Source organism: Haliotis rubra, unplaced genomic scaffold (genome assembly GCF_003918875.1).
Source record: "Haliotis rubra isolate DU_JTF1 unplaced genomic scaffold, ASM391887v1 Scf136, whole genome shotgun sequence".
NCBI lineage: Eukaryota > Metazoa > Mollusca > Gastropoda > Lepetellida > Haliotidae > Haliotis > Haliotis rubra.
In genome coordinates, this window is record NW_025765292.1 from 365,595 (window position 1) to 426,542 (window position 60,948).

Sequence of the window (60,948 nt, forward strand, 5' to 3'; positions counted from 1 at the left end):
GTGCTTTTGGACGAGGGTGTTCTAACTATGTGACTTTACCAAAGGCCTGTCATCAACCCCGTGTCAGGGGCAGGCTTCTGATACTGGATTTCTGGTCAGACTTAAATGTATACAGGTTTTGTCGGGGAAAATGTTTTGGTGAAATAAAATGAATAAGGACTCCTACGAGATACCGTTCAAATTAGATGTCATCACAATGTTTTACAAAACATTAGGTCACAATCAATGACGTTGTCAATATTTCTGGCTTTTATCTGATATCAAAAGACATTCGGTGAGATTGCTTGGATCACCCAATACTGATCCTCAGTACATACCGAGGGCATAATCAGATCCACATTACATACTGACATATTCGGCAACTGAATAGGATGAACCTTCAAAGACTGCTTATAAACTGTCATGTTTACCATGCACAACCATATAATACACATCACCCTACACAACACATCACCATACAATACACATCACCCTTCACAACACATCACCCTACACAACACATCACCATACAATACACATCACCCTTCACAACACATCACCATACAATACACATCACCCTACACAACACACCTACATACACATCACCCATCACACATCACCTTCACAACATACATCACCATACAATACACATCACCCTGCACAACACATCACCCTACACAACACATCACCATACAATACACATCACCCTTCACAACACATCACCATACAATACACATCACCCTACAATACACATCACCCTACACAACACATCACCCATACAATACCACATACCCCTACTACCAACACATCAACTCTACACACATCACCTAACACTAAATATTATCACTTTAAGCATAATATCATCACCCTGCACACATCACCCTACATCACCCTATATCACCCAACACAACATCAACACATCACCCTACAATACATACAATACACATCGTCCACATCACCCAGCACAACATCACCATACATCCACAACACATCATCATACAATACACATCACTCAATAAACATCATACACAATACACATCACCCAACACAACACATCACCCTACAATTATCACCCTCTCACCCTACACAAACACATCACCTTTCACAGCACATCACCACATAAGGCCCTTATACGACATCATATGCATCGCCCTGTTACATGGTGGACACACATTCTTGATTCGTGATAGCGTTAAGCGTCATCATGCCTTTTCCTCAGTCTGATAGTATTAAGTCCACGGGTCGCAGGTGTACAAACACATGTTTTGTAAGAAATGATACACTGACATCAATCAATACATTGTTTCCATGATAATTGACATCAATCACTTTAAGGAAATGGTAAACGTGACAATAACTAGTGTATTTTACCTGTCTTACACGTTGACTGTATGATCTAGTGTATGGTTGTTCCTGTCACCGAATAGTTCGGTTGATCCAGCTGCAACTAACGTTCTAATGGCGTTTATACCAGTGCTCATGGTCCACCGATTTTCACTGTCAGCATTAGGACGAACGTACGAACTGGCCGAAGCTCACACGTGTACTGCAGAACCAAGGTTGCCTAAGACTGACTGATATTTTCTTGCAGACACTGTTGTTACTGTACTGCCGTCTGTCGAAAGAGCATTCTAGATCTCGACTTCAATTTACTTCGTACATAACTTGAAACGATGTATGTTTCTGACCCGGTAGAGTCATGTCAATGTAATAACGGTGGGGGTCAGGACGTTCGGTCGAATACTCGATATGCACTTGCACCACTCAGTCATGTGAAACCAGTGACAGAAAAAAGTACATAGCTGCTTTAAATTCATTCACTGTGATGTGGAAGCCCTGTTTAACACTGATTTGATCAAGATAATTATACGGTAATCATACATCTTGAACAGGGTGTTAGCATCAAACCGAACAGAGCATTCATTGCAATAAAGAAGTTGTGTCTCCGTAACTATTGGTTGATAACTGACATCGTATCCCATTTGTGAAGATCTGTGCTCTTGATGTCAGTCAATGGATTGTCTGATTCAGACTGGATTATCTACAAACGCAGTCATATAGCTATTTTGTGAGGCAAAGAAAATGTAGTCTGTATTTACCTGGGGAAATGTCATTTTACGCAGATCAGATGAATGTATTCATACTTGTTAGCTCAAAATGGTGTATTTCTCGGCGCCATCTTTTGCAGGTTTTATGATTTGTCGGATGCAAATGAGGGCGTTCCTTCATGCAGGGATCTGCTTTGTTTACCTGTCACAGAAGCACACATTTGACAAGATGAGAAGTTGTCAAGAGAATGTTTTACTGAATAGTTGGCTCAAGCTCTCGTTATGAGCTGTCCTGCAGTTTACGGTAAGGCTAATGGCGACGAATGATTAACCTTTCCGAGGTCCTGCAGGTTTGCGTTTGAATCAACGAAGATTAGTTTGATATGGTGAGATGAAATGTAATTGATGCCCACAGGGTGAACCAGTCTGAAGCCAGAAACAGCTTGGAAGAGTTTCTATGACCAAATTAAATTGATGAATTATACCTCCCGTTTTCTTTCAGGAACATCATTAAGTAAGAGAAACATGAAAGCTGGGTCCTAGGATTTACTGGATTTCGCGAGTCTCTTCCTCTACCATTTATCCTGAAATATATGCAACAGTTGGGATGTAATGACAAAAGTACAGCAAGTATTTAAGCTTAGAGTAGGTTAGGGCGCTGCTGAAGAGCCTTCAAGTGGCTCGCCACATAGGCTACTTGACACCTGCACTCCGAGACATACCGTTCACCTTTACACTACCATACTCAATTTAGACGTCAGGTGGCGCTGTTAATATCGATATGAATAGGTCTTTCATCCTCTTCTTGAAATTACGCATTCAAGATACATTTCCGTTCTGCAGACAGGAACAAATACGCAGGTATTTAGTGTCTCTTTTTAGATGTTTATGTTGGACTGTTTCCCCTCATGGCGCTTGTCTGGCTGTGGCGTGACAGACAGGAGACGGTGTATACCATTTGTAAGCACCAGTCATTGAGAACAACCCGAATGAATCTATACAAGCTTGGTTATCTTACACTGTGGATCACTGGGGCTGTCTGATTTATGAACAATCGTGTCAGAAAAGAAACTTTGTCGCTTTCACTCTGGTACCAATCTTCCGTCCTCTGTGGAGCTGAAGGTTTTTCTGTTTGCATAGATGTGTAAACCTAAACTTTGCTATGGATGGCTAAAATCAGGAATGTTCTTGTGAGGCGTTAGGTACAGATGACTGAACACAGAAGAAACTACGATGTTGGTCGATGCAGCTAAGAATAAATACAGTGTTCAGGCGTCGTCTGGAGTTTCAGTGGATCTCTCTCTCTCTCTCTCTCTCTCTCTCTCTCTCTCTCTCTCTCTCTCTCTCTCTCTCTCTCTCTCTCTCTCTCTCTCTCTCTCTCTCTCTCTCTCTCTCTCTCTCTCTCTCTCTCTCTCTCTCTCTCTCTCTCTCTCTCTCTCTCTCTCTCTCTCTCTGCACAGTCGTTTTCAGTCTGGCGCGAAGAAGCCGGGGAGTGCGTTTAATGTGCAGGCTTCCCAGATGTTACAGCCATTTGAATTTCTATCGATTCATTTCTAACACAAACTACAAATCCGCCTTCTTAGTTAGTGTTAATTCACCATGCAAGTATAGACGAGAACTCAGTATGTGATAGGTCTCCTGTAGAGCATGATCGTGATGGCGAGATTACTGAGGGTGTTAGGGCCTGTTGTTGGGGCTTCCTTTACTTGAGCATATGAAGACTTACAACGTGATCTTAATGGCTGGCATCGAGCCTGTGTTTCGTGTATTGAGTCCTCGCCCCTGCGCCCAGTGGATACCGAAAATTTGTTCTGATTCCATAGCGTTAATCGATGTTAATAGCAGTTACAAAACTGCATTGTCAGGAAATCAGTCGGGTTCGTATAAACTACAATAGAAATTATATGCTTTAAAATTAGTTTTAGAGCTAAAAAATAACAAAGGAAACAATGGTCGAAGGACTAAAGGTTGAAAAAACACGTGGTGCCCGTTTGAAATACATCACCATCACATAACCATTTCATGGTTTGCTCATTTTGGATTTTAGCGACCATCAGTTATGGTGGTATACCTTGTTTCACAACCCACTAATCCCAACTGTTCGCCGAACCCTCCCCACTACACAATGGTGTTGTGAAATGTGCAGGACTTTCTCTGTTCTCTGTTAACCCCCTGTTACTTCGCAAATATTGCTATTTATGACATTTGTATTAAATCACGATTCAATGTTTATGTACCTTTGGAAATATAACGGATAGTTTCTCCGTGATTTCAGTTACGAAAGTGTCGTGCTGACGGGCACCTTTGATCTATTACATCACCAGTGATCACTCTCAAACGATATCCTCAGTTTCCTGCTTGTTTCGCTTGGTATGTTTAGCAAGATACGTACACCGGAAGTGAACTTTCCGCCTCGTTTGAGTTACCTTTCATTCTTAGAATAACCATATATGATATCGAGACAATATTTCTGAGAACCATATGTCACGCTTTATTATCGATAGCTGAGACATCAGCATGCATGAGTGTTGTTGAAACATCTTCTGTACAAAACCCGTTGTTTCTTTTAACAAACATAAGGTGCGCTAATATACTATTCAACAGTTATAGCGTCGCAGATTATCCATGATAATACGCAAAGATCGGGTCTTGTTTAACTTCTGTCGAGAAATATGTAACAGTAGCCTGAGGATAGGAATCTTCTCTTTCTCTGGGGTGGTCAGTGGCGAAGGGGTGGCCTAGTTGTGATAGCGTTCGCTTGTCACGATTAAGACCCAGGTTCGATTTCTCATATATGTACGATGCGTGAGCCCATTTATGATGTATCAGTGCTCAAAGCGGCGTAAAACCATATTCACTCACTTTAGTCGTCATAATCATAAACGTTCATGACTTCAAACAAAGGTCAGTCAGCTGTACAGGTAGAAAACAGGTCACTTACACATTAATGGAACTGGGGAGATATAGGTACAACAGCGACTTCAACATTTCTGTAGATATACTCATGCCAATAATGGCTGTCACACCCTTGAATGTTTTTAATTGGAGAGGGGGTGTGGGGTGGGGATGTGAGGTGTGTGTGGGGTTGGGATGGGGAGGGGGTGACAACCATTATTGGGATGAGTATATTTGTGTTGGAATAGTTTGGTTTCGCGTCAACAAAACGACAAGAAACATATAATATCGTGATCCACACAAACACATTCCTCACATATAGCCTGTCTCACAGTCCCTGAACCATATCACTTCCCGCCCCACCCAGTCCCAAATGTAATACAAAGATGCCTGAATAAAGCAAGTCTAGAGTTTCCTCTTGCTCTCACTTCACTGGGTCCACCTTTCTGTTTAAATTGAGATCTTAGTTTCTATCAAAATTATATATTTTCTGAGATTAGGCGTTTGTCTAATTTTCACAATGATAACCGAGTTATTGTATTCAGGAGCATAGGAGTCATACCCCTTTGAGCACGTGTGTACCAATCTGTCGCCCTTTTCACGTCTCAAGGGGAACCGATTTTTGTTAGATAAGTAGACTTGTTATTACGTAGTCAGACAGACAGGTTTATTCGTGTATTCAAGGCCATGGCCCATATTATAGTATTCTGTTACAAGTGTGTTGATGCTGGTCTCACACTACAGGTACCAGTGTTGTCACATGATAAATCTAAGAAGCTCTCGTAAACTTACAATAGCGATATTATACAAAATTATCAAACAACATTTCATCTCATATGCTGAAAATCTAATCATAATTTGAAGTATTTCTTATCTTAAGAACTTTACATGAAAACTTTCCTAAACTTAACAATATATATTTGTCACCAGTCGTGTAATGATGTAACTGGTAAATGATCAAGCAGATCAACAACTTATCTTCATTGGTGTTGCCATCATCACGATCCTTAAAATATACATTCAGCTGTTCGGTGTTAATCAGGTTATCACCACGTCTTTCACTAAATGATTTGTATATGTCCCAAAGCAAAAAAATTTTGAAGACTTTCGCTTGTTTTTACAGGCAGATTTATAGTCGGCACAAAACGCAGGTGCTTGGATAGCTACCAAAGGTAATCAAGCCCAGCTGCGGAAACTATTTTCTACTTTTTCTTTTTCTTATTCATTTTTTTATGTGACAGAGTAGGTCACTGACTGTTTCTCCATTTTCTTGAGAATTACATTTTTAAGCTTTAACCACAAGAGTGAACGGTGGAGTCCATTATGTCTGAACAGCCAGAATCTCTTGGGGTTTGAGTGAATCATGTCTCCACCCGTTCTGTTAGATTTACTTTTGGTCAGTGCGTACATGTCCCCGGAAAGGCCTGCATACATTGTAATATCTATAGCTATACATCACAACACCTGCACGTTGCTTAGATACTCATATGTGTACGATCGCTGTATCAGTGAGTGAGTGAGTCGAGATATCACTGCAGGGATAGGCTTCGCGGGGAATCGAACCCGATCTTCAGCGTGACGAGCGAACGCTCAATCTGCTTTACCACAACACCCCTACTCTACAAGTGCGCTATCTATTCAGTTAAGAGCACGATTACCACATGGCTGCGTTCACACGAAACAGGGAATCCGCCGCCTGTTTTCACCAACGTCTTGGTTCTCAATAGCTGATTTACCTACACGAACAACACCGCCTTGGAATTTGTCACCAAGCGTCGGTCTGTCTGTCTGTGTTTGTGTCTAGTACGGACAAGTCTAGAGCGATTTTATAGAGCTAGACATTTGAGATATTAAACTGCATTTGTTTAAAGGTAACCGCACTCAGATAAAACAGACTGACTCTAAAGATGGTACGACTAGTTGCTGATAGGTCCTGTGCCATCATGTACCATCTAACTTGTCTCTGTATAACGCGGGAAGTCAGGTGACGTCGAAAGAAATGATGGCCTGACACGTGACACCTGGGAAGTGTACTCGCCACGTGACTAACTAAATAAGTGAATACATGTACGAAGGGAAGGTATCGAGGTATTTAAGTAGTCAGTGAAAACATATTTGCTTATGGGGATGTATTGCATTTACCACGAAAGCATGAAGGTACATGAAACCAGTGTGTGAAATAGTTTCCAAATTTTGCTAGCCAGTATGCCTGAAAGTTACTAGTCCACAAAATAATTCACTAGCCCGAAATTTAAATGTAGAAACTAAGCAGAAAGATTACAAATAGGTAAAATACCATGAGAAACAAACACATGTCTGAATATCTGAAATATTTCGTGTATGCTCACATAACTTGAATAAGTCATCATTAAGCTGCTAATATGACGAACACATTTATCAGGCCATAATCTTGCATCATTTAAATGTGTGTTATAACTTAACAAGTCGGAGAGAGTGATATATTTACAAAATGACCCCATGAAAATTCACTAGCCAGTCGGGCCAGTGACTGTGGAGATTTACTGGCCCGACTGGACTTTTACTAGCCACGGGCTAGTGGGCTGTTTCGCACACTGCATGGAACACCCTTCTATATCGCAGCTCTTTTTGATCATTATTTACTGATGTCATGTTTTGCAGGTATGTGCCACGTGACTTTTTCTCTAAGCAACGAATGTAAACATACCAACTATCTAGTCCAGTCCCCATGGCTGGAGGTAACTGTGGTAAGGAGGTAGGCAGAGGGCCAACTCCCTGGAAGACTTCCTGTCGAACATTGCGGGCCCGAGCCAAGAAGACAAGGGGTCCATAGTGTCATCAACAAGCCATGTAGCTGGTATGGGGATGAATTGTTCTTCAGCAACCAATGCTTGTGGTAAGAGGCGACTAACAGGATCGGGTGGTCAGGCTCGCTGACTTGGTTGGCCCATGTCATCGTATCCCAGTTGCTTAGATCGATACTCATGCTGTCGATCACTGGATTGTCTGGTCCAGACTCGATTAAATACAGACCGTCGCCATATAGCTTGAATGTAACATCGCTGAGTGCGGCGTTAAGCAACAACCAACCATGTGGTTGGGCACCATCACAGAATTAGCACAGCACAGAAAGAAACCATCGTAAACACCCTGGTACTGATATCAGGGTCAGGGTTACACACTAATGCATAGTGCCATCAAAATATAATTTTGACAGAAACAAACAATCACATTTCACCGTAATGAGCTGAAACTGACAATATACTGAAGACTTGGTATGTTTAGGGCAAAGCATCACAGTACAGACTGGGTGGAAGGTAGATATTATGGTTGAGAGACTGTGAAACGGGCTACGCTATGATATGTGGGTCGCCTCCACCTCCACAGTAGAGTAGGCTTCGCTTGTTAAATGATTCTAATATAATCCATGGGAATCCGGATAAGAGTCAGTGAGTTAAATTTTAAGCCGCTTAAAGCAAATCCAGCAATAACGCATCGGGAGACACCGGAAATTGGCTTCACACATTGTACCCATGTGGGGAATCGAATCCGGGTCTTCGGCGTGTCGAGCGTATTAACCTCTCGGCTACCCCGCCACCTCAGGTAAGAAGCTAACTCCCAAAAACAGTGCTTGGTCTGACACCCAGCTGAAGGAATCTCCTCTGTAACTTGGGTGTCAAGAGGAATCGGTGCTCATGATGTCAATCACTGTATTGTCTGGCCAGACTTTACACTGAAATACGACTTCAAGTGCACAAAGCTCATTCAGTCCTGCAATTGTTACAGGGGAATAAATACCGCCATCCCCTTACTCGCCGCCAATCGCGGTTTCCCAACTGTCTAGAGATATTTTACGGCGCTTTTACCCACCTCCACTATAGATCGGATAAACATGCTTCAGCCAATGGTGGAAATTCAGATGAGAGATGTTCCTAAACTGTAAAATTTAGTGGTATATTTACTTATTGGGTTTACTACATTTTTTATAACTTTCGCCGGTCGTCAAAACCTTAGGGCCTATTCGATTATGCTAAACCGGTTTGGGTTTCTGGAAAACCATGCACTCGATTATGTCGAAACCAAAAACTGGGTTCTGAAACTTCGAAACCATCTCCGAGGCAGGTTTCGCAGTTTCCGTTTCGCGTTCTCTCATAACAAACATGGCGGAAACCACCACGCTAAGCTGCATTTGCATGCGCCAAGGTCAGCTGACCTTGGTGGCAATATAGAGCAGCAGTTTCTGTGACCAAAATAATGATAAAAACCAACTGAGAACTAGGAAAATATTATTCAAAACCCCAGTCTACTGAACATGACTATTTTATGTAAATTGTATACATATAATTACTTGTAACAGTATCATTACATATAGGCCTCCAAAGTATCTTATCTCTTTATTATTTGTTAATTCACTGATAAAATAACAAAACAATATGCTGCAATCCAATTCGTCCCACATATATAGTAGCTGGGACATTTTTGGGGTATCCATTTTGAAACCGGATGGTGAAACCATCCACTCGTTTATAAAAATAGAATTTAGTTTCACTTTGAAAGGATGTATCCGAAACTAGACACTCGTTTATGACAGGAGAAACCAGTTTCAGGAACCAAAACCAGTTTCGCAATAATCGAACAGGCCCTTATATTAGTCACTGCGAAAAGTGCGTGGGAAAAGGAAACATCACTTCCCAAAGAATTATTTTTGCGTATTTTATAAAGCAACTACTGAGGCCATAGCAGCGACCAATTTCCAAAATCGGGATGTTTATGTTGTGAAACATTCTGTCTGGACTCGCGCAGAAAAATAGACATGAAATGCCAAGGGAGATAACTGGACTTTGATGCAGACGAGCGATTACATCAGGACTAAAAGTAACTTGGTATTCCCTGTTGATGAAAACAAGTCCACAACAAAACTAGGTTCAGATGCTTGTTCCATGGTCTTAATTGCTGGTGAGAATTTGCGTTTTGAAGCAGATAGAGCTGATTTAATTGAGGAATTTGTAACTGCGTGAGACCTGGGTTCTAATACCATCGAGAGTATAAACAGTAGACATGTATGCTGTCTGGTATATCAGTGTAATGTTGTAGGTATGGGTCAGCCTTGTTCTGTGGCTCCAAGCTGGTTCAGCCAAACTAGTGGCTGAACCCTTCTTCAACAAACCAATCGATTACAATGTCACAGCTCATTCAGGTCGCACACTGGAATAACCAAATGTAGCTGCCAACCATCGCATTGAAGATTGTGTCACGTATTTAGACAGACATTTACATGTGGATGCTTCCACTAGTGAAGGTTTTAAGGTGCAAGCCCAGATAGATATCACACCACAATATAACATACACACCTCACTGGCCAGTGTATCATTTCCTACCAATCATTCATTTACCCATTAATGCCAAGCAACAAATACCACATCTTTTGGAAAGCTGCTGCCCTGGATGTGTGGAGGGAATGATGGCCATATGAAACACCAGGATATGTATGTGAGGTGAGGTGAGGTAAAATTGGGTTTAACATCGTACTTGAGAATATTTTGCATGCGTGTGTATGTGTATGTGCGGCTGCTTGTACTAGCCCAGTCTGAAGCTGGTTTTATTGTGCTATCCCACTGAGATACCATGCCGCAGTGAAGCATGAATACCCCACTCAGACACATTATACTGACTCCGAGCCGACCAGTCCTGGTTGTACCCATTAATGCCGAGCGCCAGGCAGGGACCAACAAGTACCATATTTTAACGTGGTCGGGGATCGAACCCCCAGAACCTTCCGCTCTCCGGGGAGACGCTCTAACCACTACACCACGGAGGCGGTCTAGGATATGTATGTACCATGTTAATCATGAAATGTTTGAATACATGTGTATGAGTATCTGGGTAGTGAGTGAGTAAATAGTTGTTCTGATTTGTTGAGATGTATTCATAAAGTAAGCATGAGACTGCAAGGAACATCCTTCCATTGTCCGTTGGCAGGACATGGTGTGGATCGAACCCTTCTCCTGGCAGACACAATCCACTGTACTATGGAGGCTGAAGGTACAAAAAGCAACACCAAGTCTTCATAAATCATTTATTGAGGAAATATTTGATATTCCAGCCTGGAAGAGGTTGCATAAAATTGCTTCAGAAAGTAGCTTCCTATAACTGAAGCCATCAAGGAACAATGCGTGTACACGTCATATGCAATATAATAATAATACACAGTATCACGGCTAAATAATGGGAACAACAAAAGGCAGAGGTTTTGACAAGTTTTTCATAATAAATAACTGATGCCACATGAACAAGTGACTTGCTCTTCATCAAAGCCAAGCACCCTCCGAACAATATATTATCAGTTTCAGCAAATGTACAATCAAGGTCAGTGACATTAAATTAAAATACACACAAATTAAAATAAGGCTTGAGAGGAGTAAGACATGCCTTTTACCCAACCGCCGTAGCCACACACCAGCCAGACTGTGACATTCAGATCTGCAGCAGTCCCAGCCAACAGTAAAGGAAAGTCACAACACAGACACAGCCATGCCTCCAATACATGCATCTCCACTCGGCCTCCATATTACAAGAACTATTGCAAGACAAGATCTCCGTGTGAACTCAAAATGGGTGTGTGGATATGGCACTGTCCTGTACACTATTACATATCATCACGGCATGATGCAACATTAAACAGAGCAACAAAGTAAAATGAATAAAATAGCAATAGTAGTGTCAAATACTGTTCCTTTGCATAGGAAGAGCAATGCTTCACAGGGCATTCCACAGCCATGAGTGCCCCTTACTTGCCAGTTATATAATACAACAGTATTTCCTTAAGCACGCCTTTGCTTGTGTTCTGCCAATCTTATCTGTCCCTTTCTAACAAATACAGTAATGCAGATGTAAGCACCATAGTGTTACAAGACTGCAGTCATTTGCAATCACGTCATAACTAGAGTTAATACTTCAAATCTCATGTCTTCCTCCTAGTATATTAGTTCATGAATTGCTTGTAACAATTTGTGCCATTCCAGCAATGGCATTGTTTCTTATATCTGTACAATTTTTGTAAATAATACAAAATGAAGGCATAGACAATAATGAGCAGCAAATAGTATCCCACAAGAAAGAAGCGGGGAACTGAGATCAACCTTTCATCATTTATCTACAACTGATTGCAGTGTCCACCATTCAGCATATCGCCATGTTATTCTGTGGGACTAAACAGACGGCATCTGGCAAAACACATTTTTCAAATAACAGACATGACTGCTGAACTGAGTTGACATCATGTATTCACTACCTCCCTTTCCAACCCTCCCTCCCCACTCAAAGAATACCAAAAGCACCCACCACCAGTACCACACCCATTTTACCCATCCCTCCCGAAGAATGTTTTGGACAATAATCAATTCATCATAGGATTTCCCTCCCCACTTCACTAAAACAACCCACGTCAGTTGACAATTATCCATCATCATGACTGCCATTCACTCTTTCTGCTAACCAATGATTTGTTGAAGAATGAGAAATCATTTTCAAGAAAAATGTATCAGAAACATTACCTGCTTCTCTACTTTTTTTAAAATGAATTTGGATGAAATTCTCATCATCAACTGATTGTTGCCTACCGGCTGAATTTAGTCACCATGCTTCAGCTAAGCACGGTTAAAGCAATGCTCCCTCTAGCAGTGTGTATAATATGTACACAACAATGGTCAACTGCTAGAAGGTACACAATAACCTTGCTGCCAAAGACTGGCAACCAGTTTTTCTTTCACATGCCATCCTACAAAATAATGAAGAATATATAACGAGATGAGGGTCATTCTATCACAAGAGACAAACCCCTGAACATGCTTACTCCCTTCCAATTGCCTACTCCAAGGGTCCAGGCAAGTCCCTACCAACACAGAGACATTTGTTGTTTGATACGATGTGACATCACAGCCGCCAGCTTCATGACATGCACAGTTCTATAGATGCAGAGTGTAAACCTTAGCAACACAGACCTTCCAATATCCTCAGTCATCCTATATTCCTCATCACATGATCTGCTCTTAATGTCACACTGGGAATAAGATTTCCAAATGCACAGCCATCAAGTGTTGTTGCTCATACTTGTTCTCACTTGACAGTTGCTTTCAGACTACGTCGCCATTAGTGTAACAGCAAGCATTAGGATGACCTTATGTTGAAAACAGTCATGAGCAGTCTTAAAGATGGCTTCATGCCAATGTAACAAGTTACAATGACTCATACCAGTGTATGGGGCAGATCAACTGTGGAGGAAACATTTACTGTTCCATGTCATTCCTTTACACATCGACTCTTCACACAATATCTGGAAAACAAGGACTGTCTTAATGAAAGACATCAAAGTTCCTTGCTCCCCCTTTCAGGCACTACAATCTGTGTGATAACTAGATTTACACTCATCTGTGTGATAAATCAGTTAATAAGTAATTACAAGGTTTACACTCAGCATCTACGTCCTATCACTAGCTCTGTGATAGCTTTCCGTTAAAATGCAAATGAGATTGATGTTGAAAGCATGTGAAGATGTAAAGTGACACATAATGGTTTTGCATCGCTGCATATGTGACAAGATATGAATGATAAATCACTATCATTATAAATCATCCCTTCCATCAAATCCTTCTGAATATACAGGTTATATGCCCATGGTATTCTAAATACCTTTCATATTGGTATATTCAATATATCATGAGAACCTGAAATTTTAGCGAGAAAGATCTAATATATATATATATATGTGCATCAACTTTCAAAAGACTAGATCATGAACACCATAATGAATAAGGCACACTGCCTACCTGATGCCGAGTCATGAGGATCTACACTACAGGATGCTGGCAGCACGGACATAGGAGTTTAGAAGATATCTTTAAGCAGACTTAATTAAAGCAACAGCATTTTTTTAAACAAGGTAAAATGGTGACAGTAAAATTCAGCCCAAAGAGTTTTTGGATGGATACAGCCTGTACCAGCCTGTCCATACTGTCACCTCATGTTACCATTATGTTGATAGTTGTACTGTATACAGACTGACGATAATTGGTTATTTCTAAGGCTGATGGACACAAATCCTGCATATTCATATCATACTCAACACCAAAGAAGGGTCACTTTGAGTCTTGGGAGTTGCCTCCCTTTGTGTAATCTTCTCTCTCATTGCTGTCCACACAAATACATCAGTCACATCCAACATCATATCACAGTATTTGGAATTGCGTATCAAACCTTCCTCTCATCCTTAAAAAGTCTGTGTGCCTAATATGCAAGCTTCAAATAAATCACAAATATTATGTACAATAGACATTGGAAACCTGGAAGTGTACATACATGTTTAACGGTTACTTCATAATATTCTCATGGATCTAGTTAGAGCTGTCCACAACTGATACTAGGTGTCAAGATACACTGATCTCATCAGGACACGTCTCGAAACTTGCAGAAACACTTTTTTTCCATTCTGCACAAAACAATCACTTGTATGAGTGAAGTTTAGTACAAAACGTGTCCTTGAGATAGATCACTAGACTTCCTATTTGAAGTTCAAACTCCAAAAAATGATTAGAATTCTGCTCTAAGGTACCCTGACAAAGTATCACTACAGCCAACCTCTGAGGACATCCTTCTACACAGGGTCATCAACAAGAGTAGAACAACCAACTGGACCACAGCTTGTAATAAGCGGTTCATGCTGAAACACAATTTGGCTAAACTTGACCCTTCCAAATCCAGATGATGATTCCCTCCCATGAGTGATCCCAGCACCAGCTATCCTGTTTTTGATGCAGACGTTTAACGATCTGAGTATTACCTTGGTTAGCACTATCATAGGCCCCATATTTGCCAGGCTTACGATCAGCATGCCCGTACATGTACTGCAGTGATGACAACACGCAAAGCACCTAAATGTATCTCTCTCCAGTGGTCAAACCTATTTCATCTAGGAAAATGTATTTCCATTCAACATTGACAAGAATGCTTGTTATCAAATGTGTCTCAATTCATAAGCAAAGACATGATGAATTCGTCAAAAACTGGAGTCATATGTGCTGACAGACAGACTGACTCCTCGTCAAGAAGAAACTGGGCATGCTGGTGATGTTTTGAATGTGAGCACTATCATACGTCCTAGCTTTGATGAGGATGAGGCACTGGGATCCTGGGTTTGTAAATACACACGTCTGATTCCTGCTCGTCGGGTTCCCCCCAAATGGAGAAATTAAAGCTTCAAATACATGCTGATTCATGTCTTGACATTTCAAATAGCAGTCAAGTCTGTACAATGTCAAATAGAATAGTGATAGCCTTGGCTTCTTTATGTACAAAAACTGTACAAATACACGAGAGCTGAAACAACCCCCAAAACCTCCCCTTCTTCTAACAGAGCAGCATATGGTTGGAGGTCACCTAACATTGAAGAACCTCCCCTGGGCCTAGATTTTCGAAGCTCTCTTAATGCTAAGATAGTCGAAAGTGCCATACATTAACATTAACTTACAACTATCTTAGCTCTAAGAGAGCTTTGAAAATCTAGGCCCTGTTCCTTACAAGGGCAGCCCATTGCTGGAGGTCATTCCAGAAACAATTCAAATGGAAAAAACACTCGCATTTCAGAAATTAACATACTTCAACACATGAAGCCATTTTCGGCTTTTGTAATTTCTTGTTGAATGTCGTGAATCTGAAGACACTAGATACAAGGTAGACAATCTGAAAAGCAAGATGTATGGTACAAGGCCAGTAGATCCCTGCTGTGTGTTGCCCCAGCAATCATACAGCAGACTCTACCAAGACAGTACATGGAATGTGAGGCGTGGAAAAAAGCATACTGCCCTTGGAATTGTCACTTCCTTATGTCTCAATACTCAATACAACATCTGCAGGAATATAAAGCAACATAGTCTCATCTATTATTTCCAGGTTTTGTTTCCCATCTGGTTGATGCCTAATTGTTATTACCTATAGATACTTCAGGAAACAGTAACAACAGTAATCACTTCCTTCAACAAGTGTTGTGTGTGTATGAATTAAGTTGTTGGATCAATCCAGTTTAGTATTAAGTAAACAACAAACAGACAACAACTGTTGTTAAGTTTTGAGGCCTCTCTAAGCATTAAACGAACATTTTGTCCACTACAAAGGGAGATTACTCTAAAGTGGACTAAGTAAGAACAGCCCAGCTCTCATACAAGAATCACATCCAAAATATATCTGAACAGAGGAAGCTATCACCTAGTTTTCTTTTGCACATTGATAATCCAAAATAGAATTACTTCAAGAACTTATTTAATATTCATCTTCATTATTTTCAGCACAGCATGGAGGCAAAATGTACAGGTAGATTTTAACATACCGGGTATAAAAGGTTAATCCTTACAACTTGAAGCACACAAATGAGAAAGGGTAACTCTTGTATTCAGGAGACAAAATGAGTAATACTTTCGGGAAAGTGGCGAGACAACAGTTTCCTGGAGTGTATACAATTAATGTTGTTTCCATAGTTACAAAGCTTGACACCAATATATATCAACATAAGACTCTGATAGTAGACTTCCTGGTATATTTTTGAGTGAGTGAGTGAGTGAGTTGGGTTTTACGCCGCTTTTAGCAATATGGCAGCAATATCACGGCAGGGGACACCAGAAATGTGGTATATTTTTGAAAATATCTGCCAATCTCATACAATGCAACAGCAACAAGGTATTAAAAAGATAGATTTATGAAGCTATTCTTCAAACTTGACATAAAACTGTAATATTAGTGCCTGACTTTCCCTTATGGAAACACTTTCTGCCATTAACGTTAAGTTGTGTTGTGCACATTTACTGCTTATCATGTCATTATTTAGGTCACATGTCAAATCTACTCTTCACATTCAGGCTTTCAGCCAGTTATCTACAGATCAAGTGATTTACAGATGGTGGAGACATTTTGGACACATTCTGTTCTCCCGTGTCAGCTAGCTAGCATTATGCAACATACTACATCACAAACATCACATCTCAAAATAATGCTACCCAGAAAATATGGACCATTTGAGGCTTCACATTAGTGTCCTGCCACACTCCAGCGGTTACAAAACTGACTGACCTGGTCAGTCTCTCAGATTCATACAGAAACATCAGTGACCAGAAAGAACTAGACTAAGCAGGAAATTGTACAGAACTGTAGGGAGTAGCCCACAGCTTCTGATTGGAAAATACTTGAATCTTATTGATCAAAACATGGCAGAAGATGAAAGTTCTCATCTAATTATGGTTTCTGACGAAGAAATGTCAGTATTACCTCGGTTAAAGGGCTTATCCTGCAGACATAGAACATCATCACGACAGTCACCTCAGTTCTCTCTGTAGACAGATGCACACCTTACCATGCTTACAAAAACATCTGTATGAAGTACAGTTGAACATCCAAAACCCAGCAGCCAACAACAGTTTGGGACTAATAACATTCCATCAAAGACCACTCATACCCCATCTCTCAGATGGATCATAAACACATATATATTGCTATACCTACAACACAAAATGGGCAGAATTCATTCTTCAGGTTTGGCACGTACTTCTTGTGTCCAAATAGTTACATGAATCACTAGTTCTTACTGTAATCTTTCATAAATTCATGTCGTTTCCTATTTGATGAATTATGTTTCCTATTTCATGAAAAGACTCATTCCATCAAACACTGCATATCAGACTCAATTCCTTGCATGGTCCCATCCCTGGACACTTGGGTCACAGCTGATGGATGTAGTGGCCATTGATGGACTGACAGGATACAGAGAACCAGGGCAATGTTGGAACTTCACCCCTAGACATATTGGAAACAGGGGCATGGCAAACTACGACTGTATTGTTGTCATGTTTGTCTACTCACCCTGATAACTGCCAGGTATGATGAAGAGGTTTGGGGTTTTTGTTCATTTGGTTTACAGATTTTACCAATATAGTGTAGTTCAGCGGGGTAAAGAGTATTAAACATACATTTTTGCTAGAGAAGACTAGACCTGTCAACACCACATTGTTACACAAATCCTTCTGCAACATAGCGAGTTTTGTTTGCAAAGCCACCTTGTTACTGTGTTTCAAGATTCTAAAGTTGTATTTTCTATTCTAGAACAAAAATGGTTTGGGCCAGCAGTCATAAAAGTTGATTGAAAAATTCTCAAAAATATTCATTTGACAGAATTTGGGTTGGAGGATCCCTACCCCAACTTTAACAAAAAGATGTCATTAATCAAGACTGGGGCATCCCTCCCCAAAGTACCGGTTATCAGGTCTGTTCGGACATGCTGATGACTGCACGGAGACCACTGATACACCAAATCACAAAATATATAATCTGTCCCTTCCACGTCTTGAGCACATAAGTATGTATATGTTTGGAAATTCTACACATTCTTTGCAAATTCAAAGTAAATGAGCATAATGCAGCAACTGGTTTCATACAACTAACCCTCGGACTCTCCTGCAAGCCACAAGCCAAAGGACCAGTCTTCACACTCACCTGATAAACCAATGCTAAATGAATACCTGGTCATACTTGAGGGCAGCTGAAAGTTTGGAAGTACAGAAGCAAAATGAAAGAAACTTGACTTACACAGCCTATTTCTGTAGATAGTTTTCAAAAGATAATGAACACACAACTCTACACATGTAAGGAGCACCTTCTACATGTAAAGGTTGCCCCCATAACGCTTGGTATAGTAGCCAAAGCATCACTTCTGTACACAGTGGTTATGTTTTGTGATATCTCTCCATCAAAAATAGTCTCATATGCATATATGATGTATCTCTCTGGCATCATATTAACATAGCTATAAAATATCTCCCTATATTCTGAAAACACAACAGATACAACTGATATATTTGTTCAACGGTACTAACGACAGGTGAACTATCATCCATGTCGTCAAGGCAACTCCTTTCCTGGATCATACACTGGCTTTACCATCTATCTTCATTAAATGAATATCTGCACCAAGGTCAATGCTCAAATTAACATTTTTACATACAAAACTTAATGTACAACAAGGGTGTACGAGTGCTCACTTAAATAATGGATCATAAATACCAATAAATAATTTGTCTAAGGTGTGTCATGTACAAGTTGAAGAAAAGAAGATCTGATTTTGTTCTTTAACAGGTTCTGTCTGGTTTTGATCAGTCAAATAGTACTGGAAAATAAAGTTAAAGAACAACTTAATTTGCCATGTGATGACAGACGATTTACAGTCACATGTACAAAATTTGGCACTTTTTAACTTCTTTCAAGTAGTATAATTTAATATCAAGCCATTTTGTGATAACTTTAAACATATATATTCCCTTAGATAGTTAGGGACCACTCGATTTTTGGGCATCACTACAATTGCATGACAGATTGAAGTAGAGACGAGTAGTCCATAAATTCTTTTCAGTAGCATAGATTGAAAACTGGTACTTTGAGATTTTAAACTAGCTTAATGTTCTAATAAGATGAATACAAAGCACATTGCACTCTTTTTATGAACTATATTCCTTTGATTCAGCTGTTTCATCTAAACATTGTATGTGACGTGCCATGTCCCAGAGCTGTAAGACAGAGTCAATTCAAAAGATAAATATGTAAAAAGATGTATTTGCGTTCTCAAAATAAACCATGAGAATGCCAAACTGATAATAAGTTAACACAAGATCATAAATAAACTAGTAACTCTTTGAAATTAAATAAGTTATTAAAACAAATGAGAAAGTTTCACAAATACTGTGATTTGGCCAATTTGTGAAGCCAGCAGCCTCCAGCACATATCAGCAATAGCAGACTATTATGGCAAAGTGGACCTGTGCCATTAATGGAGCGAGAGGCTTGGTGACTCTTTCAGTGACCTTCAGCTGGCCATGCACACACATCAGCTCGGTCTGCACCTGCATTACATGCATGTGCGGGAGCATTACAAGGCACTGGATGGACGTACAGACAGACAGACACAGGAACATTTATACAGGGGGTGCTGTGTAGATAAGGAAGATTCATGCTTCACCAACAGGAGCATGTTGAACTGGGTGTGTAGAACAAACTGGCCAACAAAAAAACAGGCCATTTTTATCGTAACCAAAAAGGCAGCAGACAGTTCATCAGCCTGGTAGATGCTTGTCTGACAAACCCGCAAACATCCAAATTCACATTCCTTCAGAAACATAACCATGTCCACATATCCACCAGTGACTAGCAGGAAGAGCCACACCCGGGACTCTTGATACACTCTTGCAACATTCAGTAGATCCAGAAACATCCTTCAACTTGGACAGCAAGTTGGCATACTGGCCAAACAACAGACCATGCATCCATATCCATCCAGCAGTCAGCGAGACTCATTACCCCATGGAATATATCCGTTTACCCATGGTAAGATCCAAGCAATCTGTGAAGAATCCATAGTCGAGGTTCACTGTGTAACTCCAGTAGATCTCACAACCACAGCTTGTAAGCATGTTCTGGCCTGCTGCTATGAGCAGATGGACAGGGAACACTGATCAAAATGCATTACCAACTTTTTGATATGTGCCAGTTTCTTGTGTAGGTAGTCATAGCGCTTTTTTTGTTCAATGAATTTCGGATCACTTTTCTGGGCTTGGTATTCTTCTAATATCCTGTTCTTCAAGGACTGAAACAGATGACGATTACAGATCAGCATCCAAACCAGTGTTGGGAATCAGACAGCATTTCATAGAACAATAATCTCATGGGGGATTATTATCACATAAATGCATTGCAAACGAAAGTGGCTGATATTAGAACAAAAAATGTTTGTCATGCATCAGTGCACTGACTGATGTCACTAATTTCATATTGTGTACTAGTTTATGTTCATATTTAAAGCTGTCTGGGTAGTTATTATTGTTGACTTATGCATAAGGACCTAACTTTGGATCTTTGGAATTTTGGACATATAATCATAAAACAAAAAATACTGAGAACTTGTGGCATTTAGAAGTTGGTGTGATGAATAACGAGGAGAGTTCTATGGATATATAACTTTAATATAATATGAGCACCAACATCAAGCAAATGATACTACTAACACCGTTATCAAGCAAATGATGTTACTAACACCGTTATCAAGCAAATGATGATTTGCTTGATAACGGTGTGAGTAGCTACACCGAAATGTCGCTCATATTATATTAAAGAAGTTGTATATCCATAGAACTCTCCCCGTTGAAAAATACTGAGGTCAGTGTTAAAAGGTTACTAGAATATGTCCTCACTTGTCAAACAAAATCTTCATCACAGAAAGGATTAATTTTCAAGCTGATTTAGAAAAATAGTTGAAAAGAACATATCTAATCGGGGCTAGTTGTGTTGGTGCTTGACCATGAGCTGTGATGAGTGGATTTCATCACTGACTAACAAAACAAACATTGCACTGCAATATGTCAAGCAAATATGATAAAAGAGCCACAGCATGGGCAATCATATCCAACATTCAGTCATAGGAACACCTCTACCCAAAGTGATTTGTTTTCCTTCATACTGTTATCAATCTACGCTTGGCCCTACCTCAAAGGCCTCTGATCCTTCCTTTGTCTTGCGAATCTTTATCTCTAATTCCCCAAACTTCTTGGCAATGGTGTCCAGATGACCAAACAGCTTCCTGTACTCCTCATACTCGCGGAGTTGAAATCACACTTGTACTTCTGTCTCTGTTCCTGGTTCTTGATCATTGTGTAAGTCCTGTAAAGTCAACAGCATGTGTAAAGCCACAGGAACAAAACAGAAAAAAGCTTCAGTAATTGCAATAGTGTTTCATGAAACTGGGACATAAAGCAGCTTTTGACTACATTACACAGCTTTTCACAACATATTTCTATATCTCAGTGACCCTGGATATTTCTTGAATGGGCTATACATTTCACAAGATACATTTTCAGTGCTATTTTGCAGCCTAATGTTTTATAAATTCTTCATTACCAGTGGGAATTTATGATGTCCTAATAAATGAAATTCCTTGCATGTTTTGAAATGATCAGTGATTTTCAAGTTTTGATGATATTATATGGCCAGTAGAAAAAATAGAACATTTTGTACAAAATCACATGAACGTCATTTCACAATTACAAAAGCTGTTTTCTCATTAACAGTGCATTGTAGTTAAATATTTGCGAAGGAAACAAAGGAAAACAATTTACACATCTTCTTGTATGCACACACACAGCAAGCCTAAATGTCTGCCTTCAGTCATAATAATGCCTGTTCAATGACTCCCTCCCTCTACTATGGCGACCAACCCCGACAGAATGCAAGGCACCCCTTCACTTACTTTAAGTAATCAGCACAGCTGCTGGAATTGGAGGACACTGTGTTTCCGTTATCTGAAGACAAGACGAGACAGCATGAGCAGGGCAATGACAATAATTACACAATGTATTTGTCTCCTGGTCCCATCCAAAGCCTGTGTCAACAATGTCTGCCAAATGTGCACAGCTTGGTAAACAATACAGAATGACACAATCAAAGTCAATGACAAGGAAACAGGGCTCATCTGCCCTATCCAGACACACAAGTCACCTTCTCCATGTCAACTTGACTTGCACAATAAATTCACAAGCTACCCTGCGCCAAGAACCAGCTGAAAAGAAGCACAATCAATCCTACAGATGGTCTTTCATGTCCTTAGAACTGTTTTTATCATCTCATTTTTGTAGTCTTTGTTATCTGGGCAGGGATAATTGTTTGGATGCTTAAAATCAATTATGGCTTAGCATGGGATAAACAAAGCCTTCAGTTGTACCTATTTGCATTATAACATGCCATTTGCTTTATGCTTCAATCAAAACAAAATGTGGCATGTGATTTTTAGCTGTTCAACAATACCTGTCTGAAGAAAATAAACACTTTTGACAGTTTTCAGACAGTCCATAATACGAACAGCTTCAGTGGAACATATATATATATATATATATACTGTATACTAAATAAAAGGGGAACCATTGGGAGACGATCAAAAATTTGACATCAGTCTGCACATATTCATAAATGCAACACCTGCCATGTTATGCTACTATTACCATGACTACAGTTACCATGGCTACAGACCCATCCTTCACATTCAAATAAAACTGTACATTATTAATACAAAACTCCTACATTCAATGTAGTAGCATAAGAAACAGAGATTTATGTTTAGAAATGTAACATTTATACATAAATACGACCTACAACCCCTTCCAGATATCCAGGATGCAGCCCTGCCACATATTTGATACTTGTTCAACAACCACAACTAAAGCTAACCCTCAACAGTAACCTAATCCAGCTAGTCCTGTTCAATCCCTACCCTTCATACGACACCCCTCAAAACAGCCCCTAATCCAGCTAACCCTGTTCAAGACCAACCCTCTATATGACATCCCCATACAGCCCCATAGTCTAACTGACCCTGTTCAAGCCCTATCCTCTATATGGCACCCTCTACAGCCCCCTAATCAAGATAACCCTACTCAAGCCCTGCCCTCTATGACACCCCTCTATAGCTCCCTAATCCAGCTAATCCTACTCAAGCCCTACCCTCTATGACACCCCTCTATAGTTCCCTAATCCAGCTAACCCTACTCAAGCCCTACCCTCTATGACACCCCTCTATAGTTCCCTAATCCAGTTTACCCTACTCAAGCCCTACCCTCTATGACACCCGTCTATAGTTCCCTAATCCAGCTAACCCTACTCAAGCCCTACCCTCTATGACACCCGTCTATAGTTCCCTAATCCAGCTAACCCTACTCAAGCCCTACCCTCTATATGACACCCCTCTATAGTTCCCTAATCCAGCTAACCCTACTCAAGCCCTACCCTATATGACCCCCCTCTATAGCTCCCTAATCCAGCTAACCCTGCTCAAGCCCTATCCGCTATATGATACCCTCTATAGCCCCCTAATCCAGCTAACCCTGCTCAAGCCCAACCCTCTCCGGCCTCCTATATGATGCCCTCTACAGCCCCCTAATCCAGATAACCCTACTCAAAGCCCAACCCTCTATATGACCCTCTACAGCCCCTACCAGCTAACTACAGCCCCCTACCATCTACATAACCCTACTCAAGCCCAACCCTCTATGATGCCCCTCTACAGCCCCTAATCCAGCTAACCTCTACTAAGCCCAACACTCATCTACAGCCCCCTAATCCAGCTAACCCTACTCAAGCCCAACCTCTCTATGGCACCTCTATATGATGCCCCTCTATATGAGCCCCTCTAATCCCCCTAATCCAGCTAACTCCTACTCAAGCTCCAACCCTCTATATGAAGCCCCCCTCTACAGCCCCCTAATCCAGCTAACCCTACTCAAGCTCCTACCCTATATATGACACCCTCTATATGACACCCCTCTATATGACGCCTAATCCAGCTTTCAACCCTAATCCAGCTCCCCTCTACCCTCTATGACACCCCTACTGCTATATGACACCCCTCTGCAGCCACCCTAATCCAGCCAACCCTACTGCCTATATGCCCTCTACAGCCCCCTAATCAAGATAACCTCTATATGACACCCCTCTATACTGCTTATCCTACTCATAGCCCCCTAATCCAGCTATCCTCTATATGGCACCCCTCTACAGCCCCCTCTAATCCAGCTAACCCTACTAAGCCCTACTCTTCTATATGACACCCCTCTATAGCCCCCTAATCCAGCTAACCCTACTCAAGCCCTACCTTCTATATGACACCCCTCTATATGACACCCCTCTATATGATGCCTCTCTATATGACACCCCTCTACAGCCCCCTAATCCAGCTAACCCTACTCAAGCCCTACCCTCTATACGACACCCTGTACAGCCCCCTAATCCAGCTAACACTACTCAAGCCCAACCCTCTATATGATGCCCCTCTATAGCCCCCTAATACACCTAACCCTACACAAGCCCAACCCTCTATGACACCCCTCTACAGCCCCCAATCCAGCTAACCCTGCTTAAGCCCTATCCTCTATATGACACCCCTCTACAGCCCCCCTTAATGCTTATAATCCAGCTAACCCTACTCAAGCTGCCCTCTCTACAGCCACCCTCTATATGACACCCCTCTACAACCAGCTAATCCTACTCAAGCCCATCCTCTATATGACCCCCTCTATAGCCCCCTAATCCAGCTAACCCCTACTCAAGCCCTATATCCTATATGACACCCCTCTACAGCCCCCAATCCAGCTAATCCTACTCTAGCTTATCCTCTATATGACCCCCTCTATAGCCCCTAATCCAGCTAACCCTACTCAGCCCTATCCTCTATGACACCCCTCTACAGCCCCCAATCCAGCTAATCCTACTCTAGCTACACCCTCCTTATCCTCTATATGACCCCCTCTATAGCCCCCCCCTAATCCAGCTAACCCTACTCAAGCCCTATCCTCTATGACACCCCTCTACAGCCCCCTAATCCAGCTAATCCTACTCTAGCTATATCCTCTATATGACAATCCAGCTCTATACTTCAAGCCCCCCTAATCCAGCTAACCCTACTCAAGCCCCACCCTCTATGACACCCTCTACAGCCCCTAATCCAGCTAATCCTACTCTAGCGCTATCCTCTATATGACCCCTCTATAGCCCCTAATCCAGCTAACCCTACTCAAGCCCTACCCTCTATGACACCCCTCTATAGCTCCCTAATCCAGCTTTAACCCTACTCAAGCCCTACTCCTCTATGACACCCCTCCTATAGCTCCCTAATCCAGCTTACCCTACTCAAGCCCTACCTCTATATGACACCTCTATATGACACCCCTCTACAGCCCCCTAATCCAGCTAACCCTACTCAAGCCCTACCCTCTATGACACCCCTCTATAGCTCCCTAATCCAGCTAACACTACTCAAGCCCAACCCTCTATATGACGCCCCTCTATAGTTCCCTAATCCAGCTAACCCTACTCAAGCCCAACCCTCTATATGACACCCCTCTATAGTTCCCTAATCCAGCTAACCCTACTCAAGCCCTACCCTCTATATGGCACCCTCTATAGCCCCCTAATCCAGCTAACCCTACTCAAGCCCTACCATCTATGTGCTGCTCCTTGTTCTCACTGTTAGCATCAGGGGACAGGGAGGAGGACTTGCGTTTGTCGTGAGGTGCATGATGGTGGCTGTTACTGGACTTGAGACCATTGACGGGAGAGGATTCTTTCCTTTTCTCATGGTGGGATATTCTCTGCTTCTTGTTTGGCTGGGGGCCTTCCATCACATCTTCACTAGCACGTTTCTGAAATATTACACAGAAATTTCATTCTACCATCGATAACATACACAGAAATGCACCAAAAACGTTATGGCATACTCAGTTTTCAGGCTAAGGAATTATTTTAATTTGCCTTTCATTCATGAATGAATTAACGGATCATACTACTTCAGTCAGTGGTGGCTCTGGTATCCATCTCTGTGCTGCTCCTTATAAATAATTTTAAAAAGTCATGTTGCATGATATATTTTTTTCACTTGATTCATGAAGTATGTTTCACTTAGTTTTCAGCCGCTGTATAAGCCTATCATTAGAATCTCACAATCCAAACATCTATGACTCATCTCAAACCCAAGCCACACAACAACAGCACCAACCTGAGAGTTGCTTGGGCTTTCAGGAGCCTGGTTGCTAGGTGAGACTGCAGGGGAGGTGGACGCACTTCGGGACTCAGCTTGCAGGTTCTGGAGATTTCTGAGATAAGAAACCTTTGGTTGTAGGAGAGGTCACCTTATCTTTATGAGGATTCACTCTACATACATGTAGTTGCATTCTGAAATTCAGTGGTCATTAAACTAAACACTTTGATTTGCCCAGTGAAGAAGGTATCAGTCCACAGGATGGTTTCAGTCTTCAAACCCAGCAGCTGTGTGTGGTCAGAAACTAAGTATCAATACCACACATACATATATCTTGAGCCACCTACTTGCATGTAGTGACCATCAGAGCCCTCATTCCATGCAAAATACCCTGAAGCTCCCTGTCTTTGTGTCTTCCACCTGTAACCTACCTCTTCACAATTTGGCGATCCGCCTCTGTGTAGAATGGCCAATCTGTGCGCACGTCGATCCAGGCGTGGTTTGCGAGTGTGTAGCTATTGCTCTTGTTAAGTACTGCCACCTGCTGCAGGACGCTGCCTAGAGAGTTCTTGTCCTTTTCCCGGATACCATCTGATCAACACACAAACATACACATCAGTCACATCATACAGCACTGTTGATGGGCGAAATGTGGAAAATAGCTTGTCTGAAACATAACTTGGATCTATGTGCTGTGATCTACCACTAACCACTGACCTTCCTATCTTAGAGCCTACAATCCATCAACTAGAGTTTATACTGATCATTGCAACATTCAAGCCCTTGCCCTATGATATCTGGAAAGAAGCTGCATCACTATAGTGCAACCTGCTTTTCCTCCAATGTTCTTTCTAAACCACAGCAAGTAACCAGTCCCAGTGATGTGGCATCTTTCATCTACTATCTCTTAGTTTTCTTTAATGACTCGTATAAAACAATTAGCTGTGTATAATCCTTAGAGAATCAGACACATTCTACATAGCAATGACTGAATGAGCATTGCAAACAGTAGTAAAATTCAAACATCGACTGGAAACTGATTTGAATGCTGTTGTTCTCGGTTCGAACAGGCCCTGCCATCAGTCTGACAAGGTGGAAATGTCCTCAACATACTCAAGAGGAATCCTGTCTTAGAAGCAGAGACGGAATGAACAGGATCCTCTTCCATGTTTCAAAAATCTACTTGGGCAAGATGAGTATGGTTCTCTGGGAGCAACATCATAAATAAGTCTCCAACAAAATCTTTTGAAACACAAGAACGAAGACTATATTTAGTGTCAAGTGTGGGTGAGTGTGGTTGTGTAAAACAGAACCCTGTATCATTCCAAGGGCTAGTACTGAGATTCTACCCCTGCAAAATATTCAATACACACCCTTCTTTAGTCTCAGTATCAGCTCAGGCTTCTTGAAAGGCCGCACTGCTAACAAATGGATGATTCTTTCTCTGAAACACGACATGACAAAATATAAAAACTCCACTCCAAGGAAACCGCAATAGCATGTCAAGTGGTACTTGTTCCATCAGTCACATATGCACACATTGTCCATAAGCATGCACAAGTATTGAAACAAGAACTACTCCGTGAGCTTTACATCTTATACCTGCTACTAGAGTTTTCCCTCACTTCATCTGTGTTTCCTGCACATCTTTAGACACAATAAAGCCATTCATACAAAGCCAACACCATTGGTCAAATCAATTTAGTCAACTTAATTCGAAATATTGGTGGTGTAAAATATCAAGTAAGTCAACAGCCCAGTCAAGATTGTTACTGTCTTTGACTAACAGACTAGTAACAGCTTTCAGAACATCTTGTTGCAGTATTTTACCAATTCGGGTCAACCTGACAAAAAGATCTGCTTTTGTTAAGGTCTGCTGGTATGGTCTTGTAGTCAGTGGTCAAACTGAACTGGTGGGTATTGGTCTGGTTTCGAAACACGTTTCAGGTCCATCTATCACCCTAATGAATGAGTGCCGCCAAGATCCTTGACAGGAAGTAGAATCACCAAAGGTAAGGGGTTATACATCAAACAAAACTGAATTCATCCATGTATTACAACTGGTTGCACAATCTAACCTACAAACAATAAAGAATTATGGATCGCCTGTCCTGAGTGAATTAAAGTCCTGAACCCTGACAGCGAGTCTATTGTTGGAATGATGTCACACAATACCAACTGTGATGTCATGAACAATGGAGGGGCTACATCACAAACACTGAAAACAATACCATCACCTGGCCATCAGCAGGAAGCAAAACCAGCATATCTCTGTGAGACTAACAGACAATAACGGCAAAAACTTCCTTGCGTTGTAAAAGCAGTCTTAAAAACCTGCCCTTGATGGCATGTCAGGGAATGCTAGATATTAACAGACATGCAGGAAAACTCTTCCAACATTTGCATAAGAACATAGAATTAATTATGATTTCTTATTGATGAACCTTTCACACATGCCTGTTTGACATGTTAAAATAAAAATAAAAATTATGGCGGTGGGGTAGCCTAATGGTTAAAGCGTTAAGTATTAATAACAATACTTTAATGCAAATCAGTTGGTGAGTAATTTCAGCATATGTCTAGAGAGTATGGTAGGGCTATGTTGCAGTTGTCATAAAGTCTGTTTGGTGTACTAGAATGCACTTTTCTGGGCAGTCAGATCATCATTTAGTTTAAAACTACAAATTTAAGGAAAATCACTCTCTTACTACAGACCAGCAAACATCCTGAAGGCTTATTTGAATTCCTAAAACATCAGGAACCAATATTCTGAAATAGAAATAGACAACATAATCACAGACATAAGTACACTAGAAGTGTCCACATTTGAGCTGTGCAGGGTGGGTGCACTGACCTATATGGCATGTTCATGATTGCAGAGTTAGGTTTCGATCCCCCTCCGCTTGACGGCGGCACATGAGATGATGGTTTGGTAGACATTGAAGACACATTGGTCGTCCCACTACCCCTCACAGGAGAATGGTTGGACCCAGTACTTCTGTGAGGTGAATGCTGACTGGCTGTGACCCTGTTGGGGGAGTGGTTTGTTCCACCGTTAGGGAGATGAGAAGTCCCCGAGAGTCTTGACTGACCAGGATTTGACACATTGGAGAAGTTTGTTGAGCTTTTGGGGATGTGAGGTGGGGGTTGGGGTTTGCTGATTGCAATATTGTTTTTATTGGTGGGCGGTAAGTGCTTGTTATGACCGTTCGTTATCACTTTCTTCACTTTCTTGCTGATGTATCGGCCGCTGGGTTTGATTTCTTTTGTACTGAAATAAAAACAAACTCATCAACACTACACTCTCCTTGTTTCAGCATCAAGTTTAACACATTCTAGATGACACAGAAGCTAATAAACCTTTCTGTCTATATATTTTACGATGGTAAAATGTGTGAAACTGCATCACTTCACAGCTATCAATATCTTCCTTCTATAGTTAAAAGATCATGTTTTGAAACAGCTAAATATATGATAAATAAGTAAGGAACTCAGGAAATGTGTGGTCATCCTGTGACTGAGCCATGAAAATCTACAGCATTATGCATCAGAATCATGTGGTTGGAGATACGATACAGTGAAAAATACATCCCCAGACGATGACTTTTTAATACGTTGTACACAGCCCACCAATTACACGTATAAGTGTTATTAATTCTTTGGAGGAATTAAATTTGCAACATATCAGTGATTATCAGTTTCAGGATTCTACATTATTAGGCAAAGCAAGTGTAACTGCTGTTGTAACTGTGCCAAGAACATTCAAGCCTACTAGCCTGAACATCGTTCCAACTGTCATTTTCAGTTGAGTTCAGTACAGTAATATGGACCACTGTCAGCTAAACATACAAGAATAAACAGAGTTCCAGCTGAAGGATAGTTGCATACAACATAGAATGAAAAGTTTCAATTTTTGTCAACATATTAAACCCCGACATTCCATTTTACATGTTATCTGATGTAAGTTGTTGCTACTGCTATCTGTGAAGTATTTGTCATGGAGGGCGTATCCTCAATACTACTCAGCAGATAATATTTGTGACAACAGCAAAGCCAAGTTTATCTCACTGGCTACGTAATACATGTCAATTGTTGGTTTAATGTATCCTTATTACAGTATAATTTCAATCAATGCCATTTTTAGCTGACAGGTACCATTTCAGCAGCCTATCACTACCATGAAGACACCACTCAAGACACGCCAGGAATAGAAGCTAGGATGGAGCGTTGTTTTAGTTCTTCAGCTCATTTTCTCCCCTGATCAATCAAGTGTCTAAATTTAGAGTTCCACTGTTGGAAGAAAAAGCAGCTAAACTGATAGCTTTGTTTGTGAAACAATTACAATAATCACACTGTATATATCATAGCCCTCATCAAACCATAAAGGCAACATTGCTTCAGACTGCCTACATTGCCTCAATGAAATGACAGTTCACAAAAATCAATGCACTGAAAATAGCCTAGCATGAAACAGTTCCACATAAAAGGAAAGCACAATTAACTTTGTTCACTATTCAAATGCCATTTGTGTATTTACATACTGTTTAAAGTGAAATCAAACTCGGTCAGCCATGAATGAAAATCATAAAAAATCAAAAGCTGCTATAATAATATCAGAGTAGTTCTTTATGATACCATTCATGAATTAATTTTTTTTCAAATTTGATATCAATGAGAATGGGTTTGCTGTCATTGTGGACTGTAGTATGTACATTTGTACCAGTACTGTACAGCACACTTCCAGCTGTGTACCAGTAGGACCACAAATAACAGCCAATTGCCAGTACTGCAATAGTCACCAAACTGGGACAAGGTGAAACCTGTTGAAAACTGATTAACCCTGCAGGATTCATACAACATATGCATTGCACAAATGACTTGATAGGGCAATGAACAACAATAGCCTTGGGGTTCCAGCCACACAGAAGTGTTTCACACAAAACACTTTCAATCAGAAAATCAATAGCTATATTTAGCCCCCTCACGAGATTTCCGCTTTTATAACATCAAGGGGATGGCTTTTCTTGGCCACAAACAATGTGACTTGATTGTACGACAATAAAATGTGGGGGTGGGTAACCTGGAGCCAAAGAAACTGGGCACCTATTTGGGCCTCATATCAAGAGCGAGAGATAAAACTAGGAAATACAACCTGATATTCTCGAAGTATCTGTACATCAATAGTTAGGCTTCCTTCACACTGGTGATTAATTCTGCGCTATTTCTCTTCATTTTTATCTTTTTATATCTAACATCCAATTATCACTATTTCCATGCATCTGTAGCCGGGAGCAAACAAGGTACCGAAATAAACATGGAATATATAGATAGGATGTAACAGACACACACATAATTCAAAAATAGAAATTGTTGGGGACTATGTTTTCAGATCTTTTCTTTGAAGTCAACATTTGTGAGTGTAATAAATGAAGACTTCCAAGACAATAATGTGCAATTTAAGAAGGCAGTATTACTCATATATTTGTTTTTAATAAAACACATTTAATAGATTTTAAATTCTCTACAAGCAATTATGCCCAGTTATGGATGGTGAAGATTGAATGCAAACAGCACTGCCTTAGTTAAAAGCAGAATTTGAACATAAAACAAGCATGCATTTCACTGAACCAAGCATTAATACTGACATGCTGAAAGGTGAAACCGTACTCAAGGGACCTTTTGCATAACTAATTTGTTTCCCACTGTGGAAAAGCTCTTTTTCCAAGCCAACTATAGTTACAAAAAAGTTATGAAAGAGAACAATCAGATAAATAAAACTGACACAATATGTCCTTGGTATTATAGTGCTTCATGCAGAACAAAATGTCTGAACACAAACTTCCTCATCTCATGCATTATAAGCATCTCATGCATAAATACACCCAGTTACCTGCTCAGTAGACAGAAATACGCCACTTGACATTCACTATTTCAAACTGATTGTAAGCTACCCTACTGTTAAGACTTAATCAAAGTCAGTTGTCCTAAATGTGCTTTAAATGATTATTCTGAATAGCTAATTACTGTTAGTACTAAATGCCCATGCCAGGCCAGGTGAACACAAACATCTACAGTGGAAGCTCTCAAAACCGGAAGCCTTCCAATCTGGCATGCTCTCAATATCAGCACAAGAATTTGGTCCCGACAGAAGCTAGTTAATTTATCATCATTTACACGCCCTCTAATCCGGCGTCAGTCTATTCCGTACTACGGCACTACAAAGACCGCGTAATTGACTGTTTGTACGGTAATTAACACTCTCTAAACCGGCATCCGACCTCTCAGCTCTCTTGTTGATTGGCTGAGCGTGTATTAACATTAAGCTCACTGATGTTACCAGGAGTATGGATTAGGCCTATGTAGGTGAGGTAAATTGGTGAGTGACACGCGTCACTTGTATTATAAATTAATTGTTGTGTCACAATTTGTCAGTCGCTTATCATGGTAAGATAAAAAAAGAGGAAAAGTTCTCTAAACCGGCACGCCCACTATACCAGCATTTTCTGCCGGTCCCAACGAATGCCGGTTTAGAAGGCTTCCACTGTATATATTAACTTATCAGTCGTGACACAGTCAAATATTGGGACTAAATATTTAGCTATCACATGCATATAGCATTCATATGAGATTCATTTATCAAACATTATGCATATAAAGTTATATCCTTGTTTTAATTGTTACCTTACAATCATATTGTCAATGTTTATTCAATATGATACACCTTTCAAACTGACTTTGCAGAGATCCAGGTTATGTAACACATGTATCAGAAAAGTAGCAGCCATTGGTAATTCATCTTGATGATACATATTATCATAGTAATTAATATTTCCCTACACTTTCTTGCATCAATCGTCCATTATCCATAACTCGACTTCAACAATCTGACTTACATAAGTTACCTCCACCTTAACTAACACATATCTCGAGCTCGCAACTGCACGGATGTCAACCAAATATACCATGCACACATAGCAAAGCTGTTAAAAAGCATCTATGAGAGTATTCCAGTGTTCCCACAGTCCAGGAGTTCACCCAGTAGATGGAGCTACATATACCTGCTGGTTTGCACAAATGTTCAGGAGTTACATACCAGACTTTCTTGCTTTCTTCTTCAGCAAGTGTCATACGTTCTCGTGTGGACTTGTATACATCATCAGTTGCGAGGACATTGATTTTCTGTTGCATGACACCCAAACTTTCAAGTGTGTGACCATATCTACAAGGGAAAGAGTAGCACAAAAGCTAGAGAAAAATGTCACTAAGGATTCTCACAAAGGAAAGCCAACTGCATGACAAGAAAGAAATGCTCAAGCATAATGATGGAAAAGAATGTGTACCCTGGTACTTTCTTCCTCCATCACAAGATAACAGTTATCTATATAAATCCCATCTATTTTAACACAACTTTAAATACAAGACATAAAACTGTAACATGGTCCACAAATACTCACAAAATTATGTGTTACCATGGCTACTTTGGTGTTTTCATTAATGAAACTTGATTTAAAGTTTTAAGTATCACCAAATCACCATCTTTACATGTCCTTTCAAAGAGTAAAGATGTAAAATTGAAAGATCAAATCTGCAGGCTTTCTAAAGATTTGATTTAAAAAAAAATCAAATCAAAATAAAATTAACCATGTTAAAATGTTGAAAATTTCAATTATAATTGAAGTTCTGTTCTTTAGACAAGAAGGAAACTCACTCGTAACATTTGTGTTGACCACACCCACTAAGTCTGAGAGTTGCATCTAATTCTATGTCCTCACAAGAAGCTTTACTACGCACAACATATCTTTGACTGATCAATCTATAAACTGAGGTCAGTCAGTCTATATCACTGACTGACTGACTGAGTTTGGTTTTACGCCGCTTTTAGCAATATTCCAGCAACATCATGGCGGGGGACACCAGAAATGGGCTTCACACATTGTGCCCATGTGGGGATTCGAAACCGGGTCTTCGGCGTGACGAGTCAACGCTTTAACCATTAGGCTACCCCACCGCCCCCAGTCTATATCAAGAATCATTTTCATTTTCAGATAATTAATGATCACTGTGATATTTGATTTTGAGTATATTTCTGGTGACTTTCGGTTTTGAGTATACTACCAACTACAGAGTTCTTGACATCATGTTAACTATTATGTAGTGGTGCCATTATTCATCACTGCACCAAGCACACACTGTAATCAGTGATAGAAGAAGGCAACAGCCACTGTACCTGGAGTCAGGCTGTTGGATGCACTCAAAGCTACCATTTGGGTCGCCTTGAAGTTGTGCCAGGTTAAATCGGAATGTGCGTGAGGCCTTCGGGTCATCACTTGAGCCTCGGAGTGGCACTTGGAAATGCTGAAAACACCAACATAATCTCATGAGAAACTTACATTCTCAAACAGTCCTCAGTCAACTCGGGATGGAAAGGTGCCATAAACATCTTGACATCACCACCTGCAGACTAACGTTCAATCTTTGTGTTTGAGCTAAGAAATTATCACCAAATCTTAATATACAAGAAACAATATCTCCAAACAATATTTTATGGTGAGTAAGATGGTGACAAAGTTCTAACAAGAAAGGGAAGGTCACTTTCCAGTCCAGCAAACAATGGCAGTTCCTTATCAGTTTAACAATACTCTGAAAAAAGCAGTTTACTTCATGAATTTCTGTGTTGAATCTCAGCATATACAGCTATTCAACACCTTTCAACAGAGATTCTTAAGATTCTCAAAATATGTTTGTGTTTAATTTTCTAATTTTTTAACATCTCTAAAACAAATCAGAAGTTGACTACAAACAAGGCCCAATAACAAGCTGTTTATTCACACCCAGACGTGTATTTTGTTCTTATTGTCTGTGAGTTTCCACCTCATAAACAAATCAGGAGTGTGTTGTGTTGTCCAAGGACGGCCAGCCATGGACTTGACCCCTTCTCCTCCACCTATGATCATCAAGTCAACTGTCAACATCCATCAAGCCTCACTCATAATCTCCAGCAGACACATCACTATTCCACACATCAATATCAGTCATGCCAGTGTTGATAAAATGGCAGATGACATGCCAATCAGGATTATATATTCTTCATTCATAGTACACAGTGTAAGTCATATTGATCTTACTAATCTTGGTATCAGGATTTTGTCGACCTTTCTTGGCATAGGTTCTTGTCAACCAATGGCAAAGATTGCAGATGAAATTTTGTTCCACTGCAGATAATTACCCACTTAATATACCATGGTTCCTACTCTTTTCACTGACAATACACATATTTAACTCTTTCACTGACACATATATGATCCTTCATGAGAAAGATATCAAATAAGGCATACAATGTCAAAATGCAAAAGTTTAGTTACCTAAAACACATTGAACTGAACATTACCATGTTTAACAGCAATCAAGTGCCTTTACAACTAGTATACATCAAGAAGTCCTAAACTAAACTACTTTTCTGTATGCTGTAGTTCCTGAGGTATCCTAACATGTATCTAATGTATTTATTGTATTTGCAATAACATGTGTCCAAGGCACTTCAAATATTTACCAATATAGGACAATCAACACCATTCAGTCACATTCATCTTCCTCCATCCACTACTGTGTCCAGCCATAAGGTTCTAACCCTAATTTCCACTCTATTATAAAATGAGCTGCTTCATCTACCATCCACTCTGTTCAACCTTGTCGCTCAGTATCCCACCATGCTCACCCTCAAGGTTTGTCAGCACCAAGGCCGACTACTTCAAGGTGGTGGATGTCTGAAACCTGAATCATTATTGTCTTTCCTCAGTTGACACACCATGAAATAAAACTGTCCAATTGGCTTTAAACCACACTCACTCACTCTTTCAGTAACAGTGAAACATTTATCAGAGAAGTATATTGACAACTCCTGACATGTTCCTTCTCTATCGTGTCTGTTGTGAATTTGGTAGGTGCATAATACAATTTTATCAGTTCAGATTATCTGCACAGCTGAACATCAAACCACAGACCCTTGAATGTTACACAGGACAAACTTATCTTGTCACATGTAATGTTACAGGAAAATTGTGAATTTCCTTTATCATTGAGTTTCCAAACCATGATCTGTGTATGTGTCTACCTGTCAATCAATCAGCATGAAATAGTGTAGATGAACAATAAAACAGAAGGCACTTTCTGCCAACCAACCAAGGATCTTAGATTGTCATAATGGCCCCAATAATTCAGCATCATGAACATCATGACTTACTTTGAAAGTGACACATTGGCAGCAAGTCAAATCTATTGGAGCCATTTGTAATGCCTTGATGTACTACGATGCCGAACAGTGTCCATGACTTGGTTGTATTAGCCACACACCACAGCTGTGATCTATGAGGGTGGCAATCACAAAGGTCATGAACTATACGATACCATATCAGTAGACATTATTTCTTATTTGTGCTTTTTAATCTACACTTCACCTGCAATCATCAATAAATAATATAAAACAATATCGAGTACATGTTTAAACTGTTTCATATTTCACTTGAGATTAAAACTGGTTTCCTGAATTTCAGCATACCAGGCGTGGCAAGTGATCAGTTATCGCCAAGGCTCAATTATCAACAACACCCAGTTACAGCAAACAGGTCACGGTGACTTGTTTCAGAAGAACACTTTCGCTCATTTTCATAGAACAATATTTTCATCCAAGAGGATTCACTGGTGTTTAATTGACTCTTTGTAGAAAATAATTAAAACAAACCAGAAAAGCACAAAAATCCAGGAACAGGATGATGCAGATTTCAATCAGTCATTTCTTCCAATGTGTCACCTCTTCCCCAAAATGCAAATTTACAACCAAATGTAGCGCTTGTTTGTATTTTTTAGCATGCACACATCACCCACACAACGTTAATGCAAAGTAAATAGTGTTATTTATAAGCATGTGTACTCGTTTTGGGGATATTGGTTTGCATTCATTAGCAGATAACAAACTGATGAAAACATTTTTACACATTATCGTGAATTGAATATGTCAATGTGATACCACGAATTATAGAAAATGTTATTTGTATATTAAAAGATGCTCATGATCAACTGGTGTTTAAACAATGATGCTAACTGGTACAACATGACAGAGTCCCAAGTCCACTTATTTCACTCTCCCAGCAGTACAATGGAAATCAACTCAAATTTTTCCACAGACTGAAACAAGTGCATTTGCTCATAGTTTCACAAATATTCCAAACATTTCAAAAATAACATAGAAGAGGTTGCGATAACTGGCAGATGGCCAGAATACAGATTTGACATACCAGTATGTTATACAGTCAATGTTGATTTAACTTCAACAACAGTAACAAATGAAACTGTCAACAATCACCTGCAATACAGGCATTTCTTTGAAAGTCATGACAACACTGACCCAGCAACAAAAACTGTTTACGTTTATTCTGGCTTCAGTAAATACTTCTAGTTTGAAATCTTATTGCAATATTTCAACTGTTTGCAGTAAACCAAAAAACAGACAAGAAAATTTCATTGGCGCTCAGACAATCTTGATCAGGTTTTATCAAAAGCAAGCTCTACATCTGACTTGTCTTAACACTAACAGGAAAGCGAAACAAAGACCATGTTTTAATCACCAGAATAGGTCAGAGGTTATCATGGTCAAAGGCCTTTATCGTGTTATCAACAAGGTCTTCTCAATGTCCACATGTTCATGCTCTATATACACACAGTGTATATGATGCAAGGCTATGTAAGACAATTACTTCTCACCAATTCTAATAATTAAATGGAATTCTCAAAGAACAGGGCCCTTATTCTCGAAACATTCATAGCCTTAAGAATTCTTAACTTTGATCTTACCCAATGTGTTAAGAATGGGCTTAAGAAGTTCATAGGGCTACGAACGCTTCGAGAATAGCTAGCCAGATCTTGATAGAAATGGGGTTGTATTTTTCATGGCATCTACATTTTCAACTTGTGTTATAGCTGCATCACAAGGTACCTGTCAGTTGAACATTATGGCCCAGGTAAACCAAGACACTGGGAATAACAACATGCTGGTGGTTTACACAGCACTGTCATCCAATCCATACTCAGCTGTCAGGAGAAGCTCCCATGAATCACCATATATGTCATGCTTTTTGTACAGCCAAAGAAACTGAGGATCAAGTGGTCAGGCTGTGACCTCGCTGACTTTATGTCACTGTACCCCAATAGCATGGACAATTACTCATTTCTGCCTGATCTAGAATCAGTTGCTTTCAGGATGCTATGATATAGCTTAAGTATTGCTGAAAGTGGTGCTATTCACTTGCTCACAACATGACAAGCATAGGGCCCCAGGGACCTCTTGTCGCTTAACTACCACAGTGGGGGACAATGATACTTACAAGTAGTCGTCCAACCCTGCAAGCCGAGATGCCAACCCTAATTTAGACCAGTTTGTATTTTGGCCAAAAACTGATGCTAAAATTAGTATTAACTTTTACAAAGAATTTTTATATTTAATAATAAATATAGATATTCTAAGAAATTGTCATTAACATTGTCCTCACCTAAATCAGAAGAAAGTATCCACACATGGTTGAAATTTATTGTGTATGGTACGTGTGCTATTTGATAACATAATTTAATGTATTTTTCGAAAAAAAATTGTATATTTTTACTGCTAATGTAGACGCATATTTTGCGTTGATTTCTCGTAACGACTCTCGTAGAATCGTAGGGGTTGGCATCTCTGATGCAAGTCCTATCTACACTCAGCAGTCACTGTGCCCACTACCAGTACTACATGTACGATAGAAAACTGAGTTTCAGTATGGTTGCCCAAGTAAACGTTACTGATGCACGTACAATGGATAGCCTGAACACACCATCAGCACATATCAATTTCAGTAACTGAAATATGAATGACCAGAGAAATTATGATGTTAATGTTATTCCCATCAACACATAAATCCCCCTACCCCATGGATGGATGATGGCTGACCTGGGCATAATGTGGTTTCCTTTAGTGTCACATATCCTATATACATTACTCATTACTCACCCCTTGGTTCCCATCAAGCTGTATTGTAGGCCTTCTGTTGGTGCCATGCTGAAAAGAATCAAACAGAAATGTACATTGTGAAACATCATCTACACATTTAAAGGGAATAACATGTAAACAGGAATTTTATAATGACCAACTGACATAAAAATTCACAAATATTCAACCCTCACTCAAATCATTTTGCAATATTTGACTCGTTTTTCATTCATCTGGATTAAAAGAAATTATAAATGAACTCTACTGACATTTCTTAGCAGATTCTGCAAGATTCTTATTGCCTAGACTGCCATGGCAGCTAAGACTGGACATGGTCTTCATTTATCAAAATGACAAATGCCTAACATGCCCAAGGTGAAAAAACGTTGAGGGTAAAAGGTCAGAATGCAATGACCCCTAAGATCGATTTATTATGCCTGGATGTTCTGTGACAGTATCAGTAGTATACACAATGGGGCTACAGGACCAGGTACCCCCCAAGGGCTCAACTTAAAAATTGAGCCCTTGGGAAGTCCCTAATCCCGTAGCCCCATTGTGTATACTACTACTGAGGTGCATGCAAAATTTGATGAAAATCGGACAAATAGTTTCTGAAATATTGACTTTTAAGTGAGCATGGGGTCGGTCGGGAAAAGGCAAAATGTCCAACTTTTTGTCGTAATAAAGTCTTAAGTAATCTAATGAAGTCATCGAGAGTGTTCCCAATGCCGTTTTGCTATAGCGTAACCATCTGCCGAGATGCATGCAAAGTTTCTAGAAAATCGGTCAAATAGTTTAGGAAGTAATCACTTTTTAGTGAGCATGGGGTCGGTCTGGCAAAAAGGCTAACAATCCAACGTATTGTCGTACTTGTTATATATTATCGAGGCGAGAGGTGCTTTTAGCTGAATGAAACGCAGGTCTCGGCAGTCATCACCTCACTACGGTCTCAGGGGTTGCTTTGAGCGACAGCGCCGTGGACGAGTATAAGTGTGTGCGCGTGTGTGCCTCAGCTCGCCTATGATGATGATGCATGACCGGCTGACTAGCGAGGCTACAGATCTCTGAAGGTGCCATCTCGTTAGCACTGAGCGAGCGCTGTGAGCCAGTCGCAGTGTGTGTGTGTCTCGACTCAGCTTGTACAGTCGACCGGCTGGCTGGCTTGGCTACGTTATGTTGATTTCCACTAAATCATACCCAGGCGTCAATAACAATAATAAGAGTCAAGTCGTGCCGTGCTGCAGTATGCAACAGGCATCGTGGCACTGACACCTGAAGAAGTAGAACCACCACAACAACAACAGCAGCAGCTTCCCCTGCACGTGCAGGCAAACAATCAGCAGCACGTCGATCACAAAACGGCGCTGGTGGTCGGTGGGATCTCTGTCAGACTGTGCCTCATTTGGTTAAAAATTCCTTAGCTGCGACGTACACCAGACCCGCCACGGCAACGAAAGCTCACAGGTTTTGACCGAGCCACGTGACCGTTTTAGACAAGAAGCCTAACAACCAGGAAACGATGCTGCCCAAGATGCCCAGATTTTGCATCTGACTATAGCGAACAACCTATTAGCGATTTGACTTCGCATCTGAATATAATTATTTTCATTCAGAAAAAAGTTTTCTCACATTGATATAGCAAAGATGACTACCATTCGAGAACTGAAAAGGATTGCCCAAAAACGCGGAGTGATCGGTTACTCCCGTTTGAGGAAATCTCAGCTGTTGAGATTGCTCGGCATCGTCGACAAACCTCCTCAATCCACGGTGAAACAGCTCAATATCCAAGCGAAAAAGCGTGGGCTCAGAGGTTATATGTGCATGGGGAAAGCCGAGCTCGTCGAACTGCTGGAGGATCACAAACCCATCGAACTACGGTTCATGCGGATGAAGCACGCCGTAGGTAAGTATCTGAGAGGCTGGAGGCTGGACGTCAACAAAAACATGGACGTCGACGACATCAAACCCTTGGTCGCCGACAAAGTCAACGAGGAACTGAACAATCTGGAAAGCCTCAAATTTCAACTCACAGTGAGAATGTCGCTGGACAAACAGCAGATGGTCGGCACCACCGAGCACATGCAGCCCTATTTCAGAGGCAAGCAAGAAGTCATGACTCAACCCGAATCCAACGACGCGTCCATCAACACCTTGTTGCAAAAAATACGAGAATCACTAGAACGTTACACGCACATGGGCTCGGGGTTGGGTCGTGGACAGGATCGACACCGTCTATCTGGACGTAGTGAACTACATGCCGTTCAAAGGAGGAACGTACCTAGACTTGTCACCGTACTACAAGAATAAACAATCCATGGTCAACGTAAAAAACAAAGGCGATGATTGCATGAGGGTTGCGACGAGATCCGCGAAGATTCCGGCCAAAGCACATTCAGACAGACTTTCGAGTTATCCCGAAGACGATGGGATCAACTGGGACGGCATAGACAAACCCACCCCAATCTCCCAGGTCACCAAAATCGAAAAACAGAACGACGACATAGCCATCAATAACTTCGGACACGAAGGGAATAAAACGATAGTGTACAGGATCAGCTACCTCACAAACAAACACCACAAGACGATCAATACATTCATGTTCCAGCAAGGCGACAAGTATCACTACACGTGGATAAAATATTTCAACAAACTGTTGTACGACCAATCGAAGCATAAGGAAAAGAAACACTTCGGCGAAAGGTGCCTGCACAGCTTCACGCGAGCCGACCTTCTAGATTCCAACCGGGAGGATTGCCGAGGCGTGGGAGAGAAGGCCATCCGAATCGCCAAAGCCTTAGAAAGCATATACAAACGCAGTCGCTTGACCTGGCCTGCTTACCGTGAGTGGTGGATCAACAACGAAGTCACCAGACCCGTCGAAGCCATCAAAATGAAATCTGTCGAATCATCAATACGACAATACGTTGGATTGTTAGCCTTTCGCCAGACCGACCCCGTGCTCACTAAAAAGTGATTACTTCCTAAACTATTTGACCGATTTTCTAGAAACTTTGCATGCATCTCGGCAGATGGTTACGCTATAGCAAAACGGCATTGGGAACACTCTCGATGACTTCATTAGATTACTTAAGACTTTATTACGACAAAAAGTTGGACATTTTGCCTTTTCCCGACCGACCCCATGCTCACTTAAAAGTCAATATTTCAGAAACTATTTGTCCGATTTTCATCAAATTTTGCATGCACCTCAGTAGTAGTATACACAATGGGGCTACGGGATTAGGGACTTCCCAGGGGGGTACCTGGTCCTGTAGCCCCATTGTGTATACTACTGTATCCTAAACTTCAGAAATCAGTGACAATGAGACAATATTAAGACTGTCATGTTGATTTGTCAAACAGACTGCAGCATAATTCGTCAGCTCTTGCAAATACATTTTCTGTTCAAAGAATTCAACTTCAGTTTAGGTCATTTCCAGTGCTTTCTACTGCTATGCAAGACAGTATCACCCCAAACTGGCTTCCAGAAGCGATATGGCATGGGCGAAATGAGATATTACAGAAGAACGTCAATGAACATTGTGACGTTACTGGTGAGCATGATGTCACGATCAAATTACATCGCTATATATGGACCTGAAACTAGCTTACATATCTATTCATGATGAAATCCAAATTCATATACACAACCATTTTAAAAATATTTCAAGAAGGTCGATGTAGCATGATCTTATCATGAATAATACACTACCAATATACAAAATATACATAGGTAATAATACAACTTAAATGCAATATCTGTATACTTTAGCATGTGATTTTTGGCCACAAGACACCTAGGAAAATGTCGAGTGCTGTAGTGGCCTGATTTCAAAGAGAATTTATTGGCAACACCTGCCCTGATTGTTGTAAACAAACATAGCAGGCTTGATCATGTGAGACATTTAGGGATGGAAGTTTAGAGGAGGCTGGTCATACCTACATACACTGACCATATCTACAGTAAACAACATACATTCTTCCTATATTCAGTATGATAGACAGGTAGTTCTGTTATCAACATGCTGTAAACTGGTTATCTTGGGGTAAATATGGACACCTACTTATCTAACTGTAGGAGCACTGTTAATGTAGCAAGCAACATCACTCTCAGAAGATAGGTTCCACTGTTGTTGCATGGATTATTTTCTTTCAGAAATACACTTCACACTAGTAAATCAAGTGAAAGACATATCTATAAACCACAATTTACAGCATCAAACATTCGTAAAAGGCTATCAAACTACAAACACCCCTTTTGTCACATCTTGGAAACAACCTTGAAAATCTACAATAGGGTTGTTGTTTTCTTAAATATACTCCACACACATTAACCCATCTAACACAAAGAATTATATTCTTGAATGTAAACACTGAGAAATATAAGTACTGTATATCAAGTTGATGGCTACCGATAAGTCATAAAGACATAAGCAGTATTTACAAAGCGCAACCACCATAGAGTATGTAAATTTATGCAGCTGTCTCCCAGTACAGCCTCGGTATTACCAACAATCCTCTATCTCGGTCATGTGAAGGGTTAACCGCTACTGTGTGACGTGACCTGGGTCAGGTCCTGACCGACCTGGCTCTCTCACCCATGCGACAGGTAATCTGGTGCAACAGAAAGTTGCACAACGCTGGCAGCCAGCTGAACAGTGTTTACAACAGCCCTATCTACTCAATGTGTTTATGACATAGGTACTGACATTTATCATATACTTTGCCTGGGATCCGCTTAGAACAGAACTCAGGGCTCTCATACAGTAAACAATCAATTCGAATACAAATTGACCTCCACATGTTCAAACCCTTAAATTAACAGGATATTTTTGCAACAGAAACAAAGAGCAAACACATTCAAAATAATTCAGTCATTTGTGTATTACTAGCCACAACCCAACCTAGATGGCAAATTATAAGGTACCTTGCAAAATATATCATAAAAAAGTATGAAAATCTGTAAATGTTTTTTCAATTAATGGTCGGTCTAACATACCATCACTACTGCTGTTTCAAATAGCCAGTAGCAGCAAATTTGAGACTAGCGACTATGTCATGATAAAACAACAAACACTCAAAATGGGTGTACATGTGTCTAATCCCAAGTTGTGAACAATATGTATAGATGTATAGAACAAATAATCAAGGCCAAATTCCTTCCAAACTGCATAGTAGCTAATTAGTGTTTGCTTGTTTCATACTTGCAATTGACACCACTAACCTGGAGCTGACAACATGCATGACCCCTGTTTAGACTGACAGTTGGCATCACTTAACACACAGTTAAATAACTTGCCTAATATGCACTGTAAGGAGTCACAACTGCTGACCAAATATGGATAAAACAGGAGTAATACATGACAGGCCAGAGTTGCGTAAAGACAGACAGGTCAATGTGTGCAATGTAAGGATAGATACAGGCAAGTGTGGGCAATATAAGGATAGAGACAGGCCAGTGTGGGCAATGTAAGGATAGAGACAGGCCAGTGTGGGCAATATCAGGATAGAGACAGGCCAGTGTGGGCAATGTAAGGATAGAGACAGGCCAGTGTGGGCAATGTAAGGATAGAGACAGGCCAGTGTGGGCAATATCAGGATAGATACAGGCCAGTGTGGGCAATGTAAGGATAGATACAGGCCAGTGTGGGCAATGTAAGGATAGAGACAGGCCAATGTGGGCAATATCAGGATAGATACAGGCCAGTGTGGGCAATGTAAGGATAGAGACAGGCCAGTGTGGGCAATCTAAGGATAGAGACAGGCCAGTGTGGGCAATGTAAGGATAGAGACAGGCCAGTGTGGGCAATGTAAGGATAGAGACAGGCCAGTGTGGGCAATATCAGGATAGATACAGGCAGTGTGGGCAATGTAAGGATAGAGACAGGCCAGTGTGGGCAATGGCCAGTGTGGGCAATGTAAGGATAGAGACAGGCCAGTGTGGGCAATGTAAGGATAGAGACAGGCCAGTGTGGGCAATATCAGGATAGAGACAGGACAGTGTGGGCAATGTAAGGATAGAGACAGGCCAGTGTGGGCAATATCAGGATAGAGACAGGCCAGTGTGGGCAATGTAAGGATAGAGACAGGCCAGTGTGGGCAATCTAAGGATAGAGACAGGCCAGTGTGGGCAATGTAAGGATAGAGACAGGCCAGTGTGGGCAATATAAGGATAGAGACAGGCCAGTGTGGGCAATATCAGGATAGATACAGGCCAGTGTGGGCAATGTGAGGATAGAGACAGGCCAGTGTGGGCAATATCAGGATAGAGACAGGCCAGTGTGGGCAATGTCAGGATAGAGACAGGCCAGTGTGGGCAATGTAAGGATAGAGACAGGCCAGTGTGGGCAATGTAAGGATAGAGACAGGCCAGTGTGGGCAATGTAAGGATAGATACAGGCCAGTGTGGGCAATATCAGGATAGATACAGGCCAGTGTGGGCAATATCAGGATAGATACAGGCCAGTGTGGGCAATATCAGGATAGATACAGGCCAGTGTGGGCAATATAAGGATAGATACAGGCCAGTGTGGGCAATGTAAGGGTTGATACAGGCCAATGTGGGCAATATAAGGATAGAGACAGGCCAGTGTGGGCAATGTAAGGAGATGGGCAAGTGTGGACACTAAAAGGATAGACACAGGCCAGTGTGGGCAATATAAGGATAGACAGAGGCCAGTGTGGGCAATATAAGGATAGACATAGCCAGTGTGGACAACATAAGGATAGACAGAGGCCAGTGTGGGCAATATAAGGATAGACAGAGGCCAGTGTGGACAACATATGGATAGACAGAGGCCAGTGTGGGCAATGTAAGGAGAGACAGGTCAGTGGGGATGAAGGGACAGGTCAACAGGAATGGAGGGGATAAAATGGGAAATCAGGGCCAAGGGGAAGAGGGTGCATACACTTACACCAGGTGGAATGTGGGGCATTTAAAGGCAGGCAGTGGTTCTGTCATGTGTTTGTTCTGACAAGAAGCCAACTGTGCCCCAGCCAGTCACATTGTGTTGTAGGAGTTGCACAGAAGCCAAAGCTGGGCTTATTTAACCTTGCAGTCTAGTTGCACATAACACAATACTGGTAATGCATTTCTACCAAAACTACAGATTCATTCTAAACAAATGGAGCCAAATTTGACCTTGAAAGAAAATGCTTTCTGCACATACTAGGTTGAATCAACACATCATGTTGACAGGCTGTCTTATTCTTCATGTTTGTGCATGGTAATTCACCTAGTAAAGCTTCCAAATCATCTAGAATACAGGTATGACAGAGAGAGATTATTCAACAAGCTACGTGGTCACATTCTAAAGATAGCAGAGACAGATATAATCCCTGACCTGAGCTGTAGATCATGAAGTGAGTGACCACTGTGGCCAGGGATGACGGGGATGCCTCAAGACTACACACACTCCTAACTTCAAGTCACACCACAACCAAACACTTTCATCATGACTGTCAGGAATTGTTAAGGAAATCAAACTGCATGAAACTGATGATTCACATTCAAAGAATGAAAGAAAATACAAGCAAAGCATGAAACATGACAATTTGTTGTAATTAAAAACATGTTTACATATTTTGACATATTTACTCCATATTACATATCAAGGCCAACAGTCAATAATAAAAATATTTTGACTAAAGTAAACTGCAGGAGGCCTGGAGTAGGCTACAAGATATATGGGTAGACACCCTTAATCATATCCAACTTGTTCACAGCTCATTTTTGACAAGGTCTTTTTATTAATAACTATATATTATCAGACAAAACCAGCCCATTTGACTTTCTGCCAGTCTCCACCAAATAAATAAGTGGCTGGTTTCCAGCAATATCGGTTGAAACAAACAGCGGAAACAAGTAAGTGGGTAACACTGTTTCTCGATAGGTCTGTCTCTGGAATATCAACATGTGTGCGGTCAATAGCCACCACAAATTATTTCACTTTCAGCATGACTGACATCACAGCCTCATTTCTGAACGAAAACAATAACAAAAATTTTCAAATCTTTCTATTGATCTTCAAGCAATTGATTTTTCATTGAAATAAAACTGTGCTCACAGTGACAGCTGTTCATTGTTGGTTTCGGTGGCACTGAGTCTGTTGAAGAGGTGGAGTCCAAGCACTAAATGGTAAATGACTTCTGCTCTGTTTATCATGTTGCACTGACAAGCAAAGAGTTTTCAATTGCCTTTTTTGCCAACGGTAGCAAACAAAAACTGTCTTCTAGCTGCAGCTGTGGTTTTATTTCCATAAGAATGAGGGTGAATTCAAACGTTAAACTAGGATGAAAGAACTTGCAGAAGAAATTTTCAAGCCTTCATCAAATATTTCATTTATCTCCCTATCACATTTACTCAGGATGGATTTGAATTAAACCAAAACACAACTACCAGTACACAATCATAACACTTGCAATCATCACCCAGCAGGATTTAGATTCAGCTTAGATTCCCCACGGGAAGCAAGTCTTCCTTTACATAACATTCCCACAACAATCACATCAATCATATTGCACAACAAATAACAAACAACGTTCATGTATACCACTCACACACAAACGTTGACAGGTATTAACTGTGCACCTCGAATCCACATTTGTAATTATACAAACTACATTCACAGGTTTTCACATTGCTTAATATTACCAGTTTTAGCTTCCATATGGTTCGGTCACACTGGCCATGAAAGTAATGAATCAACATCTGCATCAGACAAGGAAGGTTGAAGTCGTCCATTTCCTTGTTAATTGTTTAGAACTGAAATGTCCCCTGTCTCAGTTCACATGTGGTACATTTACGAGCCCATTATTTCCTTATCTTGGCAACACTAATCGTTGTAAAACATAATATAATGACGACAAATAAGAATGCGAAGTCATGAGCTATAAGTACCTTGCTAACCCTAATGTTTCAATGGCATGCAAATATTTTTTAGAAGCCATCCTTCTACACACTATCAAGTGGCCATGCTGTGACGTCATATTACAAACATGAGATGAAAACAACCATCCTGATTTAAGATTATATTGATACAGTTATCTGCTCATGAACATCAAGTGATTTACACGCAACAGCCATAAACAAATTCACCCCGACACCTTCAATGCTTCCGACAGTTATACAGGTACAGCACAATCTACAATGTTACAGGTAGTTTATGAGGTGATAATGCAGGCTATTTGGGGACTTTTTAGAAATAACAAGATGCAACCTGCTTGTTTTATCCTGCCTGTTACCTAACACTGCACAAGTTTACACAATGCTAGCTTGCACCATAGGGAGTCACTTCAGCATGAGTACTCTTGTATGATTGACTGTCAGCTACAGTCATTCGCCCTGTGCCTGGCCTGGTCATTAAATGGATCTCATTACCAGGGCCTATCAACAAGGGAAGTTCAATAGCATGTTATGCCTTGCCAACATCAACTCCCCACCCCTTCCAGCCCCTCCACCCCCATCCTCCCACTGGGAACGCCATCAGCTGTTACACATCATCATATCAAACTCAATTACTATCTCAGTATCTGTACCAGCATACAAAGTAGTTTTGTCAATGACCATAGCAACAAATGGCATATATTTAATGCACACTGTTTTTATTCTATTTTCATGAAGAACATATGCATTTTGGAAACAGATCATCACACCCATATAATCGTTGACAAGGAATATTATGGGGAGTGTTTTGGGGGTGGTTGTGATTTTGAAGAGCTATCTGCAAAGTAAGCATGCTGATGTCTCCCATGCTGTATCCCATCCATGATATTACTGATCATTTACATATCCAACTTCTAAATGGCCCGAAAGACTCTCACACCCACACAAATTATTCCATTATGTCTTGAAAATACCATAAAAATAAAGATAACCCACAACAGTATTTCATCAGGTTTGGTAATATGACAACAAAACTCCAAGAATCAAAGAGCCTACTGCACCTCACGAACCAAAACATGTGAAAACAATGGGGCAAGTGAGCAGCCCTATAAAGGCATGATAGAGACAACACAGACAGGCTATGTGTACAAGGTGACATACACTTCACCTTATTAACATGGCTGTCTAATTCTCATTACCACATTAAGTGACTCCTAGCCCCAGAAGCAATGGAGGTAGGGGGTGTAATGACACACACCTGTGGGGAAGTGCTTGCATGATATCTCCCATAGCAAACTCAGCCTGAGGCCTATGTCAAAAGTTAAGTGAAATGGGTCTATCTGAGGCTTGTATATCAAAAGTACAACTACAACCACAACCAGTATATCACTGGTTAACAGATTAAATCAATGACAATAAAACAACAATCAATCAGAAAATTCCAATCCTCTTTGGGTTTTTTTCCAGACATGTCACATGCACTAAAACAATTTATCACTGAATCAAAGGGTGCAGTTTTAACTCTGCAATATTTAAATCATTCTGACAGGACAAAGGACTTTTCTTAAATTTTGAGATTAACATAACTATGTACACACAGGAATGTTTAAGAAATAAATGTCCTGTAGCAACTTTGGAAAGATAAGATATTGATAGAATACCAAACTTCCGTGGTAAGATGATCGCAAATATTTGCAGTAATGCCTTTCTCTCAGTAATTATTATCAAATCCTTCTTCAACTACAAAAACACACTGACATGTATCGAATACACTGTCTTAGGTGGTGAAGAAAAAGCACACAAGACAACAACATATCCCTAACATACACCAGTCTCAAACTCTTTTAGTGTTTCAAATAATCTGTTAAATCAGGCATGACTATGTGGAATTAAACATATTTAAACATGCAGAGAGATTCCATAGAGGGACCATGATAATGACAACTATATACTTACATGTCCCTCTAATACATAACAACCCCTAGTGGTAAATATCAACCCAAATCATAACATGACCTACATCTGCGTTCTAATTTTAGCCGCTACTGAAAACGAACACCAACGGTGAACACTGAAGGTATCAGCAGCCACTCTTGTCTTAATATGACTGTAGTGGTAAAAGCAGCACAACCATCTGCAGCACTACAAAGCCACTGATTCAGTGTTTGGGCTTTCACATGGAGGAAGGCCTATTTGTTCAGCGTCACCTCATTACCATAAAACAGAATTTTCCTTATCAACGACTTAGAAGGGCAACTTACACAAAAGGAGACAACAAAGCTCACACACTTGAGTGTTTTTCGATGTTTTCGGTGCTTTATAGAAATGATTTATTGCAAAATATCTATCACTATGACCTGTATGTCTAATGTGAACTACATCTCTGCATGCTGTTTTGGGTAAAAACTATCCAACAGCACCAGGGTTTTATGCGACGTGCAATTGTGCATCTGGTACACACAATTGTACAGAATGGATGCAGGAAAAAAGTCGCTGTGTCTTCAGGACGTACAATATTATTCATTATACCGACAACACATCTATGACTTTGCTAAGTGTTTAGATGTTTTTTTCAGAGCAGTTACTTGCATCATTTCATTAACCTGTTCACATGATCAATGATTCATTCATGGCGCTGAAGAAATTATCAAAACATACAATTTTCTACACTGTTCAGAGCTACAGATAACTTTTTGGGTCAATGAGTTATGTACTCACTTGTGCTCGTCTCAATGGGGTATCCTAAAACACATAATTGGGAGTTCCTGGCACCCCCATGTTTGTGTGTCAACGTAAATTCCTGCTGCACAATGATGGAAATGGTCAACATAAAATTTTCATTAATTCAGCATGATTCCATATAAAAACCAGTATACGTTACACTCAGGTTGACAGAATAACTAGAGCACCAGTAGCAATTTAAGTTTATGTACAAATTTGTGTACACTGAAACAAAGGTGTCTCACACATGTAGCTTATGTCATATACATAATTTTTGACACTAAGTTTTCTCACAAAGCTAATGGTTTAGCCTTAGTAAAACCAGAATGACAACAGATATATCCATCACTCAGTTCAAACAAACCTACATCACGCCAAATATTTCATACAAGGTGGACATGGTAAATATGCATCAACACATCTAAGGTCATTGACGGATCATGCTTCATCCCAGATTCAATACAATTCCTTTAACATGCTCGAGTGTGTGGATGTTCTAAACATTGAAATATTTACATTAATCTTCACCATAAGGTATGACTCGCACTGTTACAAAGGAATCTACAAGCACTGTATTTGTAAAGCTTTGAAAATTTCCCCACCATACACAACCATGAATAAACAAACATATATATTCAGGTTTCAACTGCACCATAGAAGCAACCAAGCCTGAAGATGTGAGGTGATACCCTGATTGTACTAAAGTACAAAAGTATGAATAGAATTGCAAGTGTCAAACACAACACAAACAGGGCCTTATTACGTAGTCAATGTTAAGGATACATTAAGTCATGGTTCACATTAAAGAACAACATGGTGGACCACTAAATGAACAGTTTTACAAAATTATTGATACAGAATTTGGTTGAGTACTTACCCATATGGTATCATTCCTACTGGGTATCTGATGATTTTCTTGGCTATTCAATATTTCTTAACTAATTCACAGTCAAGTCTATTGGGCACCTGGCCACATTTTATGTTTGTTTGTTGTTCCATGCCACACTGAGCAATATTCCCGCTTTATGACGGTGGACTGTAAATAACATCCAAGAGATTGACATCATGAGCATCGGTCTACCAAATCAGGATAAAAGGATCCATCAATGCTTAATCTGAACACCTGATCCTATCAGTAGCTTCTTATGACAAGCATTGTTTGCTGAAGACCAATTTTCCAAGGGTGTCACTTTCTGTATATGTTCACAAAGGTTGTTTCTATTTTAGCCTGTTCTTTACAAACATGAGAGCAAAGAAGCTATTGCTGGTGTTATAATTCTTTAAAATGCCAAAAAGATGGAATACCAAATCAAATACTTTGTTAAAACAGACAGACAGACAGATATTTATTCAGTATAAAGGCCACTGGCCCAAAATACAATCAATTCGACATATACATTCTGCGAATTGTACAAAATACATTATAAAACCATGGAAAATTTATATATAATAAGTACTTATTACTCGTCAAAAACTTGCTGGACCTTATATAAATATAAGGAAAACAGCTGTAAACAATCCCTGTTTCCTATGGCATATGCATAAGGAACCAAAACATTTTTGTTTGACATTCAGTGATAACCCATAACTCAAAAAAACAACATAAATCATTCAAATGTTCAAAGATGTCAGCTACATGTATGCTGGTGATACACTTTTTGAATTCATAATAAACATAATAAAGAAAGTCAGGGACAGTAAATTGACTACTGCGACATCAGCCACACATATGAGCATTGATCTGAATTTCACTGAACCAGTACAAGATTCCCCCATATAAATCAATCAGAACCAAATCGTCATTACATAAGGTCATCCTAGCCATATGATATCAGTCTGATGTATTCCGGGCCCCATTCCACAGTGCTACAAATGTCCTGAGTCAATGATAAGGTACATGAGTTAGGACTCTTCTTAGAGCTATGATGACTTTATAGAACTGTGCCTTGGGCTTTGAGGGTATCCGATTACATTCTAGAAAAATATCAATCTTCAGAAATGTATTCCCCAAAGTATGTACTCAGTGAAACACAGTCTAAAATTATATGCTGCATCTATTAAAACACATATTTGGGATTAAATTATTATCCTTCATGAAGCATGTTGCGACACTACACTCACGAAAAACTACCTTGTTTGCAAAATGTTCTAAACTGAAAAACTCAGCCATGAAATTAAAGACTTGACAATACACATGATTAACTTTCATAAATGAATCATGCATGTGCACACTCCATCCCTGCACAGATAATGACAGTAGTTTATTACAGCTATTCAACCATTCAGTTATACAATTTAGCTGTTATTCTGATAAGAAACTTTATAGCAGTGCGTGGCAAAATCATATTACTAAGCACAGCTGCTACAGGTCAACTTCAGTCAGTGTTCACCTTGACATGACTGCAGTGCCCTCACTGAAACATGTGGAATATTGCTCACAGCTAATTCAGTAATGAGTTCTCCTCTGACACACCTTTCACTACATAGTTTCAAGCAGTAAAATGTTTGGCCTCAAAACATCAACACTCCAAGCAGCATCTAATTTCATTTAATTATAATACACAACAGCTTTAAAAACTGGTGCAAGTCCAGTAGCAACTACATGCCCCTAACACGACCAATTTTCAAGGCTAGCATAATTAGGTTTTCCTGTATACATCTTACTGAGCCAGTGACTTTAACCAGAGACCATATGATATATTATATGGTATCTGCTTTAACATGCTAAATGAGGTAGATTCTACCACTCTCTGAAAGTCATTTGATCAAAGACATTGCGACATGATATACTAGTATACACAAATATTTTAGTCTAGTCCTGATCAATATTTTGTTTGTTTTAAATAAGCCACATAAAACCTTCTTCATAAAGGATATACAGCCAACCAGTTTCTCCTCTGAGAAATCTGTGTTATATATCATACCTTAATTTATGAATATTTACTACTCAATTCCTTATCAATAATCACTGGCATTACACGTGAAGACATTTATGATCTGATTTTAGGAAAGAGTGATATGGCTTGTTTCAACATAGCAGACTCCATTTGAGTTGAATGATTTTTACAAGTATACAGCTCTAAACTGGTAAAATTCAATCTTTTCTAGATTGAGATCAGCATAAAGTGGTCCACATATTAAGACTGAACCATACAGAAATAATGATTGATAACGTACAAGCTCATACTATAAGAACATTTTTACACATTCTGGGTCACTACACACAATGAACAGTCTTTTCTGACCATCCCATATTATGTACAAGATTTAACCACATGCAAAACATAGATTACCCTTTCCTATCAGAACTGTGGGAATTTGTGTCTGAAGATAATTTACAAATCATTATATCCTAACATAGCTAACAACTGTAACATTATTAGAAATAACAGTTGAAACATACACTGACCTTACTTCAAACAGAATAATGAAATTAACAATGATTTACTACCAATATTTAGAGAAAAACACTAGTCTTTAAAGAATATAATGTGTCCATATTTATAATATATTCCAAATAAATTCATCTGAAAATCTGGTCATAAATGCAAAACATCCAATCATACTGCCATGATCAGAATCATGGACCAGCTATTGAGAGTAATATATTAGGTTAAAGTAAGGAGTATATTTTCTTAGCAAACTGACATTCGTCCGAAGCTAAATGATAGCTTGTCCTTCCATATGGAAGGGTAAGACCCAGTTCAGTTGTTATACATTCAAAAATATGCTACGTCTGTGACTTGAGATTTATACATGACTGTAGTAAACATGCGAATAATATCATAAAACGACAAATGAACCTAAACAAAACACGATGGAGACCAAGCAAAACCGAAACGTCTCATGGTCCGATGTCATGAGTGAAATCATGGCTGCCAAAACTGCAGTCGATCACGTTCGGCATATGTGGCTGCGTATTTCTTTTCAGTGGCTCAAGAGCCCCTAAAATTCTATTTCAAGGGCCCACTTGTATAGGTTGCACCATGTAGGAGATGTTGTGACGGTTTTACATGCAATTTTCTTTCAATTTCCACAAAGAAATCAAAACCATCTGATGTCAATTTGATGACCCAAAATGACAGAAAATGCGAAGTCTGCAATTTAACCGAGATTGTTAGGGAGATTCTCGCCAAATATAACAATGAATAAAAATATAACTTACTTTGATTTTAGAAAATTCTTCTATCGCTCTAAGAGCTGAATCTGTTAGCTTGACGTGAATTACAGTTTTGTTGCCGATGGAAGAATCGTTTGAGATGAGACCATACTCCTGTCCTTCCACCAGCGCAGCCATATTGGTCTGGCTAGCACCTCGATCTCAGTTGACCTATCAGACAACGCTTTATAAAAACGGACCAACCAAATCAGGCAATAGCGGTTTCGGCCGAACTCAACATCCGCCGTTATTTTTAGCTATCTCTGACGTCACGAGGGAACCCGGACAAATAACCAGAGGGATTCTCCCTAGCAATACCGTTGATGACGTAATTCAAGAAATCCACCGCCTACCACTTTAATACGCGCCATCTGATATTTGAACTAATCTTAATTAATACAGCAAGTACAGGCGTTTATCAAATAGTGTAAACAACTCTGCAATCTTCTTAAAAAAGACATTTCGAGACTTGTCATTGCTTTATCGTCGTATATATTTGTATTTACATGTTTTCGAGACAATTTTCCTTGTATGAAGGTAGAAAAGATCCCATGTATTACCCTTACTAGCCTTCTTCACAAGGTATAAAATGAATATCCGTCCATCTGTAGACGTTATATGTTGATTGAAGGTTCATAAATGGATGTCCTTCAAACAGAGTTCAGCTTCTTTTCTTTTCATTTTTTAAAAAACATAGTGGTTTGTGGTAAATTTAAACATTTTCTCTTTCTGAGCACATAACACACAGTAATGGTGCCGTATCGAAGATTATCCTACCCGATCAAGGTTGGTATAACTATAGGAGTGAACTGGAAGCTCATGTCAAAACAACTTGATTTATAAGAATACGAGTATTTAGCAAGAAGCGGTCATCCATGCGGAAAACAACCTACAGAAAGACACAAACCATCATTCAGTGTGATGTGCTTTGAAATATGTATATCGCCATTCTGTTTACGAAGTAAGACGATTGAAATACATAATACTTTTAGGCTATCTCACCTATATCAGCCTAGATACTAACCTTGTATATTGCCAAGGGCGAACACTTGTCTTGAGAGATAAGCCTTTTTCGAGTCCTTTTCTGAACGAATAATTTAGCCCGTATAAAAGCGTGAGCAGACAAACCAGTGATGGATGGGTAAAGTTCCACGCTGCCGGATACAATCAATTTCAAGATTTATGCTTTCAAAATATTAAGACCCGTGAAGGTCCGGGTTAGAATTAGCATTCAGTAACCCGTGCTTGTCGTAAGAGGCGACTAACGGGATCGGATGGTCAGACTCGCTGACTTGGTTGACACATGTCATCGGTTCCCAGTTGCGCAGATAGATGCTCATGATGTTGATCACTGGATTGTCTGGTCCAGACTTGATTATTTACAGACCGCCGCCATATAGCTGGAATATTGCTGAGTGCGGCGTAAAGCTAAACTCACTCACTCACTCATAACATTAAACTGGACAGTTTTGTCGATGGTAAACAGTAATAGGTGGGAGCAGAACCTCACACATAATCCGTGGGAGCAGAACCTAACACATCAGAGATCAACGTCACGGTACAGATATACTAGAAGATGGATTACTTCAAATCAACTGCGCCTCACTATCTGTTCCATTCAGTTGTCTCTGATGCGTCAGTCACTCGATGCTGAGGACTAATATCTAAGAGTGAGTGTGAAAGCTGTTGACAAGTCGTTCATCCACCTGCTAAACAAAAAGATATGAACTACAATATAATTTCAGAGATAATATCTTAGGCATTGGTTGTAAATGTAATTTGGCAAAAAATATTTACAATATTTTGGTGCATTTAAATCCATAAACGAAATAATTTAACTGTGCATTAATGGTAGGATAGTCCGGGATGACATTTCCTCTACAGTCGCCCTGCATTGTTATGATATAAATGACGAATGTTTCAACGGCGTCAACCAGCGCAGGTCTGCGACATCACACAGCGGCAACCGCGTACACCGGAACTGGGCCGCTTGATCCGATGGCGTGCGGTAGCCTCTACAGCTGTTAGGTCACTGCCCATTTCAGTAATTACTCTGAACAAACGCACTTGTTTCACTTCATTACTGTATTATCTACCGACTGTTGTCACTATGTACACCCCTCTGATGTTGCGCACGCCGTGTTTCCTCATTAGATTAGTTGTTTATTATATAAATTGTATATCGAATATTATTATAATCGATTATAGAAATGCACCAGCTAGATGTTTATAGTGTGACTATACTCACAAGTATATAGTTATTGGCTGCGGTTTGCAAGGATAGGTCGATGATGCATTTATCACCCAAGGACTATATGTAATGACATAACAAACCTTCATATATATATATTGACGACGTTAAACAACTTCTTTATTTTGAGGAACAGGACGTTTCGGAGTATATTCTTACTCCCTCATCAGGTGAATGATGAAGGAGTCAGAATATACTCTGAAACGTCGTGTTCCTCAAAATAAAGAAGTTTTCATCCATAAATTCTCCCCCTTATGTGTATCACGTCTAAATGCAGTTTAAGGCTCTATAAAAGCCCTTTATCCGTTATTTTCTTGAAGTTGTCTGCTTAACATATTGATTGCAAACCATAACCACATGGATATCTTTCAACCCGCCTTACTAAGAAAGCGTAATCCCAAATATTACATGTGTTGCATAAGACCACTTTCAAAAGGCACAGTGAAACCATCTCTCTTTTTCTCACCCGCAGGATGACGAAAAATGGATTAGAATTAGACGGGCTTACATATTAATATATATGTGGTAGAAACACGAGAATGAAGATTGCCATAAAAATAAACTTTACAGGATAGAAACGATATCATGTAAAACAGAACGAAAGATGTACATGCAGTATATGAGCCTTCTTTCTGATCGATCTCAGTTGATCTCGGTTGATCCCGAACTTCCCCGAGTGTTCCTGAGTGTTGCCTTGTGCGCAGTCTAATGTCAAAAGTGTAGGATTACACACCATGTGCCGTGTAATCAGTTATTGATCAGGCTGATACCGAACCAGTTGAACTGTCAGGTGACACAAATACATATGTCCGCTGTGCCATATATGGTTCAATGCATGGGACATTCAAATTTTCTCAGCATAATATTATTTCCATCAATACATATATCAAATATGCGAACGTTTTATGTACAGTTAATATATATAGAATCTCACCCAAGTGTCTTCTGATATCAATTATATCAACACGAGTTGATAAAGTTACAAATATCCGAGGCTTGCCGAGGATATTTTAACTTTTTATCAACGAGTGTTGATATATTTGATATCAGAAGACACGAGGGTGAGATTCTATTTATCATCCAAAATCACTTTTCATTAATTTTCAATGAAATATGTACATCTCTCAACACGGTACTGCCATTACACTTGCAGTGCAGTGATGTCATAGCATTGTGACGTCATCAAGTACATGACGTCATAGCATTGTCAGGGCATTGTACAAAATCTACTGTCAAAACGATATCTCCTAGGAGATATCGTTTGAACTCACACAAGCGATATCTCCTGTGGAACACAGTTTTGGATGATAAAATTAACATTCCGACAGTGTTAATTATCTGAGACGCTTTCTTAAACACTAATTATATTATGTTTTCAGCATATGTTGATTATTTGAAAACTGAATGTGTGAGCATTATTGCACGTTGAGATGCCCCAAATACAAACACACAATCTGACACTGTCTTGCTTCTGCCTGACAGCGGATGGTGGTCGGGTGGTCGGGTACAACAAGGGTGACTGAGTGAGTTTAATTTTACGCCGCTTTTAGCAATATTCAAGCAAAACGGGGAACACCGGAAATGGGCTTCACATTGTATCCATGAGGGGAATCGAACCCGGGTCCGCCACCCAGTACAGGAAAAAAAGCAGGTGAAGAAGAAATTAATTTATTAAGATTTCAAGTGCTGTTCAGTTCCAGTTAGTTTCAGTGGGTGGAGAACACCCGGCTTCATGAACGGGAGAGACGTTGAAACAGCCTGGCGGGAGGATACAACTAGATATTGTTCAAAGGAGCCTTCAACCCGTGCACTCATAACTGGTGGTAGACATCTGTATATAACTATGTGGTGCGGTGCATGACGATGTTCATGAATGTACGTGGCCTTGTTGCACCAGCTTGTCATCATGACCCTGAAACAAATATATCTAAGAAAGCCATGCGAGTTTAGATTAGATTTCCACAGTTTCTGAAAATGAAGAAAATCTCAGGGCTCCTTTTCATTATATTTAATTTTGTTATTATGAACTGTTTTTTTCTGTAAAATTTGTTCACGTCAGAGACTAGTTGTTCGTCTATTGTTGCACATACCTGGCACGAGCTGAGCTCTCGCTGGTTTCTCGTGTTATCGCGGAGTTATGCCATCACACTAACACTGATCATGTGAGTTGAGTGTGATGTACATGCCTAGATCCAGTGATCAGTGATAGGTCTCATTAAAGGACAGGACTCGGCAAGTTCCCTTTTCACTCCCAACCACTGCATGTTTAAAACCTGACAAAAACGATAACTAAATTACCATAAAAGCTAAAATGTGTACATTAATAATCCCTTTTAAAACTTCTAACCTTAGAATGTAGAATATGAGTAAAACTGTGACCCCAGTCGTTATTCTTCGACGTAAGTAAAGACAGCAACACAACATACGGCAAAATCAACTTGGAATATAAACTGGGGACAAAAGAAATATACCTCTCAAATGACTTTGTCGTATGTTTGGTTTCCAGTTGAAAATATCTCTAAACGTCTATATCTCTGATGGCCACTTATTGCATAATGTTTTTTTTAATTTAAAGGCCTATTTCTATAAATATCAAAATCCCGTTGCTCCAGTTCTACTGCTGTTTGGTTTCCATTTGAAAATATCTCTAAAAGTTTACATCTGTGATGGCCACTTATTGCATAGAAACTATTTCTATCAATACCAAGAACCTGTTCCTCCAGTAACGCTGAAAGTACAAACTGTCTAGCTGATCATAGATAATTCTGGCTTTGCATGCATGACGTGTATCCCGTACACCTTTGTGTTACGGGTCGGTGGGGCCCGGTATCAAACTCACGAGACTGGAGCTAACTGCCCCGGGGTCGGTCTCAAAACTCATAAGAACTGGTGCGTCTCTGCCCCGAGGAATCGGTATCAAAACTCACGAGACTGGTGCTTCTGCACCCCAAAGTCGGTATCGAAACTCACGAGGGCACCTGCACCCAAGGGTCGGTATCAAAACTCACGAGAACTGAGTAGCACTTTAAAGGCCGGTATCAAAGGCTCACGGCTTGGTGCTTCTGCCCAAAGGAGTCGATATCAAAGGAAACTCACGAGAACGCTGGTACTTCTGCACCCCAAGGGTCGGTATCAAAACTCACGAGAACTGGTACTTCTGCACCCCAAGGTCAATTATCAAACTCACGAGAACTTATTAGCTACCGCACCCAAGGGTCAGTATCAAAACTCAAAGAGAACTGGTAGCCTTCTACCCAAGGGTCGGTATCAAAACTCACGAGAACTGGAGTACTTCTGCACCCCAGGGCCGGTATCAAAACTCCACGAAAACTGGTGCAACTGCACCCCAAGGGTCAGTCTCAAAACTCATAAGAACTGGTTGCGTCTGCACCCCAAAAGGGTCAGAAGTATCAAAA

General features: G+C 40.2%; 1 protein-coding gene across 1 annotated transcript; it reads right to left on the reverse strand.

The window, feature by feature from the left end:
• Nucleotides 1-16,765: 16,765 nt before the first annotated feature.
• On the reverse strand, nucleotides 16,766-55,432 carry LOC124268088 (RNA polymerase II elongation factor ELL-like). The gene is given in 13 exon segments (XM_046703107.1): nucleotides 16,766-20,571; nucleotides 21,468-21,581; nucleotides 21,584-21,641; nucleotides 22,228-22,279; nucleotides 25,966-26,167; nucleotides 26,521-26,617; nucleotides 26,934-27,093; nucleotides 27,876-27,946; nucleotides 29,357-29,773; nucleotides 33,596-33,721; nucleotides 34,730-34,857; nucleotides 39,539-39,586; nucleotides 55,288-55,432. Coding segments are annotated over 13 exon segments (1,764 nt in total). The 5' UTR covers nucleotides 55,420-55,432; the 3' UTR covers nucleotides 16,766-20,412.
• Between the last annotated feature and the right edge of the window lie 5,516 nt (nucleotides 55,433-60,948).